The following is a 72,089-nucleotide window of genomic DNA, read 5'->3' as shown; positions in this document are numbered from 1 at the left end:
CCTTACTCCAAGTCTTCCATGCAACTCACAAAAACACTCAGAGGATCGTCTTTCTTCATGCTCGAAGCAACTGCCTCCATAGCAACCCCCTTGTGCTGCCCCCTTGTTTACACCCCTACCATCCCATCCCAGCATCACATCACATGGACTTGTGGTTTAATCAAAAGTTTATATTTGAATCCAGGGGATGTTCCAATCATTAGAAGAATTGGGTTTCGGTTCAGTTGGAGGCAAACAACTGTCCCTATGGCAGAGCCCTGCCCTCAAACAGAAGAAAAAATAGCAAGTAAATCAGGTTTTAGATGGTTTGTTAGTGCCTATACATGTCACAAGATCCTTAAAGCAGATTTTACTAGTATACAAGGCTATGGCCTGACTAAACGAAGGTGCTTGCTTCACTTCAAGAAAGTTATTTGACCCCAAAATAGGAGCAAAGCAATACATTTCATGATTGCCAGTGACTGGCAGTGAGGACGGAAAGCGCATCGTCTATAAATGTGAAATGAGGAATCAATTTTCATATGCAAATGTTTGGGAACACCCACTAATTTAGTGCTTTTCATGATTTCCATCCATCCATCCATCCATCCATGATAACATCTTTTACATTTTGGAAACTTTAATGGAACGTTTGACCTGTGGATTCCACATACTGCATCTTGTGTGCTGCGTCGTGCGCGCTCAGCCATGTTAATCAATGAGAGTGGTTCCGTATCTTGTGTATCCACCGAGCTGCGCTGTGCCATTGCTGTGCTGTTTCACCACCATCCGCCAACTTTACACAGGACTTGAAAGATCTGCGCCGCCGCCATGTGCTGAGGTCAATTCCGCAGTTCAAACACAAAAACAGTTCAACACAAAACAGGAAAAAGAATTTGATCTACATCCAGATTTACAAAATAGCACTTCACATGGACAAGATTGTCTTCTCCTTTGCTGATTGATTGGATGACCCAAAAGTGACTAGTTCTCCTTCTCTATAATTTTGTCATCAAGACAAAAAGACCAAACTATTTCCTCCTGTTAATTGGCACTGTAACATGTTTACATATACAGTATATGTTATTGCTTTAATCACAATTCTATCCATTCACTTAATTGTAAATGAAACATGCAATGAAGTGTTATCCACGTGAACCTTCCACAAAAGGACCTTGATTTGTTCCCGGAAGTTTCGAAAACTTTTTTTTTTTTTTTTTTATCGAGTCAGTCGGTAGTTCCTGTGCAAGCGCAGTTGGACCTTCCAGGGACTCCGTGGGTGATAGTTTACAAGTAGGCACCTTATCCCTAGCCTTGCACATTTCGTCGGTGTTATGATGATGTGTCTATGGCTTTGTATGGCTTCCAGTTCACAGTTGTGCATTTTAAAGAGTTAATAGACAATGAGTGAGCACATAACATTCTTGTGAAAATCAATCACGTTTTGCAAACTTCTGTTCACGTATTCTTAATGAGTGTTCTCACAAAGAGCAACAATTCAAAGTCTTTAGTGTACTTCAACTCATACTTTCTACACTTTTGTTCATCAGAGACCATTTTTTTTCCATAAGTGTTGCTGTGCTTGCTGAATATTCTATATTGAAGTACTGTAAACACTCATGTGACAATACAATTGCAGAGAAAGTGAACTTTATGACGGGAAGTGGAACACTTTCAGTGGAACACTGCCCCCCCCCCCCCCCCCCCCCACACACACACACACACACACACACACACACACGCACAAACCCTCTGTCTCCCACATCCGCTCACCCCTAGCTACTTCCTGTTTAGTCCCCGGCTTCCTCGCATCTCTCATGTTACACACTTCTTCACTACATTGTTCCTCGAATTCGCCTTGAGCGCTTAACTTCATAGTGACTTCAATGTTTGGTCATGTGTCCTCTACTAAAGGTGATCTGTTCCCATGGAAACAAACGGAATAAGAATAGGAACACACACACACATAACTGGAAGAGTCCAAGTCATGACATCAGCAGGATCTCCTGGACTTGACCCCCCACTTGCTTCCCCACTGTCATGAGGGAGGTACGATGAGGTCATTCAAATAAAGGAATTGTCCAGATTATTCACATTTCCAGAACAGACACAACAGAGCCTTTTGTTTTGGTTTCTTCCTCTGTTGGGTGTCATATTGTAATAGGTTATTAATGATACTGGAGTCATAAGCAAAGGTGTCAGCCCGCCCGGCCGGCATCCACTCTCATCGTCTTCCATGATTCAACCCTTCCCTCCTGCAGGGAAACTCTTATCTCTCCCTTGCTATAATGCTCTCCACCCCGCCGCTCCCACGCCGATCACTTTCATCCCGCCAGGGGTCATTACACACACAGACACACACACACACACACATGCACACACGCTTACACACGCATACGCGAACTGAATGAACATCAATTTGCTCTAAGCATTCTGTACAATTGTAATGCAGCATACAGTCATGAAGAAAGCTACTTTTGTCACACTGCATCAAGCGAACAGCCATTGTGTTGCTGTTTGTGGTGTGCATTCTTTAGGGGAGTACCAGACGGAGGGTTAATTGTTTGTTCAACTCCTCTTTCAACTCATCGGTGTGACACTGCTATTACATGTCGAGGATGAAGAAAATATGACGGTTAGTATTGTAACATTTACTGCGTACATGTGTCATGCCTTTGTTACTTCTGCTGGATTAGTATAATGTACTTTATTTTGGAGTCAGCCAGTCCTCCCTCACATGTCTCCTGTTACTCCAACATGCACCCTCTTACCTCTCTGGTCCCCTTTCAATGCCTTCTATGTATATTTTATAGTTAATTAAAAAAAAAAAAAAAAAAACAATCTTTAAATGGTCTTCTCCCACTTAACTCTTTGAGAACATCCATCGCACACAGTGCCTCACATCTACAAAGAAAAACATTCAGACCCAACATAATATAACATTCATATTCAATAGCAATTTTACTCCCTTTATACTCAATTTGTTCAATATCTCACGATATATCCATCCAACAATTTTCTAGAGCCACATATCCTCACAAGGACTGCAGGCTTGCTGGTGGAGAGAAAGAGAGAGAGAGAGAGAGAGAGAGAGAGAGACAGAGAGAGAGAGACAGAGAGAGAGAGAGAGAGAGAGAGCGAGAGAGAGAAAGGCACCAGCAAGCCTGCAATCCTTGTGAGAGAGAGTTTTGCAGCAGTTTTGAGGTAATTGGAGGTGCAGGAAGTGGAATTTGGTACCACACTAGGTTCGTCTGGTACCAAAAACATTTCCACCAGACATCCATCAAATCATGCTTGGTTTTAAAAGAAGAAGCCTATTGATCTTCCAGGAAGTGCAATCCCTGATGTTTGTTGTAGTAAAGGCAGGCTATTTACAGAATTTACTGATGCCATGACAGCATGAGAAAAATAGTATTCATTGATAGTTGTTTCTGGACATACTAAATTGTCCTCAGGTGCGATTGGGTGCGTGAATGGTTGTTCGTTTCAGTGTTCCCTGCTGGCTGGCAACCAGTTCAAGGTGTTCCTCGCCTACTGCCCCAAGTCAGCTGCGGTAGGCACCAGCAAGCCTGCAACCCTTATTAGGATAAGCGACTCAAGAAAATGGATGGTTGGATAATTTGTTCTAAGATCACTATCACAATTACATATGCGTGATTAACGCATCAATTACAGAAATCATGTTTGAAATAATTTCTTGTCAATGAATCCCAATTGTATGGTTTTGAATTCTTTTGTTGAGACTACAAATCAAAATTGTGTGAATTCAGGCAGCAGGATGGAAGAGTAGTTATCACGTCCATCTCACAGTTCAAAGGTCCAGGCTGGCGACCAGTCCAGGGTGTCCTGGACAAAATCTTCTCACATTTTTGGATTACTTCTCAGGTGAAGCATCATCACAGGAGGTGAATGTCAAAGTTGTTCATGATTTTCCTTCAATTATTCTTTTTGAACAGTTATTTGCTTATTTTGTGCTCTCATCTGCCCAAGAAGATAATCAGGGTTGTTTGCCTCTACTTGGTATGTCAAGGTAGGAGGAATCCACTCTCTACACCACCCCAATAGACCAAGCTAGCGTAAATGTACGGCCACCTTATCTGAGGAGATGGTAAAATCGGTCAGGTAAACAGCGACGTTTTATTTATTAGTTATTGTAAAAAAAAAAAATGTGGGAGTGGCGAAATTTTGTGTTTGGGAACACAAGGCTAGACAATTCACATTGTAGTGCAAAATTCACCCTCAGTCAGAAATGTTGTTATTTTTACTAGAACCTCAAAGTGTGTGTGAAGAGCAGATTAGTGACTAAATCCAATTCTCATTTAAGATAAACTCCATTTAGTAGAACCTGAAATTATCCTCTCGTTTTTGGAACCATAGCATTTTTATCTCTCAATCCATTCTAAAACAAAGCACATAATTATTTTATTTAATTGTCCTTTGTAGGACAGTTTGTATTGCACACTAACAAGCTATTAAGCAATTACTTTTGATGATACACAGTCTGAAAAATTAGAAGTAAATGAGAATGAGGCTGATCAAAATAAATAAATAACATACTCTAACTAAAAAAATAAAAAAGGTTCAAAGACTGTTGGTCTAGATTACATTCTGATGGTTTTATGCAAGTCAAAATGTCTGACTTTGCTACCAGTTACAGATGAGAGGAATGAACGCATTTTAATATGATATTCAATATGATGCTGTCAGACTTTCTCGGGTAACCGCCCAATATAAAAGCAAGATGCCTATTGATTTAGAACGGACAGGTGCATTTTTCAACCGAATGTCTTCAAACTGTAAATGCTCACTATCCTGTTTTCGACAGAGATTTTAACGGATCAGCATGGCAAAGTGCTCACCTGTTTCCCACCAATTTTCTCCTCCCACTCTTATTAAGGGGTAATGGTTCTACTTCAAATCAAGAAGGCTAATGATTTTATAGAATGCTTGTATGTGCCAAGAGATGCCTAAAACAAAAATGAAATGTTATCAGTGAACATTCCTCAACGCTAATGAGCATTAAAGACATTTTTGCTGCTGATGAAGATGAATGCTTCCCATCTTAATTTCCCTCCCAGGGATGAAATCTATCAGGGTGGCGAGAAGCTGAGTTCAATCCCAGCTGACTTTGGGCGGGAGCGGCAGATGTTTCAAAACATGCTTGAAGAAACATAAATGCTGGAATCCCCCGCACAAAAAGTGTTGGGATTGAATGGAATGGGACAAAATGACATGAGCAAGCATTGCTTTGGTTCAAGAGGACGTCTAGGAGGAGAAGACAATTCCTGGAGTCAAGTAACAAATGCTGGAAGTGAGTCAATTTTCATGGATGATTGTTCCAGAAGAAAGTGGGAACATTTTATTTTGAATGATATGCGTTCCAAATTGTGAGGTAACTCGATGTAACTTGGCAATGTTCTCCCATGGCAAAAAAAAAAAAAAAAAAGTCTGCTATTCAAAAGAATCCCCACATCACTGTCCAATCTCCAAAATAATGCCACATGTAACAACAAGCAACCTCTATTTGATGATGCGGTATCTTGGTATTGTTTTTGCAATTGCAAAATGTCAATTTTCATGCTTAAATGTTCTCAATGCAGGCAAAACTCAAATGTTTGGGGGGAATGCCTTGCTTTTGCAATCTAAAATCCATTTTGAACGCTGAAGAGGCAAAGCCTTTTGATGTCTAACATGGGATTATCAAGGTCTCAGACCATGTAACAATACTATCAATACTTCAGATTGTTGGTGAATCTAAATGTATGGTGGCAGAGCATACAGGTACTTCAGTGTGTGGTAATAGCACTAAGATATAAAACTAGCTTTTTGCACCACAGAAACAGGTTTATAAAATCATCTCCTAGACATGAGGGTGGCAGCCACCACAGCTCTGCCCCTGGAATTGTTTAGCCTTCAGAACTGGTCCATGAATCTTTACCAGACATGCCCAAGTATGTATTAAAAAAAAGCAACATTTTAGTGCAATGCTATTAAATGTCTGAGCAGCACTGTGGGGAAAATGGTTAGGATGCCTGTCTCATGTTTTTTTTTTCTCCTGCTCACTCCCACATTCTCAAAAACATGCGCGTTTGACTAATTAAGGACTAAATTATTCTTAGGTGAGATTGTTTGTATTTGATTGGCAAGCAGTATTGTACTTGGCATTCACCCAACCTTTGGGCTTTGGGTCCCAAAGCCATTTGGTATAGACTCTAGCACAGCTACAATGAGAAAAGAAATTGGAGAAATGGTTTTGTCAAACAAATCTCATTTTTAACCGTAACTCAGATTTGGTACTGTGAGTCACTATGTGCAGTCATCAGAAGACGCCATGAAAATTAAGTACAAGCAAGCTCAATAGCACATATGTGACGCATATATCAATTATGTTGGGACTTAAAATGAGATTCAAATTCTTTAATTTTCTCAAAAATCGACAGCGCCCTTTATAATCCGTGCAATTTATGTATGAATGGATCACGGCTTTTCAGTTTGTTGTCTTTAAAGGACCTAGATTCTGATATTTTTACACTATCCACAGTTCAACACATGCATATAAATTGCGTTTGGGATATCGGTGATTTGATTTCTCATTAAATATGAGTTTTATGGTCCTGACATTTCTAAATAAGAAGTAAAACGTCTCGTTGGCGTGCCGCGCTTCTCACCATGTGGCTGCCACGCCCCATTTATGATATCGTTGAATGCCGCTGGCCATGAAACATCCAACCAGTCGTCATCTTGACCGCATATCTTCATGAGGGTCACAGAAGGAGTAAAGTAGCCAAAAACAGGCGTTTCACTGACATTAAAATGTAAAACAGTGTTTATAAATCACACTCACTGACACCCATTCCTCCTATCAAATCTGTCCCTAGGGGAACCTAATACTCGTAATTACAGTTCCGCTGGCGGGTGACTGACATTGAATGTTCCCAAGCACACATTTTTGCCACTTTGCCATTTTCTACAGTAAAACGTTGTAATTAATTCATGAAATGTTGCTGTTTACTTGTCCGACACGGTGCAAAATCTGTCCTCCTCACCTCCGAACCCAGAACTAAACTTAAAGACGTGGATAAGTTTAGCGTGTATTTACTCTTCCGTGAGCGGTATGGGGAGGTGTAAGGGAGGCATGAATTTCTTTTTTTGTCATAGGTTTTTCAGGACTCATGTTTATCTGTTCAGCCATGTTCGTACACCAATGAAGGAAAATAACACTTTGGGGGTGTTTAGGGTGAAAAACCAAAATTGTAGCATGGGTAAAAGCTCCAAAAAGCTGACTGTCCATGATAGGTCTCCTTCAATTAAAATTCCTTTTTGTCACGTCCACAATCTCAATCACATTCACATCTATTCGCTAGCCTGTCTTAGGAATGTTTTTATTATAGCGGAACTAGAAATACTTTATGCTTTTGTGTCTATAAATAATGGGAAATGTAGTCTGCTAGTCTAATGTGAGCTAGTCCTGGTGTTGCATTTTCAAAGTTCCATTGTGGGACTATCATTGGAGTCTGTGTGACAGGGAGGTAATGTTAAACTGATTAAAAAAAAAAATGTCCGTTTATGTTTCTGTTCTCATTCTTATTCGCTGCAATGGAGTAGAATGTGTCAATGTTTATGTCATCTCATAACTAGTACAACTTCCTGCTTCAGAATGTTGGGAAATATAGTCCTACACAATGACTACACAAGGGGTGTCAAACTCATTTTTATCGTAGCGCGCATTGTAGTTATAGTTTCTTTTAGAGGGTCGGAATAACTGTAAAGTCAAAAAGGTTTTCAAGTTCGTCACATACTTAGTTTTTTTTTTTCCGAAAAAAAAAACAAAAAAACTTTATAAGTTGAAGACAACATGCAAGTTTGGTATTTTAGCCAGAAACAAATCAGCGTTTGGCAGCTCACATAAAATGATGTGGCAGGCCGGATCTGGCCGGGCCTTGAGTTTGTCACCTGTGGACAACACAAAAGGTTGGATTATGGTGACTGCTTTGAATTGTTTACATCTGTTGAACCTATCAACCAAGATAGCATTTCGTATTTGCCAAAGTAATAATGCAACTACCAATTGAGTAGCTTTGTCTAACCTTATTTTTTTAATGTCAAAGGATCCCTTGCTCTTTCTGCTTGAAGCATGTCCCAAAAAAAAATGGAATGAAGGGAGCACAATATTGCAAATCTATCAAATAAACGTACAATACAATTACAGAATCGTATTAACACGCAATGCTTTGCAAAAATAATGCGCCTTATAACCTGGAATGTAGATACAAATGTTTTGATATGGTGTGCCCCACAGGTCTGTCACGTACAGTAACTGTCTTTACAAAAAAAACCAATCATCAGAACATGTGCATCTTGCCAAGGATACGAATGATTAACATAATGACACTTACAGAGGTAGATGAAGTTGCGACTTTCTAAATTTCTCTTTCCTGAAATCCTGAAGACTCATTTTCCAACATCTCAGAGAAATGTCTCCTGAAAAAAGGGTTGACTATCAGAGGTTCGTGACATGAAGATTATTTCCTGAGTGTGTCATGTCGTTTATAGTATTGGTTATTTATTTGATTATAATTCTCAAGATGTTTGGCTAAGTAGGTGGTCAAATCATCAAGTTCTTTACATGAGATACCCTGAAACTTTCTGAGATTGATGCCATTTCATATTGAAACAAAGAAGGCTATTGATGTTGAATAAGATGAAAGAATTGGTGGAAATGAGTCAGCAGCAGGTCACCCTCCCTCTGCCCTCGCTCCTTCCCTTCCTACCTCACTAATTCATGAATCTTCTCACCTATTAAATGTGCGCTGATGAAAGACGGCGCACATGAAGCAAAACAATGGCGAGTTTCTTCCATGCGAGGTAAACAAAAGGCGCAGCCGGGATGATGTAGCCGGTTTTCCCCTCCGACACAAAGAAATCATGGATTCCACGGACTTGACTCAACCGACACCCCTTTCCTCCACTCCTCCCCCCATCCAGTGGACTCTCCCAACAACCCAGCCGTTTGTTGCTGTTGGGTGGGAAGTGATGTCAGCAGGGGATGCACCACGCCAGGACCCTGCCTATGTGATGTCACTGCGCACATAGACGACAAGACACAATAGTGTGGGGCCTCTCAGGATTGCTGACGGATGATTTTTTATTTTGCTACTCGTTGACTGATGGGCACCAGAAATGTGTGTGTGCGTGTGAAATGAGCAAAATGGCACGATAACCTTATAGCTGGAGCGACATTCCAGTGGTTTCCAGCTCAATGGATGAGGGCTTTCTGTGGTTTCACGAGTCCGACTGACGCAACGTCAGAAGTAATAATGGTTACCGGCTCTACCACACCAACATTATTTGTATCGTAGCGAATCAAGGCTATGTATGCACTGATAACATAATGTGACCACATCTATTAAAGAATCCAGGCCTATGCAAAGAACCATGGAGGAGTTAGTGGATTAGACCTTAACCGCCAACTATTATGTTCCCATACGACTAGACTGCAAAACATTCTTTTTTGCCATTTATATTGATTGAAGATGTTTTATGGCGTCCAAGTTCTCAAAATCTGTCGCCATTGCTTACAAATTGTGGAGGCATGACAGAAAACATGCACCGGTTTAATCCCAGCCAGGTCAGAAGTGTTTACCTTATCCTTGATTTCTTTAGTTAGTCTTTTGTGTTTATTTGGTGCAAACGTTTTAGATTCTGACTGTTGCATCCATTTTGAAATATAGAACTACAGAGGGAGTCATTGCATGTTCTTGAACAGTTACAGTCTACTTGTCAAACGTGACAGGTGAAGTAAAATCCAAGGGTTCATGCCTTTTGAGAGAGTTTTTTGTCTACCACAGGTTCAGTTGTTGGAATCTCTAAAGTTGTCATGGTGATTAAATTCCAACTTCCAAACATATTCCAAATTCCATGATGTAAATGTGAGTGCAGTTGTCTGTCAATATTTTCCCCGTGATCGATTGGCAACCAGTGCAGGATGTAGTCTGCCTTTTGCCTGAAGTGAACTGGAACAGGCTTCAGCTCCAAGTGACCCTAAATGGTAGTAGTGGATTGCTACAGTATAGGATCAGATCCTGCCCCAAGTGGAGGAAATCAAGTACCTTGGTGTCTTGTTCACAATTGAGGGTAGGATGGAGCGGGAGGCGGATCGGTGCAGCGGCAGCTGTGATGCAGACTCTAGAAGTCTGACATGAAAAAGAAGCTGAGCCTAACGCAAAGCTCTCAATTTACTATTCGATCCAGGTTCCTACCCTCTCCTATAGTATCCATCCATTCAAGTATTAGAGACGGTGTATATTTGCACCGGTTTGACAAAATTACAGTAAATTCAATGACACACTTTTATTAAGCTTTATTGCACCGGTTTATCATTGTAATAATTTTAAACTGTTTACAATATGTGATCACAGGAGATAATGTTGCCCACTGCTCTCCGTGGAGGGAGTTTGACCTTGGCCCTCTACCTAACATGTTCTGATCTGCTTACACTTGAGATGTGGTTCTCAGTGTGCTGTACCAGGACTCATTCACAACAGCTGTGATTTTCTCAAAGGCCAAATTGACATTGACAGGTTGACTTGCAGACTCTTTTCGGGTAAAATTGGGCATCCTCCCAATATCCGCCATATCTGGAATTTCCGTGCGAGTCAGGTGACAACACATTTAAAGGGAAAGGGGGGTACCGGTCTGACTGGACGATGAGAGCTAGCTGCTTTGACGCACACATGGTGCGCAGAGCCTCTGGCTATCTGCAGCGAGCTGAACCTGTCTACCAAATTGCCAAATCTTGGTCTGGCCCCATCCCGACCGTATCAGCGGCTTGCCAATCACCAGACTTGCACGTGATCACCTATGTCTCTTGGTTGGCTTGAGGACACCTGGGGATCCCACAGAAAAACTATAGAAAGTGGCTGAGGAAAAAAGGTCAGAACTTCCCTGATAAAGCTGTTGCCCCCACAACTCGTGGTGGGTAATGAATGGTTGAATCTATAAGTAGAGTTTTAGGCTCTTCTGTCATAGCAATGAAATTTCCTAATTCACCAATTAAATATTATTAAAATAAATCTTTCCCTGAAAGCACCTTCCTTTTTCCCTATTAAAAAAGTTTCGTAGAAAATGAAATGTTGAAGCGTTAAGCATTGAGTTTTGAAAGACACAACAGAATTTCCAAAAGTTGTCTCTGATGGCATTTAAAATACAGTTAATCGGGTTTAAAATGTAAACAAAAATGGCCAAAAATGCTGATAGGATACCCAAAGAACAAATCACACACTTGATTAATCATTAATAACTATCAAAAAAGTTATAACATTTATCAAAAGAAAAATTGGGCAATAATGAAGGAAACATCACATCCTCTCAGAGTCCCACCATTAGAAAAGTAACCTTCGCTGTCGCCGATGGGAAGCGGACGGTTTCCCGCTGCAAAGTGTTTGTAAAACAGCCTTGGAATTGAAGCTCGGAGCGGGGGATCAAACGGCGGTTTCCCACGGAAACACAGGCCGCTGTTTTGTTGACCCAGCTGTGCACCCTGGCGCCCTCCCAAGCGCAAAAACCTTCTCGCCAGATTGCAGCGTCATCCGATTCCCCTGCTAGTGCTCAGACAAAACTGACACTGGAAACTGGAGTCAGGTGTTGGGGAACCACCAAGTAGCTTCCAATGTACCTCAATAATGATTGTGTAACCCTCTAGATCAGGGGAGTCAAACGTACACTGGATCCGGCCCACAAGGAGGTTTAATCCCAACTGCAAGATAAACTTGAGAAGCATTAAAAAATAAATAACGTATAATACCGCTGTCCGTAATTAATTCTTACTTTCACAAGCGGAATCCAGATGAACACTGCGACTTTCAAGCAGAAGTGACCACTTGCCACACTTATACCAATTAGCTTGCTGATCCCTTCGGTGATAGATAATAGACATCTCCACAAGCGTTCTAGTTAGCATTAGCATCTAGCTTCATCGTGCCACTGCGTAGTGCAGGTAAAATCCTTTGATCGGGGTTTCCATCGGAGCTATTCTCTGAATAGCAGTTGGTCTTTCATTTCCTTTTACATTTACTTTAATTACAGCTCAGCAGTTAGCACATTTTGTATTTGACACGACATCATGACTTCATGAGTTTTCACCTTCTACCGTGTATGTTGTTACATGACTGCCAGCCAGTGTTCGAAATGAGACACTGCAGCACCATTTTATTCTATTTAATTGTCTTTTCACTTCACTATACTCCTTGAAACGAAGTTGTACAAATACATATTTATTGTATTCATTCATATAATTACATAGTGTTATCAATTAATTTATCTATTTTGGCTTATGGTACGAGAACAAGAAAATTGCAAAACAAGGTTATAGTTGATACTCAAAATGAGTAAGTTCAATGAACTTATAAATACATTTACCTTCATGTGGCCCCTGAGCAAAAATGAGTTTGACACCCCTGCTCTAGATAGAAAATGCTGGAATTTTAAAACAATGATACAGAGCACAATACTGAAACAGTATTTAAAATGTGCGATGGATGCAATCTACAAACAAGCTGTAGAGGTCATGTGTGATGTCATGTCATGCATACTGTGATCTTGACATCTCGGATCCACTTTTATGAAAGAAGATTTTGAATCTCTCCTCTTTCATCTATTACCACTTTGACAGCAAAGCATATGTAGGGACGTAACAGTTTTATGTTACGTGTTCTTGTGTATTGTTTTTAAATGTTGCTGTTGTTAAAAATTTTTCATGTTAAATGTTTTCTTTGGTACAGTTATGTATCATTTCATATGTTTGTAGAGTTATATGAGGGCGGCACACGGGTCACTCTATTCTATTCTACTCTTCTAGCATGTACATGCTTTGAGAATAACAAAATACTTGATGTTTCCTGTTAAACGTTACAGAAAAAAAACAAGTAATTCGGGTACACATACATTATAAAAAAATGGCTTGAGATTTTGAGGGAAAGGGCACGCCGCAGCCGTGTCCTTGCCTGATCTCAAACTGGTTGGCCAAGCAAGCTTTCCCAGAGTTGAGTGGATAACTGGTCACAATATAGCTTAATGGACCACCGTTGCTCATCCCACATAAGGTTTTAGTTGGCCAACAAGTAAATGATATGTCACTTGATATGTGTTGGTCTTAAAGTGGTCGGTTAAAAAAGTGACTCGAAAGGAATGGAGGATGACTGTTTTGTCTCGTATCCACTTGCAGGACTTATTCATTTAAAATAATATTTACAAAGAAACACGCGAGCTGTAAAAAACATCCGGACTGCCGGTTACCATGACGGGCTAGCAGGCTCGCTAATTCACAAATCAAGCACGGTTTTAGTTGAAACACCTCGTACTAATATCATCTGCTAAATTTTTCACATCGAATTAAAAGGATTTTTCTTTACCACTTTTGATTTCATTTTGCACAGTAACCATATTAAGAGTATGAATTGTCATAATTGTGTATCTGAATGAAATGAGATGGAGTTGAAGAGACATTTACCGTCTTCACCTTTGCCTCGTCGTGGCAAAGTGGGGTTGTGGAAAAGTGAAGAACTTCAAGGACCGGAAAATCCAATGTTTGTCTCGTTTGCAGTAACCATATTAGTGGATATTATAATATGAGTGGATAATGGGGAGTGGATAATGTTTTCAACACTTTTTTTTAAAGACAGGCCCAAGACAAATCGTGACATCAGAGACTTTGGCACACATCTAAAGAGAATTTTCTTGCACTGCACTCGAACGCCACCCCGGTAGGATTCCAACCACGCTCATATTTGACATTTATCAACCGATTCTTAACTCTTGTATAAATGGCTGAATAGGTGAATTTTTCAAGTAATCCGTGTCCTATTTTGTCACCTCAATTGAAGATTTCCGTAGATGACATCACTCGTTCCGGTTAGCTTCTCTGCGATGGAAAGGTGCTTGTCAGACACATTTCTCACCCGCTGCATCATCTTGAGGTAGCGTGCAAGTAATTCTTTTTCTTCCCTGTCTTTGTCGCCCATCCCTCTACGTCAGACAGACATTTCTATTGATCAGCACCACACACCAGCGTTGAACAGTACGGTAATTATGGATGTCAAATCACACGGCAACAGAGGTGTTGTTGTTGCATGTTATTCAGACCAGCTTTGATACAAGACCACAAGGCTTCTGTTTGTTTTGGCACCTGTCGGGCAGACTACGTTCGAGTCAAGTACTTTTATGGTGCAATTACAGCATACTTGACAGCAGTGCGTCAACATTTAGTGTCTTGGCTGCTTTGGAGTGACAAGCTACAACAAGCTTCTCAAATAACCGCTCCAGTAGCACCTTCACAACAGGATTACAGTACATCACTTTTACATATCAGATGTACTGTGTTAGTGTCAGCAGGTAATGTTTGGGATATGTTGTGGTTGACAAATTAGAGCATTTAAAGTTATTAATAGCCAGCTATTTTATTCCGTTTTTATTTTTCCATTAACCCTTTTGGGGAACTCAAAGGAAACCGCCAAATTGGCACAAACATTTTAGACTGGCAAACACATATTTGCAAGTACACTCACACAAAATTGCAAATAGAACCTGACGTATTTGTAGGCTAAATGCTAAAAATATAGCATTTTCTTTCTTATATTGCGATGGGGTGTCGACTTGCTCAAGTAAAAAAAAAAAAAAGCTCCCCCCCCAGCATTTGGCCCACATTAAATAAATAAGTTTTATAATTACTGAAGTAAACATTGTATATTTATAGGTTTTATTATAATGCCTGCAGTGTATGATTTCCGTTCACCATTTCCCTCCCCATAATACTGTGGGATATGCATATGCGTAGCTCCATACCTCGTGGCATTATGGAGGAAATCATGAAAATTATTTTCAGGATTTCAAGATGTACCAAATTTACGTTTCTATTTTGGAAGACGTTCTCAGAAGAAACAATGCTGCAAATAGTATGTCTGTGACAATAATTCGCTACAATACAAAAGGAACATTGTGGTCAAAGTTTGCGCATTAATGAAAATGGAATCATAATTCTGGAATTTAACTTTATTTGAAAACATCTCATGAATAAAATGTAATTTAGCAGGAAAACCAAAGCGAAACAACGTAACAGAGCCGTCAGCATTTAGGTGCAGTCTCCTAGCAAGCCGAGGCCTTTTTTTTACCAAAAGGCAACATGATCGCACTTTTGATAGAAAACGCCTCCGAGCGTCAATAGGCAACAATCAAACAACTGTTGAGTTACTGTACTACCTTAAGCGTTTATTTTTATTTTGCATGCTCACAGTTTTGGCTGAAGAGTGCTGTTCACATACCTTGGTTAAAGATTCCTGCGTGTTTGTTGATGAGCACACACAAGCACAATTACTTCACATGAGTAAAACCACAAAGATTTATTACTACCAAAGTTTCTAATGCAGTATACTGGTCAATTTCCAATTCACAGATGTCTGGGCCATTCCAACAGTTGTTGGGAATGACAAAAGTACGGACCAACTTCCAGCACCGCCAGATGTATAAAAACACCCTTGGAAACACTCAAACATACACGAGAAGCACTCATCTTACATCAAACATCAAGCGCTGTCATAAACTTTCTGGTTACAGTCATTCATTCAGTCTAACTAAACACTACCTTGCAAATACAGGGTGAGTTATTTTGGGGTACTGTTGTCTGTGCTTGGACGTCCTTCAGCCTCAGACCTGAAATGTTTCTTGAAGAAATCCAGACAGGACAGGGGAAACTACTCGCAAATACCTTACCTGGAAGATAAATTCATTTGAAACTAGGGTTAGTAAAAGTCCATTTCATGATTGGTATGAAAAGTCGAAATACTGAGATCAAGGCCAATCTTACGTCGTGGTTTGACTTCTAGATTTCAACTTATTTAGGATGTCATCCCGCCGTACACCCTGAACAGTTGAGTTTAATATACCTACAATACATGCTTTTGGAATATGGGAGGAAGCTTAAGTACCCAGAGAAAAAGCTGTCAGGCACAGGGAGAGCATGCAAACCACAAAGAGGAATGCTGGAGCTGTAAGCAAATTCAGGACGTCTGCACTATGAGGTGGCATCAGATGATCAAGAAGTTAGAACATATTCTTTAATGAAAAAATTGAATGTTTTGTCAAGATACATTTGCAATGCAGTCCCCAAGTAGATTGAGGGCCAATTTCTGCAGTCCAATTTCACACACACACATACTCTATATGTACGTATGTACTGTATATATATATATATATATATATATATATATATATATATATATATATATATATATATATATATATATATATATATATATATATAGAGAGAGAGAGAGAGAGAGAGAGAGAGAGAGAGAGAGAGAGAGAGAGAGAGAGGGAGGGAGAGAGGGAGGGAGAGAGAGCTCTCTTTCTCTCTCTCTATACTGTATATATATATATATATATATATATATATATATATATATATATATATATATATATATATATAGAGAGAGAGAGAGAGAGAGAGAGAGAGAGAGAGATATCCATGTTATGTATTGCATTGCAATACATTTATTTGATAGGATGAGCCAAGAATTTTCACATAAAAGCTTTATTGTCACACAGCATTTTTTTTAAATTCAGTACTGATGTCAAGCTTACAAATGTGTATTCAATATTTAGCATTGTCACGGAGAACACTGTGTCACACTCATTACATTTTATACTTATTTAATATACTTAATTTATTAAATATCTTTATTTGGCAGGACTTTACAGGTAAGCAGGAAACACACAGTGTGCGTGAGTGGGCCCGTAGGAGCAGGATATTTTGAAAGCAACACTGAAATACGAGTATAACAGCAGCGTTCTTTTTACCAAACTTTGCAGGTGCACATTCACAGACCAGCAAGCACAAACACAAGCTGGAATGTTAAGGGAATGACTTTGTACATAGATATGCTCTCTTTTTACAATTTTTTATACATTCCTTTTGACTCAGCCTCACTGCAAGGTTAATACTAAGTACAGTGTAATTTTTTTTCAGAGTGCGTTTTGTGACATTTGAGTAAATAAATGTGAGACAAACAATTAATATATATATACATATATATATATATATATATATATATATATACATATATATATATATATACATATATATATATATATATATATATATATATATATATATATATACATATATATATATATATATATATACATATATATATATATATATATATATACATATATATATATATATATATACATATATATATATATATATATATACATATATATATATATATATAGACCATTTTGGTCTGCAGCCTACAGAGTTGAAGAGAAGGCATGGCGCTTTCAGAATAAAAGCTCAAGCCATGCGGGTGACGACAAACGATGATGCAAAGCGAGCCTTATATTACAGTGTCTTCATAAATGTTTAAATAGAAACATGTCTGCGCTTTTTGGCAAAAAGATCATGTACAAATGAGTTTCATATTTTCTCGCAAAACAATACTATCCTATGCAACCGAGCTGCGCTATATATATATATATATATATATATATATATATATATATATATATATATATATATATATATATATATATATATATATATATATTAATAGTGTGTTTGTGTGTATATAAAGTACAGTATTTCCTGTTAAGCAATGGTCCCTATGAGGCCGACCTGCCCTACAGCGATGTGTGGGTTAAATGATATGGGATTTTGAGGTTTCCTGTTTTCAGAATTGCGTGGCGGGATGTATCAAATGTTCTGAGGAGCCAGATAAGGCCCACAGGTTGCCCATCTGTCGTAGCTCATTTAAAGTGCATCTAAGTAGTTGCGTTGTTCCAGTGCACGCAGATGAAATTCATTGGGGAAGTTGTGGTTTTGCCTCCATGAAATGACTTATCTATTCATCCTGAGTGTGTGGTTAGAAGTGCCACGTTATACGTCAATACGTCTTTCACAATTATGACAACTTGGACTACCCATGCTTATTTTTTATCGAGCCAATGTGAGGTGAGGTTCACAACATAAATGCCATTGACTCATTTCAGCTTATTAGTCTTGAAACTCTATTGTCTTGATCTACCTGGTAAAGATCATTCACTCCAGGGATGGGCATGATCATGTACCTTTTTAAATTACCCTTACAAAGGAGTGAGTGTGTGAAATTTGGTCTGAAAGTAATTGAGGCTAGGTAAATCTAGCTGAAGTCTAAAGTGTTGATTTCCATCTCAGTTTGTTGTCTGAAGAAGTTCTCCTTGCCATCAACAGGAACTTATAAAAATTGACCTACTCTAGGCCAGTGGTCCCCGACCTTTTTATCACCACGGACCGGTCAACGGTCTCACTATGTATGTAATATCAACAGCGGCCAGAGATGGTGCAGAAAAAAAAAAAACAAAGATCAAGCACAAACGTATGAACTGTGAAACTAAATCATCCCCAAAACATTATTTCGGGTGCAGCCCACGCCGGCCGGTACCAGTTGATCCACGGACCGGTGGTTGGGGACCACTGCTCTAGGCTAAATATGGTTGCTGTCTAAAGAGGTCTGAGTTTGACGTGAATGTTGTCTAAAGTCCAAGCATTTACAAGAGTTTTTCATTCAATTTGTGGTTCAAAATAAGAGTCCAAGCATGTAAACAAATCTCAAGTAAATAGTAGTAAAAAGTCTTTTCTTCCACCTAAACAATGTCTCACAAGTTTTGATGGTTATGGACAGTCCTTGAAAAGTCAATTTACCAAATTATTTCAACTGGTTTACTGTAATATCGAGAGCGAGAGTATTTAATTGCCATTTCAAAACGTTTGAGAGCTACAGAAGCTTAGATTGGGGTGTACAGAAGTCTCAGTGTTTGCTCAAACTTGTGTCAACTTCAAAAGAGATTCTCCCATTTTATAAACTGAAGGGAGGCCCATCCCTAATCAATACACACTCAATTTAAATTTCGAAGTTGTTGCAAGGTAAATCATTTTAAGGAAAAAACAAACAAACAGGAGCACTAATATTGGAGGACAAAAAGGAAACTATTTATCACTCTGTTGCTAGGATTGTGATCAGCTCCTCATTAATGCTGAGTAATAACATGGAAATTGAGGACTTGGGAGGTAGTATCAAAGCCGTAACAGTAGCATGACTATCTGTGTGTTCAGGGTATTCCGGAATTATGAAATCAGTGCGTGATGTTTGACACACCCCACCAAACCCCAAAAGTGGGTAAACATAAATGTTTATAAAGTGATGGGTTTTGAGCATGTTAAAATGATCCGTGAATGAAAGTAGAGGAAGTGATCCAACAATAGAATACTTCATGGAAAGAAATACACGTTTTCAAGATGCCTGTTCTCTGATAATATAAGGGTGTGGTGTTCCTGTAGTTCGTGTGTGTTCCTCTTACATGTGGAAACAGCAATGTCGCCAAGGTGAGCTGTGAATCCGATGACCTCATTGGCCTGGCAGCCATGGGGATCCCCAAACAAAAAAACACACACACACGCACGCACACACGTACACTTGATCTCTTAGTTTTTAAATCGTCGCGCCAGGAACAAATGGGATGGGTCGCTCTCCTTCCTTTTTAGGAAAGTGTGAGGTGTGAGATCATTTGTTAAATAAACATGTGCAAAAATACTGGAACAATCAAACAGTGGCAAAATAATACATCATCCAAGGGTCTCAATCAGCTGACAGTGCCCTCTAGTGGAAAAGGAAAGTTACAACACTTCAGAGAAACACTACCAAGAGGCTTAGGTGTGCTCCAGCAACCACTTGAAGAGGGGGAGGCGGTGACACTCTCTGCCCGAGTGGGACGTTTCCTCCAAGGACTGAGGCTGAACATGTGATTGGCTTTCCTCACAGTAGCGCAAAAGGAAGTGCAGCAGATCTCCCACTCTCCAATTCCTCTCACGCAGCCTTTGGACCACAGCTGGAAGCTGAAAGCACAACAACAGTTTCACCTCACTCACTAAAATTCAAACACTTTGCCACTGTATGCCATAGTATTACTCGATGTCATTGGCAGCTTAAATTGGGGGGAGTAGACCAAGTCGGGTAAGTCACTTTAAAAATAGGTTGACTAAAAATAACCTCCTTGAAGTTTCGACGGAACCGTGTTGGCGTCATTATTTTCATGCTAATGTATGCAGTGTTGCAATGGCAGCAGGTGAGAAAGGCCCCCAAAAACCGGGGATTTCACATGTTTGGGATCATTTTCTGTTTAAAAGCATGACAAAAATACAATTATTGCAGCGTAAAAAAGGCATACCACAGCAGTGCTTAGGAAAAAAAAATGCAAAGACAATCTTGACATATGGCTCCTTAATTTTTCTTGGTGCACAATCTAGTGGTTAAATGGCTGATACTATTTAAATAAACATTTAGTGAGTAATTAGCAGGCTTTTATTAAAGACGATATTAGCACGTGGACCTACCCAAAATAAAAGAAAAACTCTCAAAAAGCACTCAGGCTGTACAGTATTATCCGAGAATATAACCTGTCCCTGCAATCTAAATTGGCTTCGATTTAGGTATTAAAATTTTAACCACTAGGGGGCAGTCAAACGCAAAACATGGCCTGTGTGCTCAACAAAAAGAAGACTAAGTAAGAACAGTAAATTTTTGGCCTTGAAGTGGCAAAGAGGCGCCTTACTCTCAAGTTAGTCATGGAATATTGTTATATTGAAGTCACTTTAAGTAAGTCATTTTAAAAACACTATTAAATGTGTAATGTATATATAGCATTATGTATGTGTGAACTCGTAGGAAGTTAGTGTTTGTTGACAATTGTAATTGGTGGCGTGCTAAGGTTAAAGGCAATTGTTAATCATAGGCAAATTTTGGTGTTGTCTAATGAATCATAAGATAACAAATAATAAGTACACTCCAACTCACGTTCAACCCTAGTAAAATCTTTAAGAAAAAAAAAAGGGGACAGGCACGGCGATTACTTGATTATCTGATAATGGAAATGCATCCATTTCTACCGCTCATTTGAAGTAGGGTCATGGGAGCAGCAGCTTTAGCAGCCAAGCCCAGACTTCCCTCTCCCCAGCCACCTTGTCCAGCTCTTCCGGGGAGATCCCCAGGCGTTCCCAGGCCAACCAAAACACATAGTCTCTCCAGCGTGTCAAACCCCCCCAAAAAAAAAAACAAAAAAAAAAACAAAAATGTTTCGGGTTGTGCCTGGATTTAAGTGGGGAAAAAAGACGGCCATGTGCGAAAGCTGACAATCACACCATCGCAGACTTCAAAAAGAGTGAGGTGAAATGGTCACTCTATTAAAATCAAAATACAGCAGATGGAAACATATACAAAAGTAACTAATGGATAGATTTGTCAAAAAAATACAAATAGAAATCAGTGGTAAGGTGAACGTGTAAATGTCAACCTGACAATACTACTGGTTGCAAGAGCAATGCTTCTTGAGCTTTAAGAGACATCACCACGGGTGTATTGTTTTTGCAATGAGGTTTCTTGACAGGATGCAGTGCCACCCCACTGCTACTCTTATAAGAACATATTACAGTATATCTTATGTGAACATCAGGTAAACAATAGCTGCTTTAGATAGAAGAGTAATATTACATGAAACAACCTAAATTTTTCTATATTACCTGCTGGAGCTCCTTGTCAGGATTCAGTTGGACCAGGGGGACACCGGCGATGGAGGCTGCCGCCCACTGCAGCAAACTTCTCAATTGGGGGTCTGGGGTAACGTGTTGAGAGCTCCGTCTGAGTTCACGGATGTCCGTGTTCAGGATAACCAACAGCGTCCTAGAGGCTTGCACCTGTGTTGCGTCCACACACAGAGTTCCTGCAAAACGGCGAAACTTCAAGTTAATGAAAGGACTTTAATAACATTTACCTCACATGAAAGTGGAGATTAAAACAAAATAAAGATCCCCTGTTCATGGGATTCAAAAAATGGAGACTGGAACAAATGATGCATGCAATGACAACATCAGTCTACTAAAAGACTCCTCATCGTTAAAGACGCCGTCTCCTCATAAGGTAAGGTCATCTTTAATAGTGCACAGTGAACCTGTTTACAACATGTGGCAGGACTCGAAATATCCTCATTCATTTGGAGAGACTGTTTATGTGCATCTATAGGTATTGCTGTTTCTGTACCAAACTGTTTACATAGGCCCAGTAGTTTACTATTTGAGGGACGGTGGGATTAGAAGAAATGCTTGTTTTGGTTCTTTCGCAAACCATAAAGTACTTCTCCTAAAATCAAACCACATTTTAGTACACTAATGTGAGTAAACATGCTTTGAGGTTTGAGCAAAACTCTGAAATAGCACTTAACTGTTCTTGGAGTCATTTCAAGTCAAGGCAGTTATATTTAAAATTTGCAATTCACATACAAGGAAATGGAATGCTCGATAACATTAAAAAACAACATCATCTTAAATGAAAAAAAATAAAAATACAGAAGCACTGTTGCTACAAGCAGCGGGAAGCAACGTCTAGCGTTGCCATTAGAGGACATTTTTCTAATCCAAATTTAGGTTCTACAGGGGTTTGCATTCAAACAGTGAATTGGGGCTTTCAGAAGAGGAGACAAACCTATTAATTTGGCGGACACAGACATAATAATGAGTGAATGTGCGGGGAGTGAGTGTAGACGATGAATGAACGTCAATACGGCTGACTAGTACTACGGGGGTGGTAAAATCCCCTGCTATGACACACTCAGACAGCATGGCAGGCTGACGTGCACAGCTGAGCTCGAACGCGGATGTCAGTGAGTGGTGAGGGTAAACTAGACTCCGATTAGGGCTTTGCCTACTCATTTATCCGTGCCGCTTTTATGTTACAATGACTAATGTATAAATGAATGAGGTGAATCTAAAGGTGGAGTTTAAGGACTCTTACCACTGGATTCCTCTTTGACCTCTGTTTCTTTGTCATCTGTATGGTCACTGTTGGATAAGTCACAAGGATAAATGAGATTACAAACCGGTTGCGATCAAGTCGTCATCCTGACTGCAACATTTTTCCAGTAACTTTCCTGTTTTGACTTCACTTATGGTAATGTTTAAGAAGAAGAAGTTGATTTCTCAATTCTGAAAATCCTCAAACCACTTGATTTTGTCAGAGAAAAATACATCAAACCTGCTTGTGAGTCAGCTGGTTAATTTGTCGGTTTGATTTTAAGTGTCATATAGTTGTCATATAAGTTGTGCACTGTTCAGTGTTATAACTGTTCGACAAACATTGATCAGATGGATTTGTGGTTTGGCAGAAAGCTGGTCAGTGACAAAAGGCATCTTTCACAATTAAATTTGTTTTTCGACTACAGGGTTTTCTGTTACTCTGCCTCCGTGTCTTTAGGTCAAACTCTGACATTTTCCTGTCTGTCTGTCTTTATTTATTAGCATTAAGATTATGAAGTGTTAACAGGCCCCGACAGTTAAACACATGGACCCTAATTTCAGCTCACCAGAACAAAAACCAGAACACGACAATTTTGTTAAATATCAACTATACAATATATTTTCATCAGAAACTAACACAATTTTAATTGATCGTCATTCTGGCTGATGGTTGAGTTATTACTTTAGCTAATGCTAAATGCTATTGAAATGGAGAGTTTGGATTTGTCAAAAATTACAAAATAATTCCCTGCAATGTGCTCACTACTGGTCATTGCTGTTTGGTACACTAAATGAGTCGGTCTATGGTTGCTGTCCAACCCAGTAAATGGTAAACTGCTGAAAGCGACTGAGTACAGTACTTGCGTTGTTTTGTTTCTCTGCGCACCTATTGTTATTAAATACAGGAGCATTTTTTTCCTAATCATTGTTTATCAAATTAAAATGGAAAAAAAACCCATCAAGGAATGTTCTAAGTCCCAAATTGTAACACTAGAAACGAGTTTCCAGACATGCTCAGCTCACAAAGGTCTGACTAAATTTTCCACAATTCTTCCGAAAGCAGGAAGCAGTTCTAATTCTGCTATGACGGAAATGCAAAAGTATATGTGAATTTAACCGTTAAGTTCCTTTTTAATTGGTTTCTAATATGAATCGCTATAATGACTGTGTGCCTAACATATACAAGACCCGAACAATTGGCTCGCTGGCTGACAATGGCATCAGGACCAGATCTGTGTAAATTGGGGCAAAACAATGGGATTGGTGAAAAAAGATGATCCTAAACTTGGACAGAAGGTACTTCAATGAAATTGTTCACATGACTGAAAAAGCTGATGCACATTAGAGTGTTTGAAATTCCCAACAAACACAGCTGAAGCTAAAATGTGGCCTAAAAGGCTACATGGCTGCCGTTGCTATGATTACCCGACTGGCTTGAGTTACCAGAAGCAAATCAAGCAACATCTGGAATTAGTTTGAAGGGAAAGACATCAGTCTATAACGTCGGATATTGAAGAGGAAAAAAAGAAGATGTGTGATGGCCATGATGGGCCATATGTAAAAGAGAAAAAGTAGTAGTGAGTCTTGCTTGCGTGAGAATGTCGCTGCAGTATGCAATCAAACTGTCAGTGAGCCTGTCAATAGTTTAAAAGATGAGGCTTTGCTAAAGTAAAAACACTGGATTACAATTGAGGTATGAGAGTTTCGAGGGGTGACACGTCAAAATCCCTCTTTCAAAACTGAATCCAAAAATCAAATTGCATTTTTCATGGTTTCTGAGGTTGCATCAAATGTGTAACTGGGATGAAGGAAAAGAAATAAGGCTTTCAGCTTTTAAGTTGAACATTCAAAACTAATACTGCTTTGTCTTAATAGCGTTCGCTGCCATTTTTCCCCTCACCCCAGACGCTGATCGATTGGGACACATCTATGCTGCTTTTATGTGTGAAAATGCACAGAAAACAGGGCAATGTTCACTTTGGGGAAGTTTGATCTGAAAGATACATCCCTGTTCTACTATCCTATCACTTTGCAGTAACAATGTGAAAAATGCAAATGCATGATCCTGTGGTGAGTTGACTCTCAGCCTAATGCCTCAATCCAAAGGGTGTGAAGGGTTGATGAGTATAAAAATAGCGCACAGTAAACCAAAAAGGGAAACGCCCGAGAGCTATTTTGGTGTTGTCTACAAACATCATCAAAACAGTGTATGTGGGATTCCCTTCTCAGAATATTGCTGAGCTGCAAACTTTGTTAAATCTACAGCAAAGGGCAATGAGGTTATTCATGCATCTGTGGGCGATTTGTTTCTATTTTTTTCCCATTAGTTTGTCACCGTAACTGTATCTAAATATTTTGCTAACAATCTCCTCTAATACAGTTGTTAACCACTTTTTTGTTGATGGAGCCTGCAGGCAAAGACACGACAAGAGGTTGCCTGAGAAAACCGAGATTGTTTTTATGGCACCCAAACAGTGATGATGACGCGAATAGACAAGTGGAAACAACTAAAAAAAATACTGTATCCATTTATAACTTATTGTACGCTCGTTCATAAGAACATGCTGGCATTAAACCCGCCATGCAAACATGACCAAACATGACCTCATGAGACACACTCACACAAGACATCCCAGGAATCTTGCTGAGCTGTTGACCAATTAATTCAAGGGGTCACTTATTTTTTTTCCAAACTGTAATGTTAAAATGTTTGCATGTTATTTTACAGTGTTGTTAAAATGTTTACATGTTAATTTTCAATGAAATTACAAGCACAATTTTATGTGTGGTAGTGTATAGGCAGACGATTTATTCTTGTGATTTAGATTAAATCAGCACAAGTGGTCATTTTACAATTTTTTGCTTGCCCATTTAAAGTCAGTCAGTAGCATGGACCGCCTACTGTCTTCGTATAAATAAGAATATTATCTATAAAAATTGTATACCTAAACCTGAAAAGCTTAGAGTAAAACTGAAAAACATAACCAAGTGCATCAAAGTGTGTGAAAAGAAAAAAAGAAAGAAAATTACTAATTTATTGCAATTACACTTCACATGGCTAAATTAAAAAAAAAAAAAAAACACCAGCCCAAAATCTACATAGTAAAGTCTTCAATTCAATCGCATTCTTCCAAATAAGACAAACAAGCTTACATGTACGTATAAACAATACTAAACGTACACCACAATGTCTAGAACAGGGGGCAGTAGGCGTTGTGACAGGCGCGCCACATTGCCTGTAGGCTGCACATGGAGAAAACATAGACAAGGGCGCAAACACATAATTGTAAACCAAACAGCCCTTTCCAGAAGTCATTGGTCTGAATGCATTCAGATTCATGGTTCAATAAAACAAAATTGACGTGAGCTCAAGTCATCTTCCATATATATAAGAAACACAGCCCAGCAATTGCTTAACTTCTAACTTGCATTTCCTGGCTGAGAGCCACTAAGAGTAAACATACACTTAGCAATGTGCCCATTGTTTACAATAACACCATCTCTCTTTGTCATGAAGGAAGGCACCCCAGCGTACTTTGCTCAGGTATTTACGAGCGATTTGTTAATTCAAATCATACTTAAAAAGCAATTTGGCAAAAAGCTCTTAATACTTCAATCTTAAACATTCTATTTTACTTTAGGGGTGTACAATGACTGCCACGAGCGCTCAACAGGTGTCGAGCATCTGCTCCGAGCAAGACGTCACAAGATGTTCCACAGGATACAATGAGACATTGGAACCACGTATTGTGTGTAACATCACTAGTTCAAACATTTCTCAGAAACTCAGCTGAATAAAAGAACATCAATCGAGAAAAAAAGAACAAAGTATCATTTACATCAAATGCGGCTCATTCTGGGAGGGAGAGATGATCAAGTAGCACATTGTTGTCACAAGCTTGCTTCCGGGAGGAATTTCCAAATAACGCACTAAAAATCTGTTGGTTTCACATGTTACCTGATATACTACATTTTATTTTGTAGCATTGCCCTGCTTCCTCAGACTGTTTGGCCTTTGACAAAGTCACAGTGGCTTGACAGGCAACAGATACTCAGAGAGTCTCATTTGACTTCTGAAATCCTAAGTAAAGAAGACTTATCTTAACATGTGAGTGATATAGCCCAGATGTGTATTTTCATTCATGCTGTTCACTTAACTTTCTTTACAAAACTGTAATATGACTAAAATATTGTTTGTTGATATAAATGCAAAAGAGGCGATAATAATTTTATATCACGGGATGGGAGCTGCTGGAAAACTAAATCTCGGGGCAAAAAAGTTTGCAGGGTTACTGACCTATCTGAAGGCGAGGATGACATGTGTTCCTCAAAGGGCTCCCCCTCCAAGCCAAGACTGCTCCAGCTGCTGCTGTTCCCATTGCTGCTAGAGAGAGAAGGCCACTGTCAGAAAAAACTAGGTTGTATTGTTTAAACAGTAGTACACTTTGCAAAATGCAGAACTGCTTGGTCCGAAATGTGCTTATACATTTTATGTGTATTTGTTTTATACTGAATATATGTTATATATGGTCAAGCCTGAAAATATTTATATTTCTCAGCTTTTATTTATATTTGAACAAAAAGTTGCATGTTCAAAACAACTATTCTCAAAAATCAATAGCCTTGATTGCCTGTTGCAGCAAATAAAACACATCCGATGAGGACGAGCTTCGTATCTACTCCATGCATTTGGACAAACCTCCTTTGTTTAACAAGTTTTGTCTATTTTCATGATTACTTACAGTTTAGAGTCTTACTGAAGACATCAAAATTACTGAAAGTTATGTACTTAAAAGGGTGAAATAACTACTGGCTGGGAGTGGGACTGTCACTTCTTTTGTGCAAACGTCAGGAGGTTATAACACAGCCAACAGCCCTATTGGACAACTGTTGAAATTAGTCTTATGGTATAATCCACTTGTGTCCTATCCATAAATACCTTCCAAGGCCAGGAGAGAACCAGGAGCAAATGCAGGAATCCGCGGATAGAAGAATCTACTTATTTTATGTACGTGGTTAGAGTGGATCACATGGTGGGAAACTGTTCCTTTAGTTCATCAACATGCTCCAACACCCTTTGAGGATGATTCGTATTTTCCCTTAAGTCGTTTCATCTGCTAAGCGGAAATGGTCACAACGGGCTATTAAAGGGATTCTAATGAATCACACATGGCAATGGACTTTGTTCCTGCAGAAACAGTGCCTGAAGAGACAAAAGCACTCCTTTAAGACACACCTTTAGAAAATATTATGATACATTAACTCAGCCTCCTTGACAGTCAAGACACTGTCCTCCACTGTGCTCCTTCGTTATCTTGGGAAAGGATCTCATTGTCAGACTTACTTCCACAGAGATATACCCTCATTTTTGGGGAAAAAATAAATACGTTAGAAATTGGCAACTGGTGTGAGAACATGTCAAAGGATGGATACACAAGATTGACCAGATACCAAAATCTCTCTTTGGAATTTACATTCATTGCAGTTTTCCCACCTAAGATCACATTTCTGAACTACTTAAGTGCCTTACAAGTACAGCTTCATAACGTTTTTTTAAGTTAAATAAAGTGTACTTAGAAAGCAAAGGTTAGTTTTCCACCTTTCTACTTGAAGGTCTACTGGTGATAATAATTTACTTTATTTACACCAAAGAAGTTAGCACACAGGGCTTCTGTATTTGATGTGACACCATGACTTATTCTTCATGAGTTTTCCAATTTTTCTGTCATTATGTGGGTACCACCCAGTGTCCAAAATGAGACACTACAGCACCATTTTATTCCGTTTTTCTTTCTTTGCACTTCACTGTAGTCCTTGACAAGAAGTTGTACGAGCACATATTTTGATTGGGCCATTTTCTCTTTCACTAGAATTTAATTTATTTTTAGTTCATCTTATTGTGTGTTCTGTACCAAATATGTATTTTATGAACAACTGGAATAAAGATCATAGAAATTTGCCATTCATGTAATGCAATTTAAGGAAAAATGTTGTTGGGATAGCTTGTGAACCAGTTATTTTACTTTATTTTTAAAATAATATATTTTATAAGAACATCTTTACATTTGACCACCGCTTGGAATTAAGAGTCAGTATTGGATGTCTGTTTGACCTTCTCTTTTGTTCTATATTGATTTTAGTCTAAATTGAGTTTATTGCTGTGTTTGCTATATTTGTGTTTTATAATTTGCGTTTTAGTAACTGTACAGCATTTTGATCAGCACTTTGAAGTTGTTTTTAAAAGTGCTTTATAAATAAATTTTAACATGACAGTCCGGCACGCATAGCAAAAATCCATATATAAGTGGCACTAATTACTTTCGAGTTACATACCATAATTTTACCAGTCCAACCCAATTGAGAATAGACTATCCTCCAAATACTGTAGCTCCTGAGCTAACATGAGTTTGACAACCCTGCGAGTAAAACTTAAAACTAGACAGGAGGGAGAAAAATTCAAAGGAATAGCAGCTTTATTCAAATCTCTAGTATGGATTCATTTTGGTTTCACCATTTAATTCAATGACGATTGAATGAAAACCTTTGGCAGAAATTCTACTGTCGGCAGACAGGCAAATATATAATAGACATACTATGGAGTATATGTTATGTACTGTAATGCTGTACATGATGCAGGATGTATACCTGTCACTGAGGTGAAGGAAGCTGCTGTTGTCATCCTCAAAGCTAAGGTTAGACCAGCTGCCCACACTATCGTCTCCGACACTCAACTGCTGGGACACAGTGGACTCTGTTGCTTCCCTACCTGGAGAGCTACACGCAAAAATAGAGTAATTTCAGAAGGTGTCAAAAGACAAATGTCAAAATTGCAATATACAGTATGTGATTACCGATGATGAATTTTTAAAGCAGAAATTAAGAGGAATTAAGATAAATATGAAAACCCCTTGATTAATCTGGAGGACCATGAGGACTACTTGTTTATGAGTTTTGGAAAAATGAATCATGGGACAGCCATGCTTGATTGTCGCAATGTGACAAAAAATAAAAACAACACAGAATGAGTATCTCCTGGCTACCATTTTTTTAAAAGCATTTGTCAATGTGCGATGATTAGGACCTTCAAATTAGCTTCTACAGTACATATGACATCTGTTCATAATGTTAATTATGTTAATTATAATGTTACTAACCCTAACCCTTTTTTGAAGCACATCACAAAAACCAAACCCCAAAAAGGCCATACCCCCCACCAAAAAAACAAACAGACAATTTCTCCAGAATACATTAAAATTCGTGCAGATTGAAGTGGTCATTTGGGTGGTTCTCACTAAGTATTATCCGGTTGGATGCTCAAAGGCTTGATCCACGTCGAGAGGCAATACCTTTCCCTTAAGAATACAATTTCTTTTAAGAATCAGTCACCTGGTTTTACTACTTCCAATATTGCATGTTTATGCAAAGATGATAAACATTTTTAAAATACTTGTTTATTCTACAGTGGTTAAATGAACTTTGTGTCGAGCATAGTGCAGTTATACAGGAAAAGCCAGAAATAAAATTCTTTTTTTTTTCACATTAGTTGCATGCACTATTTCTTCAATGTATTCTGTGTGTGAATCAGCAGGATGAGACACGGAGTTCAGCTGCAGGTATGACGCATTTGCAAAGCGAATGCTGGTCATTGGATTGGACTTACCCTGCCTCGAGAGTAACATGATGGCCAATGTTGACCATTCGGAGGTAATTTTCAACAAATAATTGGTCGTTTGTAACTTCTTTAAAATCTGAATATCTTTATAGAAAAGTAGTGAAACTGTTCGAAGTACAAAAATAATTGTTAGGGGTTAAAATAGGTGTTTCATGGTCAGTGCAATGAAAACAATCGCTTGCAAAGGGCTGAGTAAACTGTGTTCACGGGATATTGCAGGAAGATTTGATTGAGAACATACTGTAACATAGCATGTATATAGGGTGCACCGGTCTCTAAGACGCACCTTTAATTTTAGGGTCAAATTCTGGTATTTTCTATGTTATTGCGTATATACCAACAGTGTGCCAACAGTGTAAAAACTATACCAAAATAAGAGGAAATCTCATCTTTGTAAATTCTTCATATTTTCTAGAGTTCATATTCATAAGATATATATGTAAGATATACAGTATTTGTTGTTCAGACATCCGACACAGCGAATGGTCAGTGTAATGTTGAATGTACTCGAAGCAGTTCTTTTTCCTTTTCCTCGCGACACGGCTTGAGGTCATTTTGCCACCCAACGTTGCGCACCATCTGTGTTCCAAGTTTATGACTGTATGTACATGCCAAAACATCACAATTAATAAACGAATCAAAAGGAATACATTTCAATGTTCTCTAACCGGCGTACACAGCTCCATACCTTGCTACTCTTAAATGAATCAGCTCCGTTTCCCCTCCGTTTTAGTAATATTCCTGTGTGTGAAAAACGATGGACTCGGACATTGGTTCTGTCTGCTCGCTTCTTTAATTGAAACTAATGTGTAACAACCTCAGCTAACACAAGCTGCTGTTAGTTGCAACAGGCACAGGCTGCTAATAGCCAACTGACATCAATCTTCTTGCTTGTACATAACAGTAATTATTGTAAGTAAGAATACGGCCGATATAAAAATGCACATCTGTGCGTCAAAACTTGTCTTATGTGGCTGACGGATGGTGTTGGATGAACCCATTTCAACACATCGGTCACAAAAGTGACTGTAAAGAAAATTCTATTTATGAAGCTCTATAAATGATTTTTCAATCATTTTTTATGATGTACTGAAACATTAAAAAATGTAGATGAAATGTGTGCAACGTCACATGTTTAGAAAATATTGTCACATTAGCAGAGCTGTTTACTTTGTGGTTGCGCTTCGAGAGGTAGATGACAGACTCAAAGCTCCCAAACAAAAGGATAGTAAAATATGTTAAAATAAACATAAAACAAAGATTTTTCGTATACATGATCTTTAAGATGATATATGCATTTGCACGTACTCAAATTAGTTTGGTGTTTTTGCACAATCAGTAATTACATTGTTGTGACAGGTCAAAAAACACACCTTTTGATCAACTATTTCACTTTTTTTTTTTTTTTTTTTAAAGTTCTTGATTATTTCAAATGGTTACCAATGGCATATGGTTGGGATGTTTTCATGTCCAGGAACAATTTGGGCTTAAATGGGTTAAAAGAAAAGAAGAATTTCTCATTTTCCATTTATAATGCACACTCATACTTGGGGGAAAAAAGTGAGTTTACAGTATATTATGTTTTGAAAAAGTTCATTTTCGGGCGATCATGTGACCTTCCTGGACCATACTTTCAGAGAACCACGCAATTCAACCATACTTTGTATTTTGACTGATTTTAACTTGGAGGGGTATTATTGTTACAGTTTTGTTGCAAGGGAGGTAGGACCCTCAAATGCTTCATAAACATTAGTTATATAGACAGGCAGAACATGCATAAATATACTGATGTCTTCTTGTTTGTACCTTACACTGGACGCTTGGCAGACGTTTAGTACAGAGGTCATAATCTCAGCAGTGAGGCTTTCTGCGTAGCTGGTTCCATCATGACCAATGCCGCTGTCTGCGTTAAGGCTTGTGTTGCTTAACTCCCTTTTGGCATTTTCCATCGCCGTAGACACCATTTGCTCTGCAAATGCCGATCTGTGTTCCAGGTCGATATGAATTTTAGGAATCTCGAGCCCTTGGAGGTGCTCTGGTCTAGTATGATACTCTGAGCCCTTTCTCCTTCTCTGCAGTATAGACTGGTGGAAATGGCGACTCAGTTTGGTGCAATAAGAGCAATCCAGAGCCTGACAGTAACGGCAGGTCTTCTGTCCCTGGACGGAATCCGGCATCATCACTTCAGACAGCCTGTGAGCATGTGAGTGTCTGTCTGGGCCGGGAGTCCTCTGATGATCTTGGAATGAATGCCCTACTGAAGCCAGGCTAATTTTTAGAGTATCCTCAACTATTTTTTTTGCGTAGTGCTCGATGACCTGCATCATCCTACTGTTATGGCCACCATCAAGCAAGCTTCCCGTGCTGTGGTAATGTCTAGGTTTACTATCCTTGGAAAGTAGAGGGCAAGAGAATGAGTTCCTAATGATGCTCTCTGTCATGTTTTCAAGTTTTGATTTCTTATAAAGACAAGAGTCGGTGAGAGATTTGGGGAGTCGTACAGACGACATACGAAGTGTTCGGGTGACATCACAAGTGATACTGTACGCTAAAGATTCTGCAAAATTTACCAGATCAACACAGTTCCTATGGCCCCGTTTTTCTTTGCAACTACACTGTGCATCGTCACATGAAGGACAAACCACTGATTCCACAATGTCTTTGGATAGTGAGGCGTCATTACCAAATGCCTTCCATTCATCTGGTAACGACTTTGAGGGACGAAGACGAGCGCTGGAGGATCTTTGTTTAATCTTGCGACTCGCATGAGCCAAACCTTGTTTGATAGACCTGTAAGCTAGACGACTAGCATACTGATCTAAGACCAACTCCTGATTGCCACCCTCCTTTTTTAGTACCCTAATGATATAGCCGGCATATTCATCTGTCACACTCTCACAGCTGGGATATGTTGAAGACAATCCCGAGCTGGAACTACTCAACAATGGGATAGGTGGGCGGAAAACAGAGGACAGGATATTCTTGGACAGTTGCTCGGTCACTTTCTCCACCCTCCATTCCCTGTTCTGATCTGTGCCACTTGGAAAGTGATGTTGGTGGTGATACAAACAACCCAAGCATGGATGGTCTCCACTCTTTCTTCTGGGAGAACCGTGTTGGGAGCAATGTTGGAAAGAGGTTACCATCCTCTTCACGTCATTGATTACTTCCCCAGCTACCTCCCCAGCATACACCCACAACGTGTTCAAAGTTTGCTCTGAGAAATGAGCCACACTGTCTTGCCTTTTCTCACCTGGATCAGCAAGTTCCCCACCTTCATCACCCACTTCCAGAATGTCTATCTCTGTTGCCATTGAGACTATATGACAAGCCAACTGCTCTGCATAATGGAAAGCTTCCTTGTTGGACAGCCGGCGAGATGATAAATGTCTCACTTGCTGGGGGACACCTTCTGAATCGACTGTTTTGTTGGTGCAACTTCCACTGGGGTCTTCTGGCAGTTCTTCTTCCTCTTCATCCTCATTGCAATCTACCTCTTCAGAAAGTGATCTCATCAATTTTAACATAAACTCTGTTTTGTCTGCCTCTGGACTGTTTTCTGTTGGCCCAAGGCCAGTCTCTGGGTGATTGTGTGGTGTTGGAGGAGGGGTGGCTGGGGAAAATTCCTTGGCCAACTTGGTTTTTAACTTTTTGGAGAACTGTTTTATTTGTTTCTCCTTGGATACTTCACTTGGCTGCTGGGGGGTAGACGGAGGAGTGCCGGGTGTCCGACCAGATTTTTGACCAGAGTTTGCAGTTGCATCATCCACAGAATGAGACATTTTCTTTTGCCCGCCAATCTCTGCATTTGGCACATTCAGAGTATCTCTTTGGCCCAGGACTGGTTTTGCAAGGAAAGCAGGACATCCATCCAAACCTTTCTTCATTTTAGAGGAACTTACAAGCTCAGAGGCTTCAGTCACTATTATGTCCGCCATATTACCAGAAAAGTTTTGGAATGGAAACTTTCCCAGGGTGCAGTCTTTTCCAGGGGTTAGCATTTGAGTTTCATGGCTGTAAATATGTGTTTCTGTACATGTAGTGTTATCAGAGGCAAATACTGTTATTCTTTTAGGACTGGACTGGGAGGTATCTGTTCGGCTGGAACCGTGCTGGTATTCAGGATCCTTTAGACATGTGATTGCTTGGCCTGCTTGGGGCACTGGGATACAGCTGGCCATCCCTGACACAGTGAAAATAGCTTCCTTTACTGTGCAGAGGGGACCCTCTCCTGAGGTCCCTGGAACATCCACTGAGGTTGCATTGGAAAGTTGTTGGTTAGCAAATGTGCTGCAGGTGTGAGCACTCATATTGTCTGCACTAACATAACAAATGTTGTCTGGAGAAACACTGATGGCTGCTTGGCTAGTAAAGGTACTTTCAGCCTGAGAAAGCTCGATGAACGCCTCCTGGATAACTGATTCGGACAGGTCTGAAGCATAGGAAGTAACCACTTCCTCTTCCTCATCTTCTCCTTCTTCATGCCCCTGGCCAAAAGACCAATCACTTGGAGTTAGAGGTGTAGAAGGGTGAGAGAACTGACACACCTCCATAATACCTTCGAATACCAACTCTTCAGCTAAATCTGTCGCAAACTGTGTTACTGTGCTCTGGAAAATCTGCTTTTTCACATTCAAGAATTCTTTCAGCGCACCAGATACCGCCTCCCCAACCAAGAAGTTTGCTAACCCATTCACTGCTCGCTCCTTCAAGACAAAAGCCTGCCGCATGCCAATCTCCTGGAAGGCCATTTGAAATACTGAGGAGGTGAGTCGAGCAGCCAGGTGACACAAAGTGGTGGTACAAGTAGACACACCTTTTTGGAGGTCCCGCAAAGCGCTGCCCAGGCTCATTTCTACAAGGTCCGCAGCAAACCTCTGGATACCATCCTTCAAGGACTGGGATGTCTTCTGTAACTTGGCAACTGTTACAGTCTCCTGGATTTCTGACAGTTTCATCGTGTAGCCCGAGGTGTTAGTGAATTCCTTGTGGCAAACACAACTGAGATTCTTGTTGTCATTAATATCTAACGCGGATTGGTAGCCGCAGACAGATCCAAGAATTTCTTTGGAGAGACTGCTGGCAAAGTCAGAGTAGGTCTTGTACAGAGAGCATAGATCGCGAGGTTTCCGTAACTCATTGCTGTCGCTCCCATCCTCATTTTTCTTCCAGAAATATTCCAGCACCCCAGTTGATTCTACCAGGGGGCTAAAGGCAGAGGAGTTGACAGGGCTGAAGAGTGGACCACCATTATCTTCAGAGGGACTCTGTACTGGGCGTGGGGAGTCAGGCATCTCAGAGTGAGGTCCATAGGGGGAGCCTGGCTTAAGGGGAGTGGGCTTTTTCACATTGGCTGGAAGAATTGGTTGATCAAAACAATGAGGATACATCCCCTTTGTTGAGCAGCCTTTGGAGACAAATTTAGAAGCTGAGCCACCAGTGGTCAATTCTGCGGTTTTAGTCTTTGTGGTTGTGGCATTGTCATCCACTGGCAGCATTAGAGTGCCACTCTCTGTACTGAAGTCTTCCAGGTCATCAAACTGGTCAAAACTGTCAAAGAATTCACTCACTTCCGAGTCAGAGTCTTCCACCCTTTCTCTGGGACCTCCTGGCACCTGAGGGATGTCCAATTTGGCCAGCATGCTCTTCTGGTAGCCGACCTCATCCAGGAAAATTATAGGGCTTGGGCTGGAGCAGTCTGACTCCTCAGATTCACTGATTTGAACTGTTGGCGAGGACAGACGAGCTCCTGGACTGCAATAGGTCCACTGAGTGTCCATGCCTGAAGACCTCTGGACTGTAACAGAAACCTCTGGGCCTGGCTTGTGTTTGGCTGCATATTTTTTTGAAGACGAGCTGGTTATAGTGTGGGACCGAGTTATTTCCTTTCGTCTCTTGTGGGCAGGGACTGTCTGTGATGCCACGTCACGTCTTTTGAGAGGCCGATAACCTTCAGGTGTTCAAAGCAGTCAGAAAAGGAAGAAAAAGAAAAAAAGAGGTAAGACAAAATAATATGACAATAATAAATCCACTATTTTCCCAATCTTTACAAACTATTTCAGTGTAACTTGTGTTCCGCGAAACTTGTGTTTCATAACGCACTACACACACTTCAAAGAGCTGCAGTGCCATCTAGAGAACAACACACACTACTGACTATAGAGCAAATGTGGCATGTGTAAAGCTGAAATTAGAAGCAGTGATGCTGTTATCATATGCCCGACGGGTCATACCAGAGTACAGTACAACAGATGTGACGAGAGTCTCGTTATATCTATTGATTTCAGTAAAAATTCTGAAATAAACTCTACAGCTGTAGGGTTAAACAGGTGGGAAAAAAAGCAATTTCTTACATGTGTGGATTAGCAAGAGCTGAAGCATGACTATGTGGAGGTTTGCTGCACTGTGCAGAAAAATGGATAGATACATATATTTCAAAGGATAATTTATTTGGCAGGAAAAAAAAAAACATTAGTTTAATATATTTAAACGTTATAATTTAATGTTCCTTTGCGTTTGAGTAAATAAAGACCCTGGGCCACTAGATGAAGAAATTGTGCAGCGAGCTGCCGAGATCAAAAGCATCTTTATATAAAAGGTTCTAAATTCACCTAAGCATTAAACCTTACATGGGTTCTCTCCAATTTCGTCATCCTCGAGATTCTCTACCGCAGTGACAAAGTCATCTTCAATGGATGAGATGGACTGGTTGGTATCGTCTTCCTCCGACTGCCTCGCCTCACCCCTGTGGTGGTTTTGCAGCTCTAGAGCATAGCGGACGCCAGTGATGTAGCACCCAAGTAGGCCTGTCAATGATGCGACGCTAGCCGAGGGTTGCCCACCACCACCGGGGTTGTTGCGTAGCACACACATGGCCTTTACCCAACACTGTGTGTTGAAGGTTCAGGGGGAAAAAAAACTTATTAACAATTTTGAAAATGGGATGGTATTGGACGTGGTTATTTTTCAAGCAGTGATAAGCGGTTTGATTACAGGATCACTTTTTTCAACTTACTTGAGGCCCAGTGTCCTTGTGATCTGTCAATCTGGGCAGGTCTTTGAACAGCTGAACTTCATTATTCCTCAGACCTTGGATGTGGAAGGTCCTGAGCATTTCACACAGCCCAGCCGGAAGGGACTTTAGGGCCTCAAAAAAAAGCATAGAATACATAGTTGCATAATGGATCCAGTGACTGTCATGTGCAAACCATGCACATGCATCACACAATGTTTCAACTAGTCGCCCCCTTTCATATAGACATCATGTGAAATTGCTGCATCAGAGTCATAACAAGAAAACCCAGTATTTATTCACATTTTATAGAGAAGCCAGAAAAGGTAAGATATGAACAAATCTGTGCCAATATGTGACAGACAGAGTTCCACAGTCAAATAATTGTCGTATTTTAAAGAACATAATTTGGCAGATCATGCTACTTAAACTCGGATGCAACTTCACAGCAACTTGTGTGTATTGAAATTAGCTCGAACTCGGGGTCTACTTAGAAAAGGGTGGCTTCCACGGGCAGAGTAGTTGGTGATTATCAATTTTAAGAAAGTTTAAAAGTACCTGATCAACAGCATCATCACCTTCATTCTGACCAGGAAGACACACAAAATGAATCTGAAAGGAGATATAAAATGGTTCATGTTAGTAGCTAGGTGACAAGTGGCCCCCCTCTTTACTGAATTTTCCACTTCAGATGCTTTAAAATACCCCATAACAAATACTGGTTGATTAAAATAAACAATTGTTTGCTTTTGTACATAATCAACGTATGTAGAGCATGTACGTTTGCATGCTTGCATGAGACAAACCTCTGTCACTCTTGTGATGTCTCTGGAGGGGACATCCAGGTTGATATTGCAAAGATCCTTTCTGCTCCGCAAGAGGCTCTTGGCAAACTGTGCTCCATTGTCACGCACAGTCTGCACACATAAGTGGATGGTCATGGATCAGAAGTAAACAGGGGATCAAATTAGAAGTATTAGGTAATAAGTCCAGATAGTGTGCACGCAGGGTTCATTTACTTTATTTACCTCCAGAGACTAGGTACAGTAAGTGGGAATGTAAGGTAAATGTACAGGTAAATAGCACATCAGAATTATTCCTGATTACAATAAATATAATGAATAAATTAAGTTTTATTTGTCCAATGCTGAGATGGACAGGTTAATTATTATCTTTTTTTTTGTGTGTGATTTCTGGCAGAATGACCCACCTGGATCGCGCTCCAAAAATGCTAAGGCATTGTCATTTTTCCGCCCCAGTATTCCATCATCTTTCCTTATAACAACACTCATTGTTCAACACTCAAAAAAGAGAAACTGTGTTTGCATTAGTTTCTTAATATCAAAAGCTATATTTTTACAAATTCAAACAAGACCAATTCTGATTTGTAGGTGTTTCTATTCTTCTATTCTATTTCCACTTCAGATTGTTTCTCTTCTGAGGCGCTCGCGCACAGCCTGTACAGGTGTGCGTGTGCAACACTGCACCACCGTGCTGAAAGATTTGAACAAGCCTACTGAAAGGCCAGTCTAAACTCGAACCAAACCAGGCACACCGGCGCCAAAGGGATGGAAAATAAAACGTATGCTTCCTATTTTGCACCAGAACCAGACAAATAGGAAGAAAAGTCAGTCAAACACACAAATATGCACATACAAAGATCAAGTGAGAGATTTGTTTATGAAGGATAGATGGCCAGAGTTGGTTGCAAAACTTCTACGATTAAAGATAACATGGATGTTGTCCTGAGACTTCCCAAGCATGATGTAAATATGCGGGGGAAATAAAGCATTCCCGCTATACTTTTGCGAAATACTTCTATTTCGACACAGCTCATAAACCACCTCAATGTTTTTGCGAAATTTGAAAAGTTTTCGAAATTTCTGTTTCCAAACCCAGTTTCTATTGCGCACAATGCATTTGGCGCAATTCTGAGGGCAATGGAAGCTCTCTCTGGAGCTTCTGTTTTCATATTTTGTGTCATAATGCGCCACACATTTTCAATTAGACAGGTCTGAATTGAACTGGTTGTAGGCCAGTCTTACTTACATTGTTTTATAGTAAAAAACAATAAAAGAAAGAAAAAAAACAGCACATTCCTGTAAAATGACCTATGATAGGGTGGCCAGACAGGAACTCGTTATGAGTGATAGTGTAGTATGCGTTGAACAAACTAACTTTCACATAAAAGCAGAGTTGTGTTTTATGTTTTTATCATTGTTATATATTTATATTTTTTTAGTGTTTATATTACTATATTACTATTGGGTTTAAAACATCTTCTTTTAAGTTGTATACAATAATTAACCAATCTTGCCAGCCACTGCTTGTTGCAGACAATTCATGTGACAATTCATGTGTATCATACCGTCACTTCGTGTTAATGTGAAACTAATGATAAATTAATGCAAACTACACATCATCTAATATGACCATGCTTTACTTACCCTCCAAAAGGATGCACACAAATACTGTGAGGTTTGGCACTAAAGTGTTGGTAGCATCAGTAACACTACTTCAAAGGTAAGTATAGTTTTGTGTCACCGACTTTTCCTAAAACCCAAATCTGCGATGTTTCATAAACTGATTTACCACGCTCACCTCTTTTCTGACAGAAGATCTGGACTTTATTGATGCTCCTCGAATGCGCGCGCAAGCATCCATGGCGACCAAGGGAAGGCCGCTCACCTGTGAACACAACATGTTCTTCAGAGGACTAAAATGAAGCTGTGACCATCAATCAACATTCTTTTTGAAAATATTTTATTGTGTGCAAAGACTGTCTGCGTTGTGGTCTACGCAACTACAAACAGGTTTTCTTCTCTAGTTTTACTTATTTTAACCCCCAGAAAAGAGGGGGGGCACATTACATTTTTTTTGCTGGGTTGTCAAGTCAACGTCGATCCTCTCATCAATCAAGCAATCAATCAAATTTTATTTATATAGCCCTGAATCACCTAAGTCTCAAAGGGCTTCACAGATGAAATCCTCTCATCCTCTCATCTTTTCATGCAGAAAATTGTAAATCAGTCCGTCAACCAAATTTGTCCTTCTACTGATAAATGAAAACATGTTCACTAGCATGTTTCATATTATTTTTAACCAGGACCCTGAAAAGGAGCACAAACAATGACATTCCCAGTAATGCTGCCGAGAGTTGTAACTGTGAACTTAAATGAGGCAGTTCACACACACTTAACAGCATATAGTCAGCCAAGCGGCGCAGAGTGATTCCATATTATAATGAATGGAAGTAAAAATTGCAGCAAACAAACATCCGTCAGTGCTGACAGTCTGCCCATTTCTGCTCCAGAATCTCTTGCTGTACACTGGCCCAGTAAAGTTTTAAATCAACAGCAAGGCAGTGTTACGCTCACCTAGGAGGGTTTGTCTGTCCGGTTGAATGCCTCAGTTTGCAAACATTCATTCAACCATTCCTGCTGACAATATGTTAGGATTTCCACTCACTTGATTCCTAAATTCTGATTCATCATTTGATTTTATTGGCGAACACACATCAATTTGAATGACCACTAACTGGAGTCCAACCCTTGTATTTACAGTAGTAAGTATGTTCGGATCGTAATAACCTTTTAACTCACTTCTCAGTGATTAGAACCAGAAATCCTGATCATGTAAAGTCTATTAAAAAAAAAAAAAAAAAACACACATTCACAAGGCCTTCGTGGCGAGGATTTTTCTTCCTGTATACGATGGGAAGGTCCCCCGCGATTAACGTGGTTCATTAAAAACACACGTACACACAGACATAAAGATAGGGAGTACAGTAATACCATTTTAAAACAAATTATTTGGTTTCGTTTGCCAAAATGACTGCATTTGCTTGTATTTACATTGTATTCATAACAAAAAGGAAAAGAGCAGGCTCTTAGTTAGTTTTCCTTGCATGAAGTGGACTGAACTGAACGTTGTATTAATTAATAAGCTTCAATTAAAAATGTAAGGCGAAAATAGCTAATGTTACACCCTGTGGCCTCAAACTGACTGTGGATGCTGATGCGATTGTCCGCTTGGCAATAAACACGAGCACGGACGTTGATAAATAACTATAAATAACTAAAATTACTCTGATATGGTTGCACCAAAACACCCACATCATTTATTTTTTTTTCAATGTGACGAGTGATTGTTGTCAGACTGTCAATCAAGTGAGCTAGCAGAGATAATAACAGGCCGCAGTTATCGAACGCCGTGATGTCACCCAAACGCCGCAACTAGCGACAAATAAGCAGACAAACGTCAACGCTTGAGGTGCCCATAAAACCGTAAACGATCGCTACATGTGATGAAAAACATCGCCACGCACATGTTTACGTTTTATTTACCTCTGATGCTGGGTGGTGTTGTTAGACTACCAGCAGTGGAGACGCTTACCACTGTGCACCATTCGCGGACAGAAAATGAGTTGGGTCATTTTCCCTTAAAGAAGAACGCAAACAGAACAATGTGTTAATTCGCCTCCGCAGAGCAAATTATGAGAGCAACGAAATTATGTCATCATCGTAAAGGGACACAAACGTAATTTGGATCCGAAACGTGCCATCGGCGTTTTTAACATCATGCACGAGAAGTCGTTTGAAGTTTTACCAATTTCCGTAAACGCAACCCAACTCCCCATTCCCTTCGCAGTACTGTCTGAAAAGAAACGACAGTTCTTTGAGACATCGCCAATCGAATGCCGATAAACAGCACGGATACGTCACACGCAAGAAAAACGCGGATTCAGTAGTATCAGTAATAAATTTAAGTCGGATTTGATATGATCTTACAATTTTAAATCTTTTGCACACATTTTTTATTCACTGAGGCCATTACATAATTGCTCAATTCAAATTTTGCAGCGTTTTATCATTTTTTTCCAGTTTTACAGACATTCATATTGGCAAAAGGGACTTGTGATGATTTACATGTTTTGTGTATTATAAGGGTTGAAGAAAAAGCTATAGCTCAAAGCTGATTGTTAGCCTTTAACAATGCAACATTTTTTTGCGTTGCACAAGTAGGCATTTAACCTTTTTTTTTTTTTTTTTGCGGGTCCTTCATTTACAGTCCTTCAGTACTGTGGATGGTACCTCATCGGTCCGTTAGCCAAACGGCTCTTCCGTTTTCACTTCTGTAGTTACAATTTAAGCATCGTTCGAAAAATTACTTTGATTTTGCTTCCTGACATATCCTACAACTGTTTCTCGCACAAATAATTGTTACATTTTGGTTTTCCCTTACTTAAACATTCAACACTTATGTAGAGTTTAGACTATTTATGCTCCTAAACATAATTTTCAATATAATGTATGATACTTGTATAGGTTATTTCTTTTGCTGATATTAATTACTTTTAACTCTGTGCCTGACTCGTGGTATTTGAAATAACTATGACCTACAATAGCATAGACATTTTCTTAACTTCTGATTGAATATATTTTGAATCTACACACTTCTCAGATTTGACTGAAATGTTTCTTTCCAGTGCCATTTACAGTCATCGTTTCATAAAATAAAATGCACTTGTGAACACAAAAAATACACATACACAACCACCAAGCACAAGCAAAAAAAAAAAGGGGGGGGGGGGGAGGTTCTGTGCTTATTTGACTAGATCATGCCTGCCTTTTTTCAATTTCTTAACTTAGCTTATTAAACTTAGTGACTGTCACCTTTACCACTTTAATTAGCCCATTGGTAGCTTGTTTGACCACCGCCAAGGAGAGGCATCCTGTGAAGGAAAGGCATCTCAGATGTGCATTAATATTAGAAGCGTTACAATAAAATTAGAAATGTATGAGCACAACTTTTGCTTTATCTTATTATTATTATGATCATTATTTTTAATTTTTACTGTTGTTTCCCCTGGAAATTGATTTTTATTTTTGTTTCTCTAAGTATTAATTTCCTCCTCACAACATTACTTCAGTTTTCATACTGGCACTTTATTTATCTGACATTGTCTATTTGGTTTCAATATAACATTACAACTTTTGCAAGTATCACTCTGCTCTTGTAATTGTATGAATTTGTTGCAAATTTACTCTCACATTCTCTTGAATTCATGACATCGTATTCTTTTTTTAAAAATTATTTTTATTATTATTATTATTTTTTATGTAACATTCCGGATAACATTTACCATGTTTTTTTTGTTTGTTTTTGTCTCTTTTGAGAGACTAATAATTAAGTAATAAGACATTTTTTTTCCCCATGGAACAATTATTTTTTTTTCTTGAGGTCTATTACTACTTTTTAATGCAATCTTAAAGTTATACATTTACATGTTAAAATGTAAATCTTACATATTATAACTTGAAGAGCTGATCTAATACTCATTTGTTAGTTGAACCAGTTTCATTTGTATCATTAGATTTACTTTGACTGATCTTTTTTCATTATGGTGAAACATGAACAGGGGAGGCCTGGTCTGTAGTTTTGAATGAGAACAGTAAAAACTAATAGTTAAGAGCCAATTAAGTAATATAATAAAGATGTTCAAACCATATGAGAGATCAAACGATATACATGCTCGTTAAATTACAAAATTCTTCCCATTTGTTGACTTGATGATGACTTCCTTATGTTGTTGGTTTCAGGCCTTCTTTGGGTCCTTGTCTTTTCATGATACCACATTTAAAACCGAAACCACTGCTGAATTGGTTTCCAAAAAAAATGCCCAGATAAAATCATCTTTCTCTTCATACATGAGTAGCACATAAAAGCATATTCAAAGAACTTAGAAATGACAACAAATGTTTTGATTTTGTCTTTTTAATTGAAGAAGAGATATGTACTGTATTGGTAGCCTCTTGTAAGGCACCGTTGCAAATTGTACACCAAAAAGCTGAACCATGTATTTATACCCAGAGTACAAAAATACACATCTCAGTGACTTCAAATCTGTATATAATAAATATAACTAATCATGCATTTTCTAACCATAAAAAGGCACAGAAAACAGTCACTTAGTAGTCATAAAAATTATTATCATTATTATTATTATTAATAAACTATTTTTTTCACCCAACTCATTCAATATAGCAATACAGGCGACAGACAACATTCTATTAATAATGTGAGAACACAATGCACGCATATACCTTAGGCAATAAATATCTTCCTTAGATGATTTATAGTTCTTACAAATTAAAACTGTAAACACAATGTAAACAAATAAAACTTTTGTCATTACTTAAAAAAAAACAACTGACAGGTCCTTTTGCATGATTAGTTTGGACAAAACCAGGCAGTTTGCAGCATTATTTACAGACAATATACTGTAGAGATGGCAGCTTCCACATGGCAAGTGCTTGCTCGCCTTGAAATGTGAGACTGAAATCCAGCAGACCCTTTTGATGCATAAAATGTTCAGGATTAAAAGGCAACCAAACCACAGTAATGCAAAAGGGGGGCGGGGGGGCAAAAACAAAAAGAACCATGCATAATTTAGTGGTTACGTTTTCATCTTTGGCTAGTAACTGCTGAATGAAATTTCTCTCTTTGAGTCAATGTTCATCAATGTACTAATAAATGTAAGTGGGATAGGATATGATTCAAAACTGCAAATAAATGCTCCCAGACGACCACAATTTATTGCACCAGGCATCCACCGATACTGGATGTGTAGCATAAACGTTGTTTAACAACTGGAATAAATGTCAGAACTTTGTCAAAAAAAATGCATAAAGACATGTGGCATGTGTTGAGGAAGAAATTATAAGGACCTTTTTTTTAATCACTGATTTTCACCTGTATATGCAGGTGGGTCTGGAACTTAATTTTGGCCCCATTCCCATTTTTGGGATAATTCTGATCAAATCAGAAGCAAGAAAACAAATAAAGCATTGTGAAATAACATTTGGCAACTGTAGCGATATCTTAACCACACAAATGATATACTAGCGAAATTGTTGAGCCAGCCCGCACTTAATCACTTAAGCAAACCTATTTTAACATTTCATCATGGAAGCACCACTGGAAGAAAAATATGTAAGGGGGGAAGCTGATTGTGTGCCACTGAAAGTGTATCGAAATATTGCACCTGATTTCATCACGACAGCATTGTCACCATCATGCACGAGACAACAAGTGTCACGGTGTCAGAAACACACAATCCAATGTGTTGACACATGCATGTAATGTCAGTCACTTACTGAAAAACAACACGTAACAAACATGGCTTGCATACATCGGTATACTGTAATGTAGACAGTGCGTATACAGTATTTACAAATTTAGCTAGAGACCCTGTAATGCCACCAATTTTAAAGAAACTAATAATTCTAAAAACAAAATTCATACCCACAGTGTTCTGCAGGATGACTTTTAAATTCTATTTTAAACAACAAAAACAAATAATTGCATTAGTGTTTCTTAAATGTGCTCATTTGCCAAAAAGTCGAGGTGAGCCGTTAACCTTTTTACGAATTTGAACTTACATAAGGCAAGAAGTTAAAAAAAAATACTGCATAAATACACAAAAACACTTTTCTTCATATGATGACAGGGTGTTTTTGCATTTAAGGGTAATTTTAGAAATATTTAATTCTTGAAGTAAAAAAAAAAAAAAAAATATATATATATATATATATATATATATATATATATATATATAAAATATAAAAAAAAAAAAATATATATATATATATATATATATATATATATATATATATATATATATATATATATATATATATATATATATATATATATATATATATATATATATATATATATATATATATATATATATATATATATATAGACAATTCAGGAAAAAAAAAAAAAACAAACATCTGCAGCAGGGCGCAAATACTGACGGTCTTGATATTTGTGCAAGCGCAATTTGGTAGCCAGGCCTCTGACCGTGGCGGTGCAGCAGAGTGAGCATTGTTGGAGATGCGCTTGGCAGTGACAATTTTTAAACCTTCTGTATGCTTAGACTATGTCCAAGTGCAGAACAGACCGCAAGGTCTAACTTGGTTTTGGTAAATTTGATTGGGGCAGGCATTGTGATTTCTATTTCTGCATATGTGTCACGGCGCCGAAGTGCGCTCAAGACTGTCATGGTGCAATTTGCAGATCACATTAAGATGAGAGGAGCCACTTTGATGGACTATGATAGAATTTTGACTACCCCCTACAGCGGAGCTGACCTCCATCTCTTAGGTGCCAAATACCAACATCGGGTCTAACCTGACTCAGCAGTCACGCTGCACTTCACTCAGGATTAACAATATTCAAGAAAAGAGTCAAATTATTTTTTTGTTCAGTTGAGAATACTTTAGATTTTGTTCAAATTACGTATTATTTCCAAGACGTGTTGAAATGACATATTTTGCTCATGCAAGACTTGTCGATTCTTAAAAAAAATTGAAAAATGAAACCTGGCGAGCGCCAATAAAGAAAAAAGTTGACCGTTTTTCTCGTAACATTCACTTTGGTTTCCCATTTTATCCTCCCGCAAACCATGTGGACACACACATAGCGTTAAAACCTCCGCACAACATCCTCCTACAATGCTTTTTTTTTTAAGCTAAAATACTCACAAGATATGGCACTGGATGAATATCTTTGCCACACCATTGTCATGCTAACAAAATAAATTAAAACTCCCTAATGCGCACGAAAAAGGAAAGGGCACTCTCAGTAGTCATATATGGCACTGATAATACTTACTTGTAGTTAACTTGTTCAAGTGTTACGACAAAAGTTGAAGACACTAAATCATGCAATTAAACCTTAAACAAGCGAATGTGGAACATGCCATTGTTGAATGAAGCACCACTGCTTCCAGAGGTTCACCCAACTTTTTTTAAACAACAATATTAACCAGAAAGATATCCCCAAACAAGCAAGTCCTGCTTTTGCTACTTATTAGATATCACAAGTCAAACAACAAATCCACACTGGTTGCATCCCACTGTGTGTGTTTGTTAATTTCAAGGAAATCACTTTTCGTGAAGATTCTTCACACCCTTCCCTCTTCTTCCTCGACTTTGGCAACACGAGTCATGGATCCAATCGCCATCTTTTCCAGTGACGTGAGGGGGAACATTGCTTGCGTGTTTCTCCTCTTGGGAAGCGTCTGCTTCCAGGTTAAAGATCCACCATGGAAGCCTTGGCCAGGTCTTTAGTTCCCTGAAGGATTCTCTTCATATGACCCACTTTCGATATCCCCAGATCCTGAGGGAGCAAAGAAAATATATATAATTACAGTGTAAATTAACTGGGGGTGGGATACATTAGATTTTCCAAAAAATCATTCAAGGCATACAACCTGGATAGGAAGTGGCGATAGAAATGCCAATTCTGGTAAAAAAAATTGTTGGTCTGTTTATGTTTAGGCAAACATACAGTGGCTGAGTTTCCGTCAAGTCGGAATGCATTTCAATATGAAACAAAAACAATTGTTTTGGAAATGCCTGAGTTGACAAGCGTCTTTTAAAAAGTTTAATAAAACCAAGCTGTCAATGTTTGATCTAGGGCCTTATAAACATTGTCAGCTCAAAAAGTGGCTTGAATAATGCTTACTGTGTTGTGGTTATATTATACGTTTAAAAGTTGCTTGTTTAACTTATTTATGCACTTCCATTACAAGAATGAAAACAAACAAACAACATATTTGAAGTAATACTTTTAAGCACCATGGACTCTACTTTCATAGACACTGAACATGTGTTTGGGCATCTTGATTCTTGTGCTCATCTAGAGTGTTTAGGTATTAGGCAGAGTGTTGTGTCATGCTGGGCATTCAGAAAGCATTTCCTTTTACACCCGCAGCACACCTGACATTTTGGTGGCTGAAATGCAAGAATCTCCGGCCCCTGTGCAGTATGGTAGATGTTAAGAGTCTGAAGCAATCTGATATCCCTATAACACAATCTTGTTCAATTGAAGGCACTTCTGCTTAAAATTAAACTACTGCTTTTCTACATCTGTCACTATTTAAAGATATTAGGCAAAAACCAGACAAGTACGGTTTTGCAATTATATCTGACAAATGTGCTGAACATTACATGTGGGCGGGTGTGTGTGTGGAGCGGGGCGATCAAAGAGAGATGACCTTTCATTCAAAAATTGGCAGGGGAGGGGTGTTGGCAGAGCACAGAGTGACCTGGCATGTGAAAATGTGCGGTGGGTAGCGCGCTCAGTCCCGCAGCATGAGTTGAGAGGCTTGCAACTTGACTGAAAAGCACTCTGTTATGTGTTGAAAAATAAAAATAAAGTTTGTGATCCCCCAAAAAATGTTGTACCTCTATACTACAGTTAGAGGGGGGCGGGGTGTAGACTGCTAAGATTGGCAGTAGGTATGAAAATGGAGGTTTCATATGAAATAAAACAAATTAACAATGAATATGATTAAAACAAATTTAAGGAGCTTTAATGTAAAACTAGGAAGGCATAAGAAATTGCATATCAAATTGTATTAAATGTAATTGTTACGCACGCATAAAAAAAATTAAATCTTTTAATGCCAAACATCAGAAAAGGCAACTTGTATAATGTCAGTATATTAAGTGTTTTCATTCATCTTTCAAGGGTGACAGAATATTGTGTGCTACGTCTTTTGTAAACATGGACAGTATCGTATGCAAGATTGATTTGCATTCCTTACTTAGAATTACATGTATGTAATGTATGTTTAGTATGTATGGCAACACTGCCATCCATTGGTCACATTTATCACTACAGTGCTCAACTGACTTAATATGAGATACACACTAGTCAACGGTTTCAGCTACCCTCCATAAAAAAGTGACACAAATTTTATTTTTTATTAATATTTTAAAAGACGAGAATTCTTGTCCCTACAATATGTCTGTAAATTCTTTATTATTAAAAGTTGGTTTTAAACTGTTGGACACATTTTTTCCAAAGGTGGTGATCCTCGCCCTAGCCTTTTGAGGATGCTTCTTTTATACCCTAGCATATTGCCAGTGGAATGTTTCAAACTGGTGTTCTATGAGCCAGTGGTTCTCAAATTGTGGTATGGGTAACCCTGAGGGTACTTGAAGGAAGTCCAGGGAGTACTTGAGATTTTAAATAAAACAAACTAACAAGCAAAAATCCTTCCAAAATAATTTTTGAGTTAATTAAATGTATCATAAATTTAAGTTCGTAAAACATTCCATGTTCAGAAGGTTATTCAATTTCATTATTTTAAAAATCCAGATTCTCCCCCATACTAGAATGGTTCAAACCAACCTGTCATGTGCCACTTCTCGTTACCTGTCAAGTTAATGATTTACTTTTGTGAGATCTCTACAAATATCCCATTTTTCTGTTGACAAATATTTTTTTCATTTTTTTTTATTGAGGACAGGTCTAACAATTTATGTTAATTATTTTTTGTGGACAAATATTTATTTATAATTATTTCTTATTGATGATGGGTCTGACACTTTATGTTCATCATTTTTTATGGACAAATATGTATGAACAATTAATGATGTATTTTTGCCAGCAGATCTCTACTGTAATTCCAAAAGATGATGTTTTATGTACATTATTTTTCTGTGGACAAATATTTATTTATAATTGCCATATTTTCCGGACTATAAGCTGCACCGGGATATAAGCGGCAGCAGCAAAAATTGAGAAAAAAAAAAAAAAAAAACATCTTTTGCCACGGACAGGCCGCACTGGACTATAAGCCGCAGGTATATGGTGGTATGTGAAACTTTTAAATTTTCTTTATATATTTTTTTGGTTGTCTACCAACAGCAACATCCTCTCTTTAACAGACTGAACATGCCTGCATATTTAGTCCCAAACATTATGTTTATAGAAAATGGATGGATGTATATGACCAACAGAATACTGGAGAGTTAAATAGCAGTTCAAACTCAAAATCAATACTTCGATAGCATTCTGTCTCCCGTTGGTTAATTGATAGATAATTTTAGTGAACATTGCACACACTGCAAATAAATAATAAAAATATATACAATCATAAATTTATAAATGCAATCATATATCCTGTATACCGTGTATCAAATTTACACGTCACAAACTGTTATACAAGATCTTATTCAATTTAGACATTTAAAAAATATATGTATATTTTTAATTATATATTTTAAAAATCTTTTTGAGCACAGCCATTGATTCACATCTGTTCAGTTTTAGCATTTCCTTGACAGGTGGGAAAAACCAGCAGATAAGCCACACTGGACTATAAGCCGCAGGGCTCAAATCATGAAGAAAAAGTCGCGGCTGATAGTCCGGAAAATACGGTATTTTCTTTTTGAGAGCTGGTCTGACACTTTATGTATATTAATTTTTGTGGACAAATATTTATCAATAATTAATATAATGATTTATTTTTCTGAACAGAACTGTACTGTAATCCCAAAAGATGACACTTCATGTTTAATATTTTTCTGTGGAAAAAACATTTATTTATAATTATTTCTTTTTTAAAACAGGCCTGACACTTTATTTTGATTATTTTTGTGGACAAATACCAATGAAGTTTGAAGGGTTCTAAACTTTAATGAATCAAAAACTGATGACAAGTTTTAAGTCTTTTTTTTTTTTTAACTCAAAAATGCTTTGCACTGGTTAAGGAGTACTTGGGTGAAAACTTATTTCACAGGTGGTACATCACTGAAAAAAGGTTGAGAACCACTGCTTTGAGCATTCATCAGCTTTCCTTGACTTTTATTGCCCACCCCAACTTTTTTGAAATATCTTGCTAATTTGCAATAACGTTTATCATTTTAAACATTAAGCATCTTGCCTTTGTAGTCTAATCGGTTGAATGTAGGTTGAAGATAATTTACATTCCATTGTACTCTGTTTTTACTTTGATGGGATTGGGAGTTGTACTAAGGAATGACTTTGGTCTGGCCACTCTACCATTTAGGCCTGATTGGTGAATTGTTGCAGAGATGGTTGTCCATCTGGAAGGCTCTACTTTCTCCACAGAGGAACGCTCAAGCTCTGTTCACTTCCCTGACTAAAGCCCTTCTCTCCCGAAAACTCAGTTTTGACAGGCAGCCAGCTCTTTGAGTCCTGGTGGTTCCAAAAGTCTTCCATTAAAGAATAATGTAGGCAACTGTGTTCATTGGGACCTCAAAAGCAGCGGATTTTTTTCTGTTTTCTTCCCCAGATTTGCGCTTCACAATCCTGTCTCTCAAGTCTACAGACAAATCCTTCGACTTCATGCTTGTTTTTTTGTGCTATGACATGCACCGTCAACTACGGGACCTCATATAGATAGATGTGTGCTTTTCCACATCCTGTTGAATCTTCTGGATTTAGCACAGATGGACTCCAAATATGCAATACAATCATCAAGGATGATCAGTGGAAAATGATGCACCTGAGCTCAATTTTGAGCTTCATGGCAAAGGCCATAAATACTTGTGGGAATGTGATTTCATAGTTTTCTCATTTTCGTCACTTCAAAATATGTAAAAAAAAAAAAAAAAAAAAAAAATCACAGTTATGATGTGTTTCATAATTACAATTTAGAATGAGGCTGAAAAATGACAAAATGTGGAAAAAAGTGAAACATTGTTAATACTTTCCAGTTGCACTATGACGTAAAATTGGTAACTCTTTGGGTTAAGCATTATGCGCAAATGTACCAAGCATAACAACGTATTTCTTAATCACTTGAGTTCTTAGAAAGAGAAAAGAGTTGATTCCTCAATGAGAAATTTACAGCACATTTACCTATCAGAACCAAAGCACTGCTATTATGGTTACAACGTATGTTTCACAGTCAGAGCTCTTTGTTCTTATTTTGGCTCTGGCTTTCCTGTGTGGATTTTGCATATTTTTCCTGTACATGAGTTTTCTTTAGGCACTTTGGCTTCCTGTCATCTAAAAAGGTGCACGTTTGTAAAATAAAATCTCTAAATTGTCCAGAGTGTGAATGTGAGTGTAAACGTTTTTGGCGATTTGCCAGTCCGGGGCTTGTACACTGCAGCCACACAAGATCAGTTTACCCCAAACCCAAATAACATGAATTAATAAAAAAAAATCAGGTTTCATGTCAAGAAGATGTTTCTGCTTAATGGACAATTCATTATTTTAACTGAACCTTTTTTGGCAAGACTTTTCTTCTGATGTTTCATTAGGCCAAAGTCAACATATAGAACACCAGTTAAACATGGAAAAAAATACCTCCTTTAACATTTGTACCTCCTGATATAAATTTCAATAAAGAGAATAAAAAAAGAAAAAAAAACACTCACCCAAACACTTGCACATACACACCAATACATTTAAAAATACTACATTTTTATTAAAGGTGCCCAAAATACAGCCTTATTAGGCCGCAATCACCTCCCCAAAAATGTGCATGAGATGCTGTCATCCAAAGTACATATTTTTTCAAAGCGTTAATCAACGTTGCCTTTGCAGATTTTTCACAGTTACATTGGACTAACCAAAGCGATTCAACCAACACTTTCCAAAGAAGCAAACAACCTTGCTATTCATGAAAAAAGGGACCTGCCACCAATAGCATAAATCTGTAGGTGATTGAAACACTCTCCCACAAAAGTTTATGAGATGTCGGCAAAAATGACTACCTTAGTTGCTATATACTGGCCCTTGTACAGTACATAAGCAGCAAATATTTAAGTTCCAAGTGAATAACAAAGGACTGGTTGATAAAATATTAAATAATTGCTATTCCAGGGTTTTTGCTATAAACTCTCGTGTTACTTATGAATTGTCTTTTCCACCAAGCGACAGTCAGAGAAAAGCCAGGCAGAGCAATGCAATGCAGCGTGACAGGGAGCCATTAAAGAAACACACCAGGAGGACAGAAGAGTGTTGGTCAGAGGACAGAACGTGCTGTATATGTGTGTGTGCGTACCTTCAGGTCCCTCCTCTCCAAGTGTAGCAGCTCCGAGCCTCGGATGTCGTGTCGGATGAAGGTGTCCCGGTACTCTCCCAGACTCAGTTGCTCCAGCCAGATGCCCACCTCGTCTGTACCCCATCTCTCCACTATACACACACATACACACGCACGCATACACACACACACAAATGTACAAAGCAGAGCAAAAAGAGGCTCAGAGTGCCTCCCAAATATGGACAACTAATGCTGAAATGAAAAAATGCCACCCCAAACACCACACAGACACATTCACCCAAATGGGAATTTCCTGAACTAGTGGCTCCTACTAATCAATGCCTTGTCCTTGATTGATGAAGAACTAATCACTTATCAACACCATCCAAATCGGGGCGTAAGCAACATTAGCTAAGATTATATTGTCCACGTAGAGCAATGCTTCTCAATTATTATTTGCAAAGCCCCCTCACTGCAGTGACTGTAAATGTGATCATTATGAAAATTGTGCATCCAAAATTGTATCCTTTTTAACAATAAAAAAAACAAAAAACAAAAAATAAACTTTCATCAAATGTATTTTTTAAACAGGAATTTATACAGGTTACAGCTTACTCAAAATGCCTGAAATAAAAAAAAAAATGTCAATCTATATTCAAACGAGAAACATCTGACCAACTGAACCATATAATGCTGAAATGAATAAATAATGCAAATTGATCACCGGTATCTAAAATACTTTAACCTAAAGAAAAAGGTATAAAACTGCTTATTTGTTCCTAAATCATCTTAGTCATTTATGTGACTAAGAAAAAAAAAATGTTCGGAGCAATTTAAAAGGTTCCTAACCCTTGAATAGACTTTAACGAGAGCGGCACAGCACCACTTGGTGCAGTAAACGTGCAATTACACTACACAGCACAAAAGCAAAGAGCGTTTTAAGAATTATACTAATAATTAATTGTAATAATCATAATAAACAATAGGAAGGATTTGGGAAAATAATAGGGCCGACTTTACCAGTAAGTGTAGACGCATTATTTTGCCATTATTGCTGTTGGGAGAAAAAGTAAGCAAAGCTGATGCTTATGAATCAAAATCTACTCTATGATTTGTGAATTAGGCTGACAAAAGCCACTTGCACCGCAGTGTTTGCGTATCCTGGTAACTTGACAAAGAAAAGGTGGTGTTTAAGCACGACATGGCGGAATTGCTCATGTCCTCGTTCCTCTCGTTAGTGCACCACCATGGAGTGGCTAATTGCGATATTTTGATTGAATTGGCTTGACTTGGACAGAAGAAGAGATACCCACATACAATTTTGAGGCAGGTTGATCCCTGTTTGCTGACATTAAAAATGTATGTACAATGATTTTGATTAGGCACATCTTGTCCGGTTCCTTCCAACACATCATGGGAAGTGGGAGCGGCTGTGGCCACATCACCTGTTAATTTTTCCAAAACAAATTTATACAATTGAAAATGCAAGCTAATATCATATTCTTGATTAAAAAATACAAATTAAACATATTGGTGTAAAATGGATCACCTTGTCCCCTTAAGTTACCTTGCACGCTATTATTTATGATTTTTACATTATGTGGAGCTCTTTAACAATTAAAAATGTTAAATAACAAGATGAAAAACAGTAAATATGACAGAAAAAACGTTCTTAGTATGGGACTTTTTTGACTAACTAATTCATTGTGACCTATAACTTCTAAATCATCATATATAGATAATGTTTTAAACAAAGGAGCCTTGGTTCATGTTATACAGTGAACCCTCTCTTTTCTTGGGCACATGCACACACACATACACACAAACACTGTGGTATATCATTGAAGAAAAAATAAAGGAATACAAGGAAGGGAACAAGCATTAAAGGTAAGAGAGGGGGAGCAAGAGTGGCGGCTGCCGGCAAGAAAAAGGGGCTTCCAAGTGGATCCGGGGGGCAAACATGCAAGCAACCGTCTGGCTCAACAGAGAGCAGGAATAGTAGAGGTGGAAATACAGCTGAGATAATTCATCACGAGAAGTAGCAAATCTAGTTTGTCTAAAATCTTTACCAGCGTCTTGTTTTGAAACTTATCACCTCCTGATGAAAATAACACCCACAGAAGGACAAAATGATCCCCTAAACAAAATCTTTGCAATTAGACCACCTGTCATAGAACCAAAGAGACTACAGACGTGCATCATGGTTTTTCAGAGTGCTCTGCATAACATTATAAATGAGTTAAAAAGAGTTAGGTGCGGCTTGTCACATTAGAAGTTACCATGTTTGTCGTGTTCTATGGTTTGTGGTTTAAAGCTTACCTCCATCATTGCTGTTTGGACTTTGTATGCAGATTTTGCACAGTACTTGTTTGTGGTGGCAGGAAATACTCCCCAAAAGTGGACTTTGATAGAATAGCAACAGGGTAAGCTAATGTTAGTGTGCGACTTTAGGCCTATTTATCACTACTCTTCTCAACTATGAGCAATGATTGACTTCATTGTATATCACCAACAGTAACTGGTCAAGGCTTCACGTGCTTAGAAGTGTGGTTGACCAAGAACTGGATTTGTCAGTGGTAAGGGCCTTGTAGTAACCAAATTCAATGGTGCGATTATTAGTTCAATTCAGTAGTTTGGACTTCTCAGATATCACTAGACCTCTAGGGATTCGGGGTAATACACACATAGGGAGTGCCTTTTATTCACTTGATTCTTGACCTTAACACCGGGGGAACACACTGGCCAGTACTTGTACATTTACAGCCCCGGAAAAGGTGCAAACAGGTATATCATTCATGTGGGCAAAAATACGGAAACCTCTTCATTTCATTAGTTGGTTGGCCTCCTTTTCAGTTTTCCTTTTCAAGACATTGAAAGTATGCTTCCAATATATTTTAGAAAATCTTAAAGTAAACAAAACTACCACTAAAAACACACGGTACTTTATTATATAATAAATATTAAAAAAGTGGAATGAATCAAGTCACATTGTAGTATCCATGAGGTGTCTTTGAGATAGCTTTTCTTAAAAGTCACATCAGGAGCTAAAGTCACCCCTGAATTCTAGATATTGCGTTGTGTTGCCGCTCCGCTGAGCTGCGCCGCGTCACAGTCGCTGAAAGGTCATACTGCGCTTTCGCGGGGACTACTAAAGGGTGAGTACATACAATATTCATTTAAACTTTTAAGTGAATTGATAGAATTGTGACTCAAACAGTAATATATATTTATACACGTGTTACAGCGCCAATTAACAGGAGGAAAGCATTTGCTCTTTTTGTCCTGTTGGCAATGGCACAGGGGAGGAGAAGCAGTCGCTTTTGGCTTCATCCAATCAATCAGCAAAGAAGAAGTCAATCACGAGCGGAGATGCAACACAGTATGTGGAATCCAGGGGTAAGACGGGTGGGCCGAATTTATTTTGTACTTGTTTGTCCTGTTCATTCAACAACTGAAAGTGCTTCAGCGATTGCGGCTCTCCTTTTATTCCAGTCCACTCGTGCGTTATCTGAAGCTTGGCATTCACTCAATTTTGTTTTGCAATACAACAAACTCAATTTTGTTTTGCAATACAACAAACAAAATTGACCAAGCAACACCGTGTGTAATGTGGGGCGCTCAAAAGTCAGGGTACCAGTGTATAAAGTTACTAAAATAATCATGATATGGCTTGATCAGTTGGATATAGTTGATCTACTAATAGGAACTAAATGAAGACATGAACAAAGTTTTTAAAAGATCATTTTTGAACCAATTCATAGCAATTGGACTGGGGATCACTGTCCTACAATGGGGGACACACATTTATAACTAGGCCATATGTTCGAATACTGCTACTAATTAGTAATATATTATTGCACCTTGGATAACATAAAAAAAAAAAAAGTTCACACAGGAATCATTCGAATTTTGATTGTATTCCACTCTTGACTAGTGGATGGCTGGCAAAAAGTGGCGCCTTACCTGACTGTGGGCTGGTCTTTTTGGTCACCTTTTCCTTCTTGAACTTGGGTACTATGCGAAAGACACCGCCGCGACTGTTCCTCTTGCCGTAACCCAGAGAGTGGTCCTGGTACACAAGCACAGTCAACCTATAGCCTTTCATTGAGCTACTCCGCTCTCCCACAACATGGAGCCATCTACTAAATCCTTGGCAGCAAATTCTGTGAACACTTGTCTTGAGAAACTCTTGTAACACTTTACCGCACATTCATTTGAGGTTTATACGTGATGCCCACCTCTTCATCATTGGGCTGCAGAATGTGGTAGAGCCACGATATCTCCCCAACTTTGCCCAGTTCCAATTCCACGCTTTGCAAGGCACCGGAAAGCTGTTCTTCCTCTGGTGGGTCCAATTGCTATGGGAAGTAGATGGATTGTTATTACTTTGTCTACTTATTACAGTAAAGCAAAGATGGCCCCCAAGGCAAATCTGTATGCAAAATTGGAAACCTAATTTCTGTAGCTTCTGGAGGCTGGACAAACAATATACTGCATGTGACTTCAACTGATTCCTCTTTCGGCATTTTTACCCAGAGCTTCATCAACATTTAATAGATTATTGCTTGTTGAAATACCGTTACTATTTTTGGTGTATTTATGTTTAGTATTTAATCCTGCAGTAACTCCCTATTGACTGGTTCAGTATGTTGACGAAGGCATTAAAATTAAAGCCAGGTGGTGGCTCAAGATTTTCTAAATGTTCAGTCTTTATTTGCCACTTCGGGCTTCACTTTTTTGCAGTTTCACATTTTTTTCTTCTTCAAAAGAACGACACTTTAAAGGAGCACCTACCCGATGTTCTGCAATAACACTTCAGCACTCAGTCTTGACGTGGAGTCTGAAGCAGTCTAAGCCTGTGACTACGCTGAGTATTCACAGGCTTAGACCGTTTCAGACTTCATTCTTTTGCTTTGTTTTTGCTACTTTTGCGTAAAACTAAATCATTGCTCATCATTCTACATCAATGGCGTCATGGCATTATATAAGGGCGATTTTGCAACATCTCTACAACTCTTATCAAGCAATGCACTTGTGGTTGTGAGGGACAGCTGGGCGGAGATGCACAAGTGAAGGAGGGTGTGAGCGGATGCATGAGGAAATGAGTGAAACAACAAAGGCTGGGCCTGGCCCTTTAAGAAAACGAGCATTGCATTGTGGGGAATGGGCGAGCAGGGATGGGGGGTTACATAGAGTTCGCCCATATGCTCCCCACACTCGATTCAATGCGTGTTGTGTGTTGCGAAATGAAAATAAAGTTTGAGACACATGCCTGTTCGGCCAATGTTAGTTGCATCTTTGCGTGGGCACACATTGTCTCACGCTTGTCTTGTTGTGACTTCCTCCCCCATAACCATAACAGCAACAGTATGCTCTCCAATACAGATTATAATGAAGAAATGCGTCTAAAAGTACCGTAATTTTGTTATTTTAATAACATACAGTATTTCATTTGTTTTAAATGGACAACCATGTAATGTGTAACCACTAAAGTCAGGGGTAGACATACTTGTATTTTTGTAAAATTGACTGAAATTGATGTAAAAAAGGAGGGGGGTTCGACTTAGATGCAAGGTCGACTTGTACACAGAGAAAAACGGTACACATAAAAATTACATAAAATGGTTTGCAGTTATCTATGTGTAGTGTATTTGGCCATTTGCGGCTGTTGTTTTTTCATTAAGTACATAAATAAATACATGAGTAAATAAAACATCATTTAAACGCACAGTGTGTGAGATTTATACCGTTTTTCATTTAAAAAGAATTAATTAAATTATTATCAATTTCAAAAACTTGCAAATAAATGTGTTCTTAACAACCAACAGCATGTTTTAAATATAATCGAAGGTCTAGTTATTCAATTATATGACATGGGGGGGTGGAACTCCTCCAGAGGTCGCCTTTCTGTTATAGCTATGGACAGCCAGAGGAGGAGTGTGAATTGCCACATCTACTGTAATGCCCCTAAAGCTCCCACTCACGGGGCGTATGCGCAAAATTACAAATACTCCCTTTAAAACCAAAAATTGAAAGCACCTCCCCCCCAGACTGTGTTAGATGGCATGTTGTAAGGCTTAACAACATACCAGAGAAACTCGACCCACAAGAAGCGATTCAGTCTCATTGTACAAAGCCTTGACAGTGCTGGCCACCTCTATTGCTGTGTTCCTGGACAGACTCTGTAATGAACATAACATACACACTTTTATCATTCGTCAAGTGGATTAGCATGAGACAAAACTGTAAGATTAAATATTATGTATGCTATAAAATCAATTTTAAAAAAAACAACAACCTTTTAATATTTACTTAAACATTCGAAAGTTTATTTTAAATGTTTTTGATTTTTGTAATATTATTTTTACGTTTTCATCAAGGACAGTTTGTACCTCAGGAAACTTGGGATGTGTTTTGTTGATGGCATGCGATGCTGCATTCACGGCATGTGCCAGCTCTTGCTCCAAGAGCCCGTTGGTCTTTGCGGCCTCGCATATTCTGTCAAACAAGGAACATTATAGGAAGTTAAAGGAAACATTTTGAGATCATTTGTATCGGATATGCATTGCTACCGTGTGATGAGCTCTTCTGCGGCACGTGCGCACAGCTGCACAGCGGTGGCCTCCTCCTCTGTGGCCAGATCTACTGACTGCTGCGGGTAGAGGTGAGGCCGAAGAGGAGGCTTGTCAAACTTCAGCTTGTCCTCCCATGACTTGAGCGTGTTCTCGAAGGCCTGAATGGGGGAGAGGGGATGCCGTTAGAAGAAGAAAAAAAAAAAAAAAACTACGTTTTGACAGCCATCCATCTCCTCTGAAAATTCCTACCCGGTCTCTGGTAAGCATCTGCGCTCTGTTCTTGTGCTGGATTTTAATGACCCCTGGCGGCTGAATCCATGCCTCGCCGTCAACCTGGATGGGAACGCCTTCGTCGCCCAGGATGGTGATTTTCACTGTTCGGCACTGATTTACAAAGCGTACTTTAGGACAGACATTCTCTTTTGAGCAACATACATAGCCCAGTGTTTCAAATTTTCCTTAGTATATTTTTTTAACTTTAAGTCATACCAGAATCTTAGCTATCAAAATAAACAAGTCTATTTTTGGAAGTGTCTATGTATACGGCACAATAAGGTTTTAAAGCACACCATGTTAAATGATGTATTAGTGCACATCAAGGTAAACAAACTAGTGCAGCAAAGAAGTCACATTTTTTTGTCTTCTCTTTACAGCATTTTTCCCGCTTTACGACAACTGTCAACAACTGTCATGACCTTAGGGGTTGTCTGTGTTTTTGTTGTTTTGCCTTCATCTACAGACGTTTTTAGGTAATTGCTTATTTACTGGTCGCATCAAACTGCCTGGCTGCAACGCGTCACTAAGATGCTGGTCGGCCCTACTAGGACGTTGTAACTTTTTGTGCCGACGTGCTATGGAAGACTTGATCCTAGTGCGAGTGCTTACAATATCATATTTATTGTGCATTTTAGTGCTTAATTCAAACTTGAATTGGTTAGCCATGGGTCCCAAGATTGCTAGTGATGTTAAAGGGAGAAGTAAGAAGATGATTAGGATGGAAACGAAGCCGGAAAAATACAAAGAAGGCTAGGCTAGTCTAGGCTACCCTCACTAGGGAATATGGCCATAACAAACTTGTCACCACACTCAATGGTAAAATAAGATCTTTATATATTTTTTATTTATGAAACTATTGAATTGTATACATGTATATTATATACGTATAAGTAGCACTTACTATACTGTTTTGTTACCAATTTTTAATATGTATATACAATTTAGATGTTTTTACCAGGGGTTTTGCATGTATTAGCTACCGTAAATTCCGGACTATAAGCCGCTACTTTTTTCCAAAACTTTCAACCCTGCGGCTTATTCAGTGATGCGGCCAATTTATGTAATTTTTCTAACGGCCGCTAGGGGCGCTCGAGTAGAAAAGGTAAGATTAAGACCAGTGGAATATATGTGTCGAGGAAAACTGCAACTTCCTGTCTTGTGCAAAAATTAAATTAGCGTGAACATACCCTCATCATGGAAAATGCAAAAAGAAAGGCATATGACGCAGGACAAACTCAATTCCAGCTGTGATTCCTGGGGGCACAACGAAGTATTTGCAGCCGCTTGACATTAGTGTGAATCGTGCATTTAAAGTGGCGCTCCGTGTTGAATGGGAGAATTGGATGACCAGGGAGTGTGTGACGACGTCTATATAACAGTTTCATTCCGACACTGAGGAAGATGACTTTGATGGCTTCAGTTCAAAGGAGGAAGATGAAGACGGCTTACCGTGATTTTTACCAGTATGTTCTTTTACCAGGCCTGTTTTACCAGACCTGTTATACTGTGTTACTAGCGTGTTGCTACCATGCTGCTAGCGTGTTGCTACCATGTTGCTAGCGTGTTGCTATCATGTTGCTACCGTTTTACTGCCCTGTCACAGGCTTCAGTTCAAAGGAGGAAGATGAAGACGGCTTGCCGTGATTTTTACCAGTATGTTCTTTGACCAGACCTGCTTTACCAGACCTGTTATATTGTGTTACTAGCGTGTCGCTACCATGCCGCTAGCGTGTTGCTACCATGTTGCTAGCGTGTTGCTACCATGTTGCTACCGTTTTACTGCCCTGCCACAGGCACCGTTTGGGAAGAAAGTTATATTATTAATGTTAAGTTATATTATTAAAACTTTGAAAACTCTCTCTGTGTACCGTCTTTCTTTGTAAATATTTTTACATGTTTTAATGTGGGCACATGCGGCTTGTATGCAGGTGCGGCTTGTGTATGTACAAAATCGGTTTTCCTCTAAAATGTAGTGGGTTGCGGCTTATAATCAGGTGCACTCTATAGTCCGGAAATTACGGTAATTATCATAGGTTTCTATTGCCCATCATACGACGATTTTGCCTTACGATCCCAACCCTAGAACAAATTAATTTTGTATAGCGGGGATCCACTGGGACTATAAGGCGAGTTTTGGCGCACAAATGTGCATTTTTATATGGTCCGTCTTATTACTTCAAATAATTACCGTAATGGGACGAGCTAGAGGGGGGCATCAGTTGTTTGTTAGCATCAAGTGCCTCTTGTGGCTAAAAGCAGCTTATGTTAGCAGAAGTTGTCTCCAGCTGATTCAATTAGGAGTGTGGTGGTGAGCAAACACTGAAAGGTAATTGCAGTCTTTTGGCATATACAGAAAATCATAAAGTTGGTGGAACACAGATGGTGCGCAACTTTGGGTATTTATGGTAAATTACCTCAAGCTGCGTCGCGAGTCAAAAGGAAAAACAATTGCTTTGCGCGCACAATGAACACTCATAATATGTGAAATCTAAAACACACTTAACGCGCAGCAAATACTGTACATAACTTACGGATATGAACACAAGAAAATATGAAGAAATTACACAGGATGAGATTTATTCTATTTTCCTCTAGTTTTTACATTGTTGCCAAAGTGTTAGAACATCTTATTGATGATAACATAGAAAATACCAGAATTTGACCCCCAAAATAAGGGTGTGTCTTATACACAGGTGTCTTATATTTGGGGATTTACGGTAACATAGGTAATCACCAATTGCAATTCATACAATTGGAATACATGTATGTTTAAGTGAGATGAGATTATCAATATTTCAGTATCTACACAGTTTGTAGCATCTTTTGGATTGGGTGCTTGGTCGAATCAAAGTTGAGTAGTTTTGTGCTACAGCAGAGGGTGGATTCTGGTGACCACATTCTGGCCACCACAAATATTGTATTTTTCCCTCATATTTCTAGGAGAGCATTTTCTTTCTGTAAACAGAGTGTTACAATGGATTTGCGTGATCTCACCTGCGCTATGCGATGATGTTGTAGCTTAATGACTCTAGAAACAGCCATCTGCATGCTCCCAAACACAGCCACCACTTCCAGGATTTTATCATCAAATGACGGAGCACAGAAAATCTGCACAGTATGAGAGATTCATCATCAATTACACTGGGTCCAAAATACGTGGAAATAAGAATACACACGTTTTTTTTTCACCCGAAGCCCAAAATAACTAGGTTTCGCTCGATTTTCTGTCAATCAAATCTAAGCATATATACTGTATATGTTTGTGTATGTTCATAACAGTGGCATATATGTATTTCTTGTGCTGGAGCTCGTTGAGAAACGTTCATGTACAGGAACGCCATGGCCACTAGATAGAGCCAGAACGCAATGATCTCGGGGAGCATTTACATTCTGAGTGCCTTAAACGTGACACAAAACAACAATGTTTTTACCTTCTACATTATTTATAATGCGTTATCATTTTATTTGTGAGTTCTCCTGTGCTTGCATTATTTTTTTTTTCATGTACTCAAGCTGTCTCCAAGATTACAAATGTATGCATTTTAAATTAATTGAGCACGCCTAAATGTCTGAAGGTGTGAACGTCAGTGGAAAAGGTTGTATCAGTATATGCCATGTGATAGGCTGGCAACAAGTTAGGAATGTAACCTGCTTCTCGTCTAAAAGTCAACTCAGTACCAGGACATTTCGGGTAGAAAATGGATGAATGGAAAAAGTCAATAAAACTTGAAAGTTGTCTGGTTACGTTAGAATCTGCAGGTAGATAATTACAAACGAGATGTTACCATGTATTTTCAAATGAAAATTGCTATGCTAACTGTTGTTGTGCTAACATCTCCTCACCCCTTCACCTTTTTCCACAAGAGCAGTTACATAACACCAAATCTTATAGAATGTGTGTGCGTCCAAGGTTGATATCTATAGGGGCTCACTTTTGGGTATTTGTGTGCATGTGTGTGTGAACACAGATACTCTTTAATTCTACGGGACTTGACAAGTACGGATATACTGTTACTGTCTTCATGGCTATCAGGGCCACATTGAAGGAGATCCTGGAGTTCTGCCAGGTCTTGACAGCTTTCATAACATATTTTTCTTTCCTTTTTTTCTCTTCGCAGTGGAACATTCATTTGAAGTGGACTCACATCATCCTCCTTGGTGCCGCCCCAGAAGTTGGTCCCACCAGCGTAGCTGGGAATGTTTAATACAGCGATTCCTTGGAGGCTGGGCAGAGGGATGTACTGGCCGTCACACTGGTTGGAGTTAATTCATTCATTAGTTAAGACAATCATTTTTAAGATCTTAGAACCAATGACATATATTCACTCAAGGCTCCTCCTTGTCTCACCTCCAATTGGACCTTCTGCTCCAGATTCTTGTAGGTCCTTTGGAGGAGCTCCTTGGTGCCCAAGACGCCATACCACATCATGTTCTTGGTGCGACTCCTGTGAAATAACAGTAAATTTATTTTTACGTTTTTTCCTTAAAGATGACATTTTCTCACATTTTGGACCTTGGCTCAAAACAAGGTCGTGTGATTCCCGATTCAAGCTTGTGCAAATGAGAAAAGAAAAATACAAAATCCTATCACACCTGCATTTTTCTGGATGTTCCTCTCTCTTATTGTTGAACTCCAAAGAGATCTTAGCGTCAAGTCCGATGCCAAAGTAGTTGTTCATCACACATTTCTCCATGTAGCCCTCTCTGAGAGAGGAGAAAGGCATACGATTACTTCCACACGCACACAAACCTTTTGAAGCGATTCAGTTCTTACAGTGAGTCCAGATCAGGGTCAATGAAGGAGGTGGCACCAAAGGGGTCGATGTTGGCCAGCAGCATCTTGCTAATGATGGAACTTCCTGCTATAGAGGCTGCCAGGCCAGCCCTCAGCCCTAAACCCATGCACACAAACACATATGAACACGCAGGTCACTGATGGCCAATTAAGCTAATGAGATCAACTCAAGGTAGTAAGTACAGTGTGAGTATGTTTGCCACTTCTGTGTATGCGTATTATTTCGTGTGCTACTGTGTGCTTTGGTTTCAGTCTTTCAAATGGCTCACCAATGGTGGGACATTACTGTATTTCCTGGGAATGTTGTAGAATTCATCATTTAATAATGTAAACACTAGTAAAGATTTATGGAAAAAAAGTGTTGCAAATAATGTTTGGCAGTATCCCAATTATTGTGAATAAGAACATACAGTATAAGGGTAACTTGAGAACATTTAATTCATAAGAGCATGCGCATGTTTTTGCATGTATATTTGTATTCATGAGTGTCTCGTTGTGTGTTATTTGCTGCTGGTGTACATTTCAAGCATAGGTCTTTATGTGCATGTGTGTGTGTGTGTGTGTGTGTGTGTGTGCATACCTGGACAGATGATGCGTGTGTTGAGTACGGGCAGGTTCTCTTTGCTGGTGGTAAATGGTGTAATGCTGAAGGAACTGTACGACTGAGTGCTGCGACTCACCCTTCTCTCTGTGGGAGAACACACACTCTTCACCGCTACACACCCACACACACATACACACACACGCATACACATCTTTGTTTAGATTTTTAGGACTTAAATCTTTGCATAACAATAAAGGTTAAAATGATCCTCCGCTGTGTGCTTATATACTCATATGTTCAATAAAGACAAGGTCACTGTTCAGTTTTATGTTTCAATGTAAACAGAACAATTTCTTTACATACTTCTGTGACTGCCAAGAAAGTTACTATAATGTTAGTCAAACCACTACCTCTAGAGCGGAGGTTAGCGACCTGCCGCTGTGGGGTAAGACACAAAATAATGTCATCGTAATGGCCCTGCGTGTGAACGGATGGACTCAAACGTTGGGTCAGTATATTGAAACCAAGATGGCTCAAACGAGCACCGCTAAACGCTAAATAAATGGAGAACGTAGACTGGAAATACAGCACGACCTTCCACATTAAAAGCAGATTTTTCAAAATATGATAACGCGAGCAGATGAACAATCCAAACTGGAGCGCTTGAATAATTCTTAACACTGAATAAAAATCTTAATGCCTCTGTTTGTGAACACAGATGAATTCAGACGTTGGTTCGGTCTGCTTGCTTCTTTTAATGAAAATAATGTGGTACGATCTTGGTTAACAAAAGCTGCTGTAAGCAACTCCTCTGAATGTTAACACCCAACTGATTCTGTCTGCTTCCACCCAATAAGCATCTACATTTTAGATATAATAAAATGTTTTCAGCTCCAAGTGTTGTCTTATCCGTGGAAACCGGGTCAAAATGGCTCTTTAAATGTTAAAGATTGCCGACCCATGCTCTAAAGCATAGGTGTCGACTCCAGTCCTCGAGGTTTGGTTTCCTATAATGCGGGCTGCATGGAGGAAAATGTATTCTCAAGTGGCCCAGACCAATAAAATCATGGTATATATTCATATAACTTTAAAACAACAGCTTTAAATTTCATATTCTTTTTTTAATACTGTCCAAAATAGTACAAACAAAAGGTCAAATTTAATCATAAACATTAAAATTACTATTAATTATAAAACATTTCAAATTTTTATTTATGAGAAAATTCAGCTCAATTTTATACTTTACAAAATCACATCGCAGGCCGGGACAAACCTGTTTGCTGGCCAGAATCGGCCTGCAGGTCGTAAATTTGACACCCTTGTGTCGATCCTTATCTAAACTAGAAACATTTTTGACCAACAGAAGCATTTGTTGCTGAGAAAAGTTGTTCTAATAAACACATTTTAAGGTGTTTAGCAAAATTAGGATTTGGATTTTTTTTAAATACAATTTTCTCCCCTCCCAAATTTTTCCCTCTAAACAAGGGGTGTTAAAATCATTTGTGTCACGGGCTATTTTGTAGCTACAACTTCCCTCAGTGGGCCGATAAGATGGGGAAACCAAGTCTGATTTTAAAATTGACTTGGTTTAAACAAACTGATGACTTTAGACATTTTAAAATCAGAACTAAGGGATAAGAGTTTGTTGATTTATTGTTGTATTTATTGTTGTATTGTTGATAAGTTGTTGTAACAAAACTAACCAAAACATATTGGAAAATCTCAACTTCATTATTTACTATACAAGTTAGTATTTTGGAAATGAATTTAGCAGGGGATCATGGAAACTGACATGATTTGCTTTCGAACGGCCACATAAAACGATATGGTGGGTCGGATTCGGCCATCAGAGTCATTAGATCTTATTTTGATGCTGAATTTTCACCCCTGGATTAGACTAGTTCTATTTACTTGTATTGTATGTCTATTAGGAAGAAACTCTGAGACAAAAGTTTTCCTTATATCACTCACGTTCTTGAATTTGACTGGCTGCAAAATGAGTGGAAGGAAGGAAGGAAGCGGCTGCCTTATAAACAGGAAGAACTTCTGCATCCTGCAGGCCACACACTGGTGTGAATGTGCACACACAGAATTATATTAATAACACCTATATGTAATTCATGCTCAGTGTTTGATGAATATTCTCCTTGATGTCTAATTTTGTCTTTAGAGTTTATTCCTTTAATATGTATAATGAGAACTGGGAGTGTAATATGTAAAGAATGTTGCACACAGATATTGACATGGTGGCAAATACAGATGGGGTTGAGGCTTAAAACTTTATGTGTTTGGTATATATGACAGGAAACGCAACCTGCGTCAGCACAATGGGGAAAAGCAAGTGCTGTGTTATTCCCTCCTGAATCCCACATCATGTTTTATGTTGTTATTGTGAGGAACATCTTGCAAACATCTTTAAAAACAACTTTTTTTTTCCATGGTGAAGCATACACACAAAACGTACGCGCTAGGGCCTCTAGCTCCTTGGTGTCTTCATCTTTCTCGCTGTCCCGGTTCTCATCCTCACTGTCCTTGCGGAACTCAAGCGGGGACGTTGGCTCTGACACGTCCATGTTGGCGTTCTGCTCGTCTACCACTGAACATACAAAAGGCACATATGTACGCACTACAAGAAATGGTATTTAAAAACAACAATCAACAACTAAAATATAATAATCAAAACAGTATAATAATATTTTTTAATTATCATAAATGAGTACAATAAAATAAGATAAACATGCATTTATAATAAGATTTTTCAAACCCTGAGGCGCACCAAATTATTAGCAATATATCAATGAATGTTTTTTTTTCTTGCAATCGGTGCACTAGATTATGAAACATAATCTTTGTGAAACCTTTTATGGCAAATAAAATATACTGTGAATAGGGTGAAATTTGAATTGAAATGGTGAACTGAAAAGCCGTAATTTACACTATAAATAGGGTGCGCTGAATTATAAGAAGCACTATCTATTCTTGATATTAAAAAAGGGTGTTTTCGAGAATCTTTTCGTTGCTACTTTGTGCCATTCTCCTGTTTGGCTCCGCTCCCCTCTTCATGGTGACATCACATTGCATAGACTCTGTTGGTTCTGGTATTCCCATGTGGAGTTTGTCTGTTCTACCTGTGCTTGTGTGGGTTTCTTCCCACTTTGATTTCTTCCCACATTTCCCAAAACATGTATGGTAGATATATTGCACACTCTAAATTATGAATTTAGAATTTAACATTTGTTTTTGTGAGTGTGACTGATTGTTTGTCTTTGCGTGCCCTGCGATTGGCTGGCAACCATTTCAGGATGTACCCTGCCTAATAATTGCTGAGATGTCGTGCTATTCTCAGTGGTGCATATTCCAAAAACAATGTGCATAAAAGACCATTAAGTGACAGTATTACTGACCGTGCATCTGAAAATTATGTTTCTGATGTGCGTCTTTAACAAACAATTTGTTTAATTTGACTTTAGTCACAGTTTAGGTTAACTTGATTTTTATGTCAGTGAAATTGCTCAAAAGTTACCTCTTTCGGCTTGCTCTATGATCTGCCGCAAGGCTTTCTTCAGACTGTTGGCTCTCAACATCAGCTGCTCCCGACTTTTGAAAAGCGCCTGCGGGAAAGCGCCATCGCTGCCCCCTTTTTCCGTCTCCTCTTCTTCAAGCTTCTCCTTCAACGCCACCAGGCTCTCCTCGCTGGCGGGGTCCACTTCCGGTTTCTCCTCTTCACCAGCCACCACCTCCTCTCCCTCCTGTTCTTCCTCCACGATAGGAGGTGTGGCAAGGGGCAGCGTAGGCAAGGCCTGGCACTCCGTGTTGAGCGTTTGCAGGAGAGACTCCAGTTTCTCATTCAGGACGGCACACTGTCAGGAATTGACAGGCAAGCAGAATGCAATCAATGTAGGTGTACCTAATGCTGTGACTCTGAGGGCTTTTGCCTTGACGTACCTTGAGAGACATGGAGTCACATTCCTCGGAATTCTCTGTGCTTTTTTCATAGGCTTTCCCTACTTTGGCGACAAAATCCTTAACTGTTTCACACAGGATCCTGAAAAAAAAAGCGTCTGTATCAAAAATAGTGAAAAAGTTTAAAAAATTACCATGCGCCTCAGGGGCTATCCTACCCCAAATATAGACAAGAAATACCCATGTTCTACCTCACAGATATTAATAAAGTAGTGTGCTACTTTTATTGGGTGCTATATTTTTTCTTTGCCCTAAACTACACGTATAACTCAACTCTTTTGCCTAGCAAAAAGAAGCAAACATGAACCAAAGGGAGAAAAAACAAAAAACAATCCAAGCAATTGATTTTGATTGCCTTATCTGATGATTACTAACGATAGATTTGAAGCTGTACAACTAAGTATTTTGACTTTTGTCTGCAAAACACGAATAGCCGCCTTACACATACATGGATTGCTTTGTACTTGAAAAGGTACAGTATGTTTAAAAGTACAGCAAATGGATAGCTGTTTAGGTTTTTACAGCAGTATAGTACAAATAGATACAAATAATCACATTTTATTGCCAATTTGCATCCAGTTACACAAGCCTGATCAATGCATCTTAGTGAGTCACTTACTTGGCGGAGGAGATGACCACAGAGTGTTGCTCTGAGTTGAGGATCTTCGTGAGATGAGCTGCCACGGAATCTTCGTAAGCTGAAATGTGAAACTGGAGTGCAGGTACATGATCATTTACCATATTTCATTTGTGTATCATAATCTAATGAAGCTACATGTATGTTGGTGTCTAAGGCATACACTACCTGGCAGCCGTCTCCACTGTCGGGCGTGGCGGAGCAGCTGTGCTTGGGAGGAATCTTGATCTCATAGGTCATGATGCTCCAGCGGTCCAGCATCTTAGTGCTAGCACGCTCCAGCTTCTCCAGGGTTTGCGGTAGCTGCGTGTCATCGTCGCATGACGGGCCCCAGCCCAGCACGCGCGCCAGGTCGTTGCCCGTGCCCAGCGGCAGCACTCCCAGCTGGCACTGGAAGGCATTGCAAGAGCGTTGAAATGGAGTCACATAAAAACATTTTGTGCAACAGCTGTGCCAAATTTGTTGAGGGCCTTAACTGGGTAATAAAACTGTCTAATTGCTGCCACAACAATCATTGTGGAATGGAAACCCACCCCAAAATTTTACAAATTGTCTTAAGATGCCACAAGTCAAAGCAAATATTATATAACATCGTGTTTGTCAGGCTATAAGGCACACTCAAAATCCTTTAAATTTCTCAAAAATCGAGAATGCACCTGATATCAGGTTCACCTTATATATGGATGTCGGTTTTTCAGTTCGTCATCTTTCTACTGAATTTACGTTGAAGAATATGGTAGCGTACACCTGTCTATTTTCATAAAAATATTTGACTTATCTGCTGTACTGTTAGTTTCCTCTTATGTATAGTAATGTTCCTTATAACTTGATGCGCCTTATAACCTGATGCATTCTATACATGGAAATAGAAGTTTTTTTTTATTGAGACTCCACTCTGCCTTATGGTATGATAACAATGGTCCATTTTAGCACAAAAATAGCATTTTTATACTGAATTTTATAATATGAGATGTGATGGAAAATTTGGGACTTTTTAAAACCTTAAGCATACTTTGATCAGTTGTTGGAAAAAAAAAAAAATTCGCTAATGGGTGAAACCGCAGTTGCGGAATATGCGGGGTTCACTGTAATGGGTTCAATGTATTATTTAAATAGTTTTTATAATGATAAAATTTTACTATATCTTGATAATTTAGGCCATGGAAAAAAAGGGTCTAACTTTGATGGATTTGCTTACATTGTTAATTTTCACAGAGCTACAGTAATGAGAGTAAAGCTGTTATGTGCACATTTTTCATATATTCTACAGAATATAAATTAGGTCAAGTAAAAGCGAGGTGAAAAAAAATCTCATATTTTATAGCAAGACAGAAACTAATTAACGCCATCTAAAAGGCTGCTTACATGGCTCTGCAGATGATGCTAGTTTGTTTAGAAACTGCTTTAATTTTCTTAAATAATTAATTAATTTCTGATATACCCTTAATATTTTCTTGCCGGAAAATTTGAGGTGCATATGTTCTTTGAACTGGATGACAATCATTTCATTACCTGCTTGTGTAGGTTGAGTTTGTCAATCTCCGATAGCACCCAGCCCACACTGCCGTCACCACCACACACTAGGATTCGGAAGTTGTCAAACTTCTGAAATAGGCGGAGACTGAAAGAAACATTGAGTATGTGCATTATTATTTGAAACATTTTATTAATTGGTAGTTGTATACAATATATATATATATATATATATATATATATATATATATATATATATATATATATATATATATATATATATATATATATATATATATTCTATGTGTCTACATAATTCAATAAAAATGTTATTGAGACACTGCATTAGGTACTGCACACTTGCATAAGGAAATATTTAACAATAACAGAGCTTCATTGAAAATTAAACCTTTAGAAAAACCTTAGATTTGAGAAACACTTTTATTATGAGATTCCATCGCATTATG

At 38.7% G+C, this 72,089-nt stretch overlaps 2 protein-coding genes and 1 long non-coding RNA gene across 6 annotated transcripts in view; 1 reads left to right on the top strand and 2 right to left on the bottom strand.

The window, feature by feature from the left end:
- Nucleotides 1-17,237: 17,237 nt before the first annotated feature.
- On the bottom strand, nucleotides 17,238-42,173 carry LOC148424065 (A-kinase anchor protein 11-like). Its single transcript, XM_088415498.1, has 13 exons — nucleotides 42,076-42,173; nucleotides 41,883-41,976; nucleotides 40,138-40,224; nucleotides 38,343-38,453; nucleotides 38,095-38,148; nucleotides 37,540-37,671; nucleotides 37,154-37,412; nucleotides 32,331-36,474; nucleotides 29,498-29,626; nucleotides 27,150-27,236; nucleotides 22,851-22,897; nucleotides 21,584-21,783; nucleotides 17,238-19,903 (listed from the first exon to the last, which is right to left on the bottom strand). The coding sequence occupies exons 3-13, from the start codon at nucleotides 40,198-40,200 to the stop codon at nucleotides 19,718-19,720; spliced, it is 5,412 nt and encodes a 1,803-aa protein (XP_088271624.1). The 5' UTR covers nucleotides 40,201-40,224; nucleotides 41,883-41,976; nucleotides 42,076-42,173; the 3' UTR covers nucleotides 17,238-19,717.
- A 4,150-nt stretch (nucleotides 42,174-46,323) lies between these two features.
- The window catches only part of LOC148424063 (diacylglycerol kinase eta-like), a 65,207-nt gene continuing 39,441 nt past the window's right edge, over nucleotides 46,324-72,089 (bottom strand). For both annotated transcript variants that reach the window (XM_088415639.1, XM_088415641.1), the window contains 20 exons: nucleotides 71,662-71,770; nucleotides 70,318-70,539; nucleotides 70,132-70,223; nucleotides 69,495-69,594; nucleotides 69,073-69,409; nucleotides 68,014-68,145; nucleotides 65,586-65,720; nucleotides 64,985-65,102; nucleotides 64,804-64,914; nucleotides 64,559-64,655; nucleotides 64,356-64,463; nucleotides 63,205-63,318; nucleotides 60,184-60,318; nucleotides 59,932-60,092; nucleotides 59,752-59,857; nucleotides 59,449-59,541; nucleotides 57,598-57,717; nucleotides 57,323-57,428; nucleotides 53,381-53,511; nucleotides 46,324-47,727 (listed from right to left, as the gene is read on the bottom strand). In XM_088415639.1, the coding sequence (XP_088271765.1) occupies nucleotides 47,641-47,727; nucleotides 53,381-53,511; nucleotides 57,323-57,428; nucleotides 57,598-57,717; nucleotides 59,449-59,541; nucleotides 59,752-59,857; nucleotides 59,932-60,092; nucleotides 60,184-60,318; nucleotides 63,205-63,318; nucleotides 64,356-64,463; nucleotides 64,559-64,655; nucleotides 64,804-64,914; nucleotides 64,985-65,102; nucleotides 65,586-65,720; nucleotides 68,014-68,145; nucleotides 69,073-69,409; nucleotides 69,495-69,594; nucleotides 70,132-70,223; nucleotides 70,318-70,539; nucleotides 71,662-71,770 (2,614 nt within the window). In that variant the 3' untranslated portion in view covers nucleotides 46,324-47,640. The remainder of the gene's footprint in view (nucleotides 47,728-53,380; nucleotides 53,512-57,322; nucleotides 57,429-57,597; nucleotides 57,718-59,448; nucleotides 59,542-59,751; nucleotides 59,858-59,931; nucleotides 60,093-60,183; nucleotides 60,319-63,204; nucleotides 63,319-64,355; nucleotides 64,464-64,558; nucleotides 64,656-64,803; nucleotides 64,915-64,984; nucleotides 65,103-65,585; nucleotides 65,721-68,013; nucleotides 68,146-69,072; nucleotides 69,410-69,494; nucleotides 69,595-70,131; nucleotides 70,224-70,317; nucleotides 70,540-71,661; nucleotides 71,771-72,089) is intronic.
- Nucleotides 61,366-66,390, top strand: LOC148424064 (uncharacterized). 3 transcript variants are annotated; one of them, XR_015865705.1, is made up of 4 exons: nucleotides 61,366-61,673; nucleotides 64,329-64,466; nucleotides 64,583-64,668; nucleotides 65,594-66,390. It is a non-coding gene; the product is annotated as an uncharacterized LOC148424064 (long non-coding RNA). The 3 variants fall into 3 exon arrangements; XR_015865704.1 differs by having other exon boundaries at nucleotides 64,583-66,390; XR_015865706.1 differs by having other exon boundaries at nucleotides 64,329-64,488; nucleotides 64,583-66,390.

This window comes from Hippichthys cyanospilos, chromosome 5, assembly GCF_059441005.1.
Source record: "Hippichthys cyanospilos isolate Australia breed blue-spotted pipefish chromosome 5, RoL_Hcya_1.0, whole genome shotgun sequence".
Lineage (NCBI taxonomy): Eukaryota > Metazoa > Chordata > Actinopteri > Syngnathiformes > Syngnathidae > Hippichthys > Hippichthys cyanospilos.
The sequence above is the reverse complement of the archived record's forward strand: the minus strand, read 5'-3'. Positions and strand labels throughout refer to the sequence as shown.

Bases quoted from the DNA above. Each gene is read 5' to 3' on its own strand.
- LOC148424065 (XM_088415498.1), bottom strand. From the start codon at position 40,200: ATGGATGCTTGCGCGCGCATTCGAGGAGCATCAATAAAGTCCAGATCT. The intron at 37,672-38,094 runs GTACTTTTAAAC...CTTTTTTTTGAG, and splicing joins GTGATGATGCTGTTGATCAG to GCCCTAAAGTCCCTTCCGGC. The intron at 22,898-27,149 runs GTCAGTAACCCT...CTTATCCAACAG, and splicing joins TCATCCTCGCCTTCAGATAG to TGACCATACAGATGACAAAG.